This window comes from Oncorhynchus gorbuscha, linkage group LG25 (genome assembly GCF_021184085.1).
Source record: "Oncorhynchus gorbuscha isolate QuinsamMale2020 ecotype Even-year linkage group LG25, OgorEven_v1.0, whole genome shotgun sequence".
NCBI classification, from domain to species: Eukaryota; Metazoa; Chordata; class Actinopteri; order Salmoniformes; family Salmonidae; genus Oncorhynchus; species Oncorhynchus gorbuscha.
Genome location: NC_060197.1, coordinates 3846350 through 3916652, shown reverse-complemented (window position 1 = coordinate 3916652; position 70303 = coordinate 3846350). Strand labels below are relative to the sequence as shown.

The 70303-nt window shown below is 42.2% G+C and overlaps 5 protein-coding genes across 17 annotated transcripts; 1 reads left to right on the top strand and 4 right to left on the bottom strand.

Moving 5' to 3' along the window:
- Positions 1 to 1187: 1187 nt before the first annotated feature.
- Positions 1188 to 18666, bottom strand: LOC124013811 (aryl hydrocarbon receptor nuclear translocator-like protein 1). Of its 9 annotated transcripts, none has more exons than XM_046328359.1 (17): positions 18462 to 18666; positions 13648 to 13810; positions 13503 to 13541; positions 13337 to 13378; positions 12466 to 12623; positions 10537 to 10625; positions 9741 to 9833; positions 8867 to 8984; positions 8370 to 8534; positions 7939 to 8170; positions 6400 to 6506; positions 5989 to 6136; positions 5705 to 5757; positions 5498 to 5609; positions 5249 to 5333; positions 3233 to 3332; positions 1188 to 3053 (listed from the first exon to the last, which is right to left on the bottom strand). In XM_046328359.1, exons 1-17 carry the CDS (start codon positions 18517 to 18519, stop codon positions 2881 to 2883), a joined length of 1935 nt encoding a protein of 644 aa, XP_046184315.1. In that variant the 5' UTR covers positions 18520 to 18666; the 3' UTR covers positions 1188 to 2880. The 9 variants fall into 9 exon arrangements, with proteins under 9 accessions (XP_046184315.1, XP_046184309.1, XP_046184313.1 ...); XM_046328353.1 differs by lacking the exon at positions 18462 to 18666 and adding an exon at positions 18046 to 18411 and having other exon boundaries at positions 10537 to 10622; XM_046328357.1 differs by lacking the exon at positions 18462 to 18666 and adding an exon at positions 18046 to 18407 and having other exon boundaries at positions 8370 to 8516; positions 10537 to 10622.
- Positions 18667 to 25018: 6352 nt separating this feature from the next.
- Positions 25019 to 35371, bottom strand: LOC124014215 (serine/threonine-protein kinase 38-like). The gene is made up of 14 exons (XM_046328990.1): positions 35234 to 35371; positions 34995 to 35082; positions 33293 to 33432; positions 31780 to 31831; positions 31497 to 31619; positions 31065 to 31272; positions 30172 to 30326; positions 29927 to 30029; positions 29739 to 29800; positions 29406 to 29523; positions 29147 to 29270; positions 27868 to 27963; positions 27480 to 27571; positions 25019 to 26888 (listed from the first exon to the last, which is right to left on the bottom strand). Exons 3-14 carry the CDS (start codon positions 33424 to 33426, stop codon positions 26764 to 26766), a joined length of 1392 nt encoding a protein of 463 aa, XP_046184946.1. The 5' UTR covers positions 33427 to 33432; positions 34995 to 35082; positions 35234 to 35371; the 3' UTR covers positions 25019 to 26763.
- Positions 35372 to 37796: 2425 nt separating this feature from the next.
- LOC124014057 (mediator of RNA polymerase II transcription subunit 21) lies at positions 37797 to 40730 on the bottom strand. Of its 3 annotated transcripts, none has more exons than XM_046328743.1 (5): positions 40598 to 40730; positions 39907 to 40003; positions 39513 to 39627; positions 38774 to 38874; positions 37797 to 38299 (listed from the first exon to the last, which is right to left on the bottom strand). In XM_046328743.1, the coding sequence occupies exons 2-5, from the start codon at positions 39946 to 39948 to the stop codon at positions 38120 to 38122; spliced, it is 438 nt and encodes a 145-aa protein (XP_046184699.1). In that variant the 5' UTR covers positions 39949 to 40003; positions 40598 to 40730; the 3' UTR covers positions 37797 to 38119. The 3 variants fall into 3 exon arrangements, with proteins under 3 accessions (XP_046184699.1, XP_046184697.1, XP_046184698.1); XM_046328741.1 differs by having other exon boundaries at positions 39907 to 39993; positions 40598 to 40657; XM_046328742.1 differs by having other exon boundaries at positions 39907 to 40022; positions 40598 to 40616.
- Positions 40031 to 43886, top strand: LOC124014056 (FGFR1 oncogene partner 2 homolog). Of its 3 annotated transcripts, none has more exons than XM_046328740.1 (6): positions 40034 to 40300; positions 41258 to 41376; positions 41489 to 41606; positions 41749 to 41891; positions 42006 to 42119; positions 42238 to 43880. In XM_046328740.1, exons 2-6 carry the CDS (start codon positions 41368 to 41370, stop codon positions 42373 to 42375), a joined length of 522 nt encoding a protein of 173 aa, XP_046184696.1. In that variant the 5' UTR covers positions 40034 to 40300; positions 41258 to 41367; the 3' UTR covers positions 42376 to 43880. The 3 variants fall into 3 exon arrangements, with proteins under 3 accessions (XP_046184694.1, XP_046184696.1, XP_046184695.1); XM_046328739.1 differs by having other exon boundaries at positions 41223 to 41376; positions 42238 to 43877; XM_046328738.1 differs by having other exon boundaries at positions 40031 to 40300; positions 41223 to 41376; positions 41749 to 42119; positions 42238 to 43886.
- A 540-nt stretch (positions 43887 to 44426) lies between these two features.
- On the bottom strand, positions 44427 to 57351 carry LOC124014563 (transmembrane 7 superfamily member 3-like). The gene is made up of 12 exons (XM_046329716.1): positions 57042 to 57351; positions 55458 to 55612; positions 53398 to 53548; positions 52785 to 52905; positions 51365 to 51539; positions 51054 to 51231; positions 50428 to 50514; positions 49908 to 49988; positions 48414 to 48566; positions 48171 to 48268; positions 45935 to 46097; positions 44427 to 45818 (listed from the first exon to the last, which is right to left on the bottom strand). The coding sequence occupies exons 1-12, from the start codon at positions 57208 to 57210 to the stop codon at positions 45565 to 45567; spliced, it is 1785 nt and encodes a 594-aa protein (XP_046185672.1). The 5' UTR covers positions 57211 to 57351; the 3' UTR covers positions 44427 to 45564.
- Between the last annotated feature and the right edge of the window lie 12952 nt (positions 57352 to 70303).

The following is a 70303-nucleotide window of genomic DNA, read 5'->3' as shown; positions in this document are numbered from 1 at the left end:
TTTCAAGATGAGAAAATTGAGAAAAAAAAAAAAAAAAAATAAAATGGAAAACTATTTATATTATACCATTTGAATTAGTGGGTTGAAAAATTACAAATTTAAGGTTTGAAACTAAAAGTCAATTATTCAATTTGACTGTAGTATTAGATCATTGAACTGCCAAAATATATGCTGGCTATTAGTTACCTACAACTGTATGAGATCTGTGTACAGGTGTTATCTTTGGCTATGTAAAGCTCATCTTTAGAGAGGGCATTGCCTGTACTTAAAGACTGGACTCTTATCCATTGTCAGATATTAGGTACTGTACCATCGACATTTTGATTCTATACAGGGAAAACAAAGTAAGTCAGCAACTACATCTGATTCAATAGGATCCTAAAAACAGGAAGAAGTGTGAATGCTTACCTCTTGTAGCGAGATACAGCCTCAAGTGTGCTCAAAGACTATGACACTAAGAGGAATGCTGTGTTATTCCTACAAGGAAATGGAATATGGCTTACCGTAACTTAAGCCAAAGAAAAATGCAAAAGTGCCACTCTAAATGGTCAATGGACTTTTCCCTTTGATTTAGATAATAAGGAAATACCTGCATCACACCTCTGACCCCTAACTGGTCTATAGTAATACAATATATGCCATTTAGCAGACGCTTTTATCCAAAGTGTCTTAGTCTTGCTTGCATATATTTTAGATATGGGTGGCCCCGGGAATCAAACCCACAATCCTAGTGTTGCAAACGCTAATTGAGACAATTATTTTTAAATTCTGTTAAGTCAACAAATATGAATCTCTATGGATGACATACAGTATTGGCTAAGGTGTTGAACTGGCAGTCACGGGGACCGGGATCGAATCTTGGTCGGTACCCCCTGAATTAACTACATTGGGTGTCAGAAAAGGGGATGGCAATGCTGAGAGGTCATAAAAATGATTTCCCATCAATACGGGTACAAGGGACTTGTGAGAGTGAAGCAGAGGGACTCGCTTTCTAAAGGAAGAGGGTAGTGTAAGGACCATAGTACTCCTAGGGACAATTACACTTGATTGCATTCACATCCATATTTTTGTATATTCCATCTGAATTGAAATGCAGTTTCCAGATTTTCTATATTTAAGTCATGCCTATAGATGACGATTACAAACTTTCAAGATAAAAACATAAGTTTCATATTAAACTTTGTTAATGGGTTCAGATTTGTTTTGAATGTTTAATTGCATGGATACATTGGTCAGAGCCAAAGAATATCAAAGTTTGACATGCAGTTTATTCATTTGCTTTTCTGTGCCAGATTACTTGATTCTTTGCACATGAAGCCATGATCTTCCCTCACCCAAAAAGTATAATAATAATCAACACTGCAGGAGTGCACACAGGCATTACAATTCAAGTCATTACGGATTCACTGATATTTCTCCCTTTTGTCCCTCATTTTGTTCCCCAACCAAAATTGCAGAACAAAAAGTACAGTGCATTTAGATTGAATTCCAGCAACACAGACTTCATTTATTTTCAAGCACTTGGATTTTAAGTATTTGGAAGGTGTGCAAACTTCACACAGACAGAAAGTAATTCTCTGTTCATAGCAAAGGCAGACACGGTATTGAGATGAGTTCTTGGACTAAAAGAGGCTTTCGCAATAGTTTGCTGAAGCGAGGATCAAAAGGTTGTTTGCAAGCATTATTTTCCTTGTCTGGATTAGTTTCACACCTCCACATTTCAAACAAACTAGGATGTGTTTGTATAAGGCAGATGCACAGGGATGTAATGGAAAAGGATTAAACTGGGTAAGACCTGAATGCTGGTTGTGATGACTGGCGGTGAGTATTTTATTTGATCATTAAAAAGTTGAAGAACAGATATTTAAAACCATTGAAGACAAAACACAATCAAGCCCGAGAGCTTATTTCCATTGTGTTCCTCTAGGATAGGCAAAGCACCTGCTATTGCTAACGACGCCAACGTTGCAGAATACATGTGTAAATGCTTTCAACAAAATAAAAAGTTGTTTCTGTGCGTTTAGCCTCCATTACATCCCTGCAGGTGCATCTTAAGGGTGTTCTGTTTCAGTGTAAATAAAAACATTTCAAGAGAAGCAGCTCTACCTCTTGAGTGACTTCAGAAAAAGGAATGCTGGTGTCTTTACAATAGACACCTACACAGAAGCCTACAATGCAAGAGCAAAAAGACAGAACAATATACAATTTCACTTTGTAATAATAGACAATGACAATTTGAGTGAAGACACGTTTGTAATGTTTCATTTCAAGTTATTCACACAAGTGATCAGTGTTCAGAGTTAATATACTTTGCAATTGATTAACCTATGCCTCCGTCCACTACCTTGGAATTTGAGTTGATCACTTTCACACCGGCGCGAACCCCAAGAGTACCGAACTGCTATCGATCTGTGACCTCCCCCAGATATAGGCAAACTCGGGTGGTTTTAGTACACATTCAGTTACATTGAAACATTGATCAAAAAAATCCCCACTAATTGAACCAGCTGTGTAAGCCACCAAAGAGTTAGCTGGTTTTAGCGCAGGCTGGATTTCTCTTGCTGAAACTTAAACAGAGAGCTGTAGAAGTCCCTCAGAAGCACATAAATCTGTTTCCTTGGTAGCGGAGCACATGACAATAGTCCCTGGATGGAGTTCGTCTAACCATAAACTACAGAGTTAAGGACTAATGGAGTTGGGGGTCAATTCCATTTAAGTTCTGGAAGTGAATTAAAATCCCAATTCAGGAATTGAACGAAATCCTCTTTGAAAATGCTTAAATAAATAAATGAAATCATGTAGATAAGAATAAATATCATTTTTCAATTCTTGAATTGGAATCTAAATTCTTCTCCTGAATTCATGGCGTTTGAATCTATGCTAGTGAGACCAGTGCATGTTGTCAAAGTCTACTGCGTCCCCCAGGTTGGCATCAGTCTCCAGCAGGCTCATGATGACGGCCATGGCAGCCTCGTCGTTGCTCAGGATACCGAGGCCTGGTCCCACCATGCTGTCCAGGTCCATCTGGGAGCTCTCTGCTGGGGGAGAATGGGCTGTCATCAAAATCGATGTTATGTTAGTCATATGCTAACCAAGGATATCTCTAAGTATAACTAAGTAACCCAAACATACACTTAAAACCGTCTGACTGATAACAGTCTAGGTAAATGAAAGATCATGTAAATGCATTGCTTCTAAGATGACTTAGTATAGGATTTTGAATGGTAACTACCTTTGTCCATATGTGTGTTGCTGCCAGCGTTTGTGGCCCCCTTTGAAGCAGACTGTAATCTAGGTTTGCTCACTGTATCAGTCACCTCCTCATTTGACATCTGCAAGAGGACAAGTGGGTACATAATAATACAGAACATCTTTGCTCTATAGATTTTTTGATACAAAGTCCCATTTACAAGACTCTTGAAACGCAACTATTAAGAGGTGTAATATTTACCCTGGTTATTGATAAGTTAAAGTACATCAAAATATTAGAATCAGTTTAAAAGTATTTAATCTATGCAAGGCATGTGTTCATAGGAAGAACTTAAGTGGTTATGGTTGCGACCTGCATGTAAAAAAACACCATACTCTCTCCCTTTATGCCGTAATGAAAATAAAAATATATATACAGTATATCACAAAATTGAGTACACACCCCTCACATTTTTGTAAATATTTGAGTATATCTTTTCATGTGACAACACTGAAGGAATGACACTTTACTACAATGTAAAGTAGTGACTGTACAGCTTGTATAACAGTGCAAATTTGCTGTCCCCTCAAAATAACTCAACACACAGCCATTAATGTCTAAACTGCTGGCAACAAAAGTGAGTACACCCCTAAGTGAAAATGTCCAAAATGCGCCTAATTAGCCATTTTCCCTCCTCGGTGTCATGTGACTCGTTAGTGTTACAAGGTCTCAGGTGTGAATGGGGAGCAGGCGTGTTAAATTTGGTGTCATCGCTCTCACACTCCCTCATACTGACTGGTCACTGGAAGTTCAACATGGCACCTCATGGCAAAGCATTCTCTGAGGATCTGAAAAAAAGAAATGTTGCTCTACATTAAGATGGCCTGGGCTATAAGAAGATTGCCAAGACCCTGAAACTGAGCTGCAGCACGGTGGCCAAGACCATACAGCATATATATGAGTGCTGCCAGCATTGCTGCAGAGGTTGAAGGGGTGGGGGGTCAGCCTGTCAGTGCTCAGACCATACGCCGTACACTGCATCAAATTGGTCTGCATGGCTGTCGTCCCAGAAGGAAGCCTCTTCTAAAGATGATGCACAAGAAAGCCCGCAAACAGTTTGCTGAAGACAAGCAGACTAAGGACACGGATTACTGGAACCATGTCCTGTGGTCTGATGAGACCAAGATAAACGTATTTGGTTCAGATGGTGTCAAGCGTGTGTGGCAGCAACCAGGTGAGGAGTACAAAGACAAGTGAGTCTTGCCTACAATCAAGCATGGTGGTGGGAGTGTCATGGTCTGGGGCTGCATGAGTGCTGTCGGCACTGGGGAACTACAGTTCATTGAGGGAACCATGAATGCCAACATGTACTGTGACATACTGAAGCAGAGCATGATCCCCTCCCTTCAGAGACTGGGCCGCAGGGCAGTATTCCAACATGATAACGACCCCAAACACACCTCCAAGATGACCACTGCCTTGCTAAAGAAGCTGAGGGTAAAGGTGATGGACTGGCCAGGCATGTCTCCAGACCTAAACCCTATTGAGCATCTGTGGGGCATCCTCAAACGGAAGGTGGAGGAGGGCAAGGTCTCTAACATCCACCAGCTCCGTGATGTCGTCATGGAGGAGTGGAAGAGGACTCCAGTGGCAACATGTGAAGCTCTGGTGAACTCCATGCCCAAGAGGGTTAAGGCAGTGCTGGAAAATGATGATGGCCACACAAAATATTGACACATTGGGCCCAATTTAGACATTTTCACTTAGGGGTGTACTCACTTTTGTTGCCAGCGATTTAGACATTAATGGCTGTGTGTTGAGTTATTTTGAGGGGACAGCAAATTTACACTGTTATACAAGCTGTACAGTCACTACTTTACATTGGAGCAAAGTGTCATTTCTTCAGTGTTGTCACATGAAAAAATCTACTCAAATATTGACAAAAATGTGAGGGGTGTACTCACTTTTGTGATATACTGTATATAGTCAACGTACAACTACTGCCTAGGGCCCTAAAGACACTGTAGGATGAGAGGTGAGGTAGGTAAGGTGACTCACGTTGGCATGAGAGGAGACCATTGGAGATCTGTCCCGAGGTGGACAGAAGGGACTGGAGGTTTCACTCGATGGAGAACAATTGACCCTGCACATTTTGGCGGTGAAAGAAAGCAGGACTAAGGCAACAAAATATTCAAAGTCATGTGCCAATAAAACAAAAAATGATGTAAGCCGACTGTACAAGCACCAGCTTCCTCCTGGTGGTCAAAGAAAGCTCTGTAAAACAATGTCATAATACACGCAACACACCTGTTGGAGTCCAAGAGCTCGTTTGCTATCTGGGTCCCTATGCTGCCAGCGTAGATCATAGTGGCCATGCCACTGGAGATGCCAGGGATAAGGATAGTATGTTTGCTCTCTTCTGTAACAGAGGGAGGGGTCAGGACAGTGAGCTGATGTCGGTCCACACACCCAAACAACATCCAGAATGACCAGGACAAATATTCCTTTCCTTACCGTCCAACAGCTTGGAGCTGCTCGGCTGTTCAGCTTCTGTGTGACCGGGTCCACTGTGAGTGGAGAGGGTACAGATGACAAATGACTGTACATCCCTTGTATGATGTCATTAGTACAGCGCTGAGGACTCTTGAACAACAGCTACATTTTGGGTCGAAAATGGGACAATTTTGACTGAACTTGTGTCTTGATTCGAATCCGATTATTAAATTAAATGTATTTTACTGAATATCATTATAGATTGTTCAACTCACAATCTAGACCTAATGTGAAAAGGCACTTACAAAACTCGGTTTGTTGACACAATAAACTCAATTTCTTTGGTCCACGGGTTTATAAAACTAAACCACTGACTTTGAAGCATGACGAAGGAGCCAAGTTTTGTTTTGAACTTGTAGCAGCTGGTCTCAATCTTCTCTTTACTGCGGAGAACTGTTGAGACACAAAATGCCACTTCGATCACTGCAATGTGCTTGTTTTAGTCATGAATCCCCCCAATAAAAAACAAATAATGCACATAGTGTAATCACCATTTTACCATGCGACAAAGGTAAGAACCTGTTCATCTTCTGCAACCCAAAATAAAGAGCAACCGAAATATAATTAATATCTGTTTGAGCACCTTGCACATCTGGAGAACATATGGTTCTCACCCATACGTAGATACGAAAGACAACCAAACTATTCTCCATTACCTTTCCTGTGTGTCTCTGCGAGGTGTTGCAGGTCGTCCTGGTGGAAGTACTCATAACAAGACGTCCCCAGTAGTTCCTGTGGCAAGTAGCCCAGAACAGTAGTGGCTCTGAAGGACAGAGACAAGGAGGCTGTTATTCTCTCTAAACCTACTACAGTCCCAGGTTGATATCTCCTGTCCACTTACCAGCTCTAACTATGTACATCATTTCAGACTGGCACAATAAATACTAACTAGAATCATCAATATACATGATGCAGACTTTCTGTTTCTATGGAAAAGAGTAAATGGAATGGTTGTCAAACATTTGACCACGGTAAAGTGAGCTGGGTTCTTGTTTCCTGAATTGGGATGAAATGCCAAAGTAGAAAGAATCTCACTCAAAACAACAAAAAGAAAACTACTTACAGATAATATGAATTATACTGTAAACATAAATCAAATTGGACTGACGCGTTCAATGCACTCTCTGCTGTTGGTCAGAAGATCTCACCACCAGTGTTACATTTTAGGACAGCCTGGGTCACAATAATAAATTCACATATGTTAAAGGGCTCCTGTTGTGAAATGAAGCTAACTATTTGACAACCGATAAGTGAAAAGGTCTTTATCTTGACATGCTTACTATGTGAAAAACAATATTTGCAACACAATGTTCCAAGTAAACATTTTTCAATTTATAATCTGTATTTCAAACCAATAGTACTAGTATTGTACTGCTGCCATCTCTTGAAATAATCAGTACAGTCATCTCTTCAAGGGGTATATTGTCTCACTTGGAATGCATTCAGACCAGTTGCCGGAAAACTTGGGGTAGCCCCATTACACTTACAGCCACTGTGGTATGGGTAGGGGGTGCCATGGCAAACCCTATCCAAGATGACTGCCTGCCAGGCCTGCCTTAACCAACGTCATTGCTTTTCTCTTTATTTGTTTCTTTCTTTCGCTGTTAATACAAGCACAGGTTGGGTTACCCAGGGTATAACTGTAATGTTAACCAAGGCCAATTTAACTTACCGTAGCCTTGGCTAACATTACAGTATGTATCAAAACATACTCAACTCAGCTGAAAGAGATCGAATATGAACAAAAGACTGAGAACAATACGCTATGAAAGTTACCAGGAAGTGACTGCCCCTCAACCTTGTAGTTAAAAAAAAACTTTTGTAGGCTTTTTGAATGGTCTTCAATGGGCAAAAACGTAGCGCAATGGTCTTAAGTGAAAAAACTCAGTAAAAACAAATATAATTGTAATGTATATATATATATATATACTACGAATTTGATTATATAATCGTGAAGCCAGTTCAAAAGATTAGCGGACTTGATCCAGAAGTAAATCGAAAGGGGCGGTTACTTTCACAGGGTATAGATTCAGTTTTATTTCCCTCTCAGTGTTTTTCATCAGGTGAAGGATATGCCCACAATGCCCCCTTATGAACAGTATTGGTTCAAAATTATGCCAACACTTTCCAAGAATATTTAATAATGAGTGAAAATCGCAAAAAGGTTTGTGGAGGGGGTAAGAGGCACAGCTTACTGTTGGTCCACGAAGGTGAACTTGCCGTCAATTGCAAAGCGAGTGACAAACTGGGTGGGTTTGACCTTGACCTCTAGTGAGGGCTGACAGGCATTGTTAGGGTGAACACGGCACACAGCGACCAGGCAGGACAGATGGGAGAACTCGTTATCGTCACTCTCAGCATCCAGCTGGGTGGAAGGCCAACTCCGCATGTAACCAGTGCAATGGACAGTGCAGTATCGTTGAGACTCTACAGGGGGAGACAGTGTACATAAAACACGTGTTTACGTTTAACCCCCATATGCAATTCCAATCATGTCCCTATCAGGGCTAACCTCAGTGAGATGGAATCAAGAAAAATAAATTGTGCTTCTGGGTTGATGACCACCACGTTTCTCTCTGCTCTTACGATGTATTTAGTGAAAGTCCTTTCTGCATGGCTCTCTCACCCTTTTTCTTGGAGCTGCTGGGCTGGATGGTTTTGTCTTCTGTCTTCATAACTGTTCTGCTGTGCTTCATGCGGCAGAAGAAGGAGCGCCGTGCCCCTGTACACAGTTGAACTGCTCCCACAGGAAGGTCCTGCACCTGTAACCCTGCTAAAGAACCGGGAGAGCCTATGATACAACAACATCATATTATATTTACAATATAAAAAAAACACATTGAAGACATAATATAAAAACTATGAATCTGTGACCTCAATAGAGACCGAGGGCAAAGTGGAAACCAGTAAAGCAACAACAAACAGAACCCAGGCTCTCTGCTCTTTCCCCTGTGCTAATAGAACTGAGATAAAAGCTGCAACTTTCTTTAAAGTAATACCGTTATAGTGGTGACATAGCTTTAACTGCATCTCAACAAGACACAAACAAAACAGAACACAGAGAGAAATAGATATGAAAGTCCCAGCATCAGATACATTTAAATGAAGTCTTTGCAGACTTACTTTTGGCATCTATGAGCCGTTCACGAGGGTATAATCCTGAGGCTGACAGCTGCTCTTTCACTTTACTAATGTCCTTCGGGTGGACATAATCAAAAAGACTCTGTCCAATTAGTTCCAACTGTAAACAAAAACAGCACTTTAATTATCAGAACCAAACTATTCATCTCAGAGCCCGGAACCAAATCTTGTGTGAGCTAGCTAGCTAGCCAACTATACTTCTGAACTAGGGGAAACAAATGATTCAGATCCCCACTTCAGAACCACCTCAACTTTCTGGTTAAACCTCCAGTCTCCACTTCAAGCATCACCTCCACAATATAAAGCATGAAACAGATTCAGGTATAACTTTACTATGGTACAGAAATTACAAGGTACTAAAAGAGAATTTCAGTATTTTACAATTTAATGTTAGATAGTTCCTCACCCTGTAAGTAATCAATGGGCCAGGAGAAAATATAATCCATGGTTCAGTTTTCTTTAGACAGCCACTACAAACGTCTGCTAACTTTAGCCACCGCTAGCTAACAATCAATGAGAGTGGCAGGGGCATGGGGTGCCTGTTACAAATGGCCAAAGAAAACCAAACCATGGAACTAAATGAATGGAATAAACACTGTTAAGTAATGACCTCTTCCTAAAGTTGTCATTGAGAGTATTTAAGTGGATAATAGATAGGATTGAGTGATGGGGACATTGTTGGAATCCACCTCAATAATTAGCTCAATTTAGAATGAAGTAGTAAATTAAGACTGCCAGACCTGCTTATTGTATATTATAAACTGGGTGAATGCTGATTGGTTGAAAGCCGTGGTATATCAGACCGTATACCACACCCCCTCAGGCTTTATTGCTTAAGTATAACCAGTTCACTGACCCGACTGTAGTTGAGGAACTTGGAGACGGATTCTGAGGTAAAGAGGATCTTCCCCCTGTCACAACTCACCACGAACAGGAACCCATCTGCAGCCTGGGGAAATGAGACACGGCACGACCTCAATATATTTAAATCTGGATCCATGAAAACACTGACACTGCTACAGTGTATAAAACATCCGTGTGTATCCACTCTCTCGGTTTACTCTAAAATGGCCGACTCTGTGTGACAAACATGCACACTTGTGGGAGATCAGAGTTGGCAAAGGTTATACAACAGAACACTCCAAGCGAGCGGAAAGAACTGGCTACTTCTATATTTAATTCTACATTGAACTGAGCAGTTGACACATCCTTTTCTAATTAGGAATTTCCCAGAGTGAAGTTAGTTAGCAACTGAATGGAAAAATTCTGTAGCAAACCAAGAGGGTATACCTGTGGTACTGTCCATAAAATAAAAGTGTAGACTTAAAGTTTGAAGAAGAAACATGTCCACCATGTTCTCATAACTTTGGATAAAATTTGGCCCTTTGAAAATAAAAACCATTGTAGATTTGACCTCATTATTGTAATTATAAAGGAATAACCCTAGACCCCTTTATTATTGGTTAATATTATATTTCCCATATCCCAAATTCTCAGCTAGTTTTGGAGCCTAGTAGACCCAACACACAAAAATTATAAATCGACACACCACATAATCCTACCCCACTGTTGTGACTGCTGCCACAATACCAAATGGGCTTGATTTTGGTTGATTGGAGAAAGAGATTGAGACAGATTGAAGGGCGGCCTACCGTGAGCACCAGGTGCTTGAGATCATCCTGAGGCAGAAACGAAGGCTTGCGTTTGAAGTTAACGTCAGTAAAGGAACTGCTAGCACCTGCTGTGGAGACGAACACAGCACTGAGCTGTTAGTCTGTGTTGTACCTGTCCCTTAGGAGCTCAACATTTCTATCATAACTTGAGTTAAAAATACATATGAATATTAAATACAACACCATACAACACCAGTCAAAAGTTTGGACACATACTCCTTCAATGGTTTTTCTTTACTTTTACTAGTTTCTACATTGTAGAATAATAGTGAAGACATCAAAACTAAGTCGCTCTGGATAAGAGCGTCTGCTAAATGACTTAAATGTAAATGTGAATAACACATATGGAATCATGTAGTAACCAAAAAGTGTTAAAAAAATCAAAATATATTTTATATTTGAGATTCTTCAAAGTAGCCACCCTTTGCCAAGATGACAGCCTTGCACACTCTTGGCATTCTCTCAACCATCTTCACCTGTAATGTTTTTCCAACAGTCTTGTGGGCTGATTTTCCTTCCCTCTGAGGTCCAACTCATCTCAATTGGGTTGAGGTCGGGGGATTGTGGAGGCCAGGTCATCTGATGCAGCAATCCATCACTCTCCTTCTTGGTCAAATAGCCCTTACATAGCCTGGAGGTGTGTTTTTGGTCATTGTCCTGTTGAAAAACAAATGATAGTCCCACTGTGCGCAAATCAGACGGGATGGCGTATCGCTGCAGAATGCTGTGGTAGCCATGCTGAATAATTGTGCCAAGAATTCTAGATAAATCACTGACAGTGTCACCAGCAACACACCTCCACACCATCACACCTCCTCCTCCATGCTTCACGGTAGGAACCACACATGCGGAGATCATCCTTTTAACTACTCTGCGTCTCACAAATACACGGCAGTTAAAATCCAAGAATCTCAGATTTGGACTCATCAGACCAAAGGACAGAGTTCCACCAGTCTAATGTCCATTGCTCGTGTTTCTTGGCCCAGGCAAGTCTATTCTCATTATTGGTGTCCTTTAATAGTGGTTTCTTTGCAGCAATTCGACCATGACGGCTCCTCTGAACAGTTGATGTGTCTGTTACTTGAACTCTGTGAGGCATTTATTTTGGATGCAATCTGAGGTGCAGTTAACTCTAATGAACTTATCCTCTGCAGCAGAGTTAACTCTGGGTCTTCCTTTCTTGTGGCGGTCCTCATGAGAGCCAGTTTCATCATAGCACTTGATGGTTTTTGTGACTGCACTTGAAGTTCTTGACATTTTCTGCATTGACTGACCTTCATGTCTTAAAGTAATGATGGACTGTCATTTCTCTTTGCTTATTTGAGCTGTTCTTGACATAATATGGACTTGGTCTTTTATCAAATAGGGCTATCTTCTGTATACCCCCCCTACCTTGTCACAACACAACTGATTGGCTCAAACACATTAAGGAAAGAAATTCCACAAATTATCTTTAACAAGGCACACCTGTTCATTTAAATGCATTCCAGGTGACTACCTCATGAAGCTGGTTGAGAGAATGCCAAGAGTGTGCAAAGCTGTCACAAAGGCAAAGGGTGGCTAATTTGAAGAATCTCAAATATAAAATATATTTAGATTTGTTTAACACTTGTTTGGTTACTACATGATTCCATGTGTGTTTTTTCATAGTTTTGATGTAGTAGAAATAGTACAAATATTGAAAAACCCTTGAATGAGTAGGTGTGTCCAAACATTTGACTGGTACTGTATATTATCAGCAATGAACCAAGTTATTTGTGCACAGCTGTGTATTTTGCCGCCATCGTGTGTCCTAGGATCTAACTGCATTAGTATAGCTTCATGAGACCTACCTTAAAGAGATGTGTGGTGCTGCAAAGATTGCCTGGTACTGTGTTGCAAGGACAGTTTAGGGATGATGAGGCCTACCTTTCAGGGCTTTGAGGTGCTGCACAGCCATTCGCAGCACAGTGAGTTTGTCAAGCTTTCTGGCCATGGGGTTACAGGAGGGGATCATGGCTGACAGCTCATCGATAAGGGTGTTCATTTTGTCCCTCCGCCGCTTTTCAATTTGGCTGTGTGGCTCCCTGTGAGTGAGGGCACAATTACACTTATTTGTCTCTCTCACACACTTAAGTATACAGGTGTCTGATGGGTTGCTATCAAGTCAGCATGATATCATTTATAAAAGCAACAACACATGAAAGTGTGTGTGTTATTGTTATTATTGGCGTTACATTTATGTGGTCATTCGTATCATGCCACCAGCTTCAACTGTATTATTAGAGTATTAGGTAATATATAATATTAAAGTATCCTCCTGTTTTTTAACGCCAGTGCAGTCAAAAATGTGATTTTCCTGTGTTTTATATATTTTCACATGTGGTTGGAATAATACTGTGATAATTATGATAATGTCCTTTTAGCGTAAGAGCTGTTTGAAATGACCGCCTGAAATTTCAGCCAGTTTTGGAGGGATGGAGTTTTGGCCTGCCTGGTGACCTCACCAGGCGGTAAATTAGTTAAGAGACCAATAAGAGAGTTCCAAATTGCTTTTCAGTTTTCCCCTCCCCACTCAGACCACTCCCAGACAGTCCTAGAGAAATTCTTGCTTGAGAAACTGCTCTTGCTAAGAAGCTATTGTTGTTTATTTTCAACCATTTTGATTGAAAACCATCACAGTAAGGTACTTAATTGTTACCCAGAAATGATTTGATATTGAGATTATTTTAAACAGCTGCATTTGGCCTTTAACTCCCTTTTCAATATACCAAATGAATATGTATGCCCAGGCTCTTACCTGAAGCATTTTATTTTCACCTGTTGATCATCATCTTCCGATCTGAATTGGAATGGGAAATATATATTATTTAAAATGATTAATTTCAACACTTGGCCTGGCCCTGAGAGATCTTGCCAAAGATTAGTGCTGAAATAAAATTCATTACTAAAGAATCTTCAAATACCTGCTCTGTTCCTCCTCTATTTGAGCATCACCATTTTCCCTGCAAGACATGGAGAACATAAAATATAAGTTCACCGGGTAAGAGACAAAAATAAGAATGTTATTTTTATCCTGCTTTATGAAAGGTGAGGTCTCTCTGCTCTTACCTGTTGTCTATATCCCCCTTCCGTTTCCTAGACAGCTCTTGAATTGGCATGGCTCCTGCCAGGTGGGGGGTTATGACATCAGGCATGGCTCCTGCCAGGTGGGGCGTTATGACGTCAGGCCGAGAAACAGGAAGGCTATTGGTTTCTCCTAACTGCAAGGGTCCTAAACCACAGGCACAAGAACCATACAAAACTGACACATTAGTTTTGATTTCTCATCATTTGTAATTCATCCAATGTCAAAAACCTCCACGAAGAACATTCACATATCCCTGATAATCAACTGAAACCATCAACTGAGGACTGAGAAAATAAAATAAGGAATGCTTGCAGTTACTTGCTTTCCTCAGAAGATGGCACAAATACCAACTCAATGGATGTTGACCTCAAGCCGCCTTGGATTGTAATTTAATATTGTGCAAAAAGTTTTTAAAATAATAATAATTTGAAACCATCTTATAAATGTAAATGTTCTTGTGGTGATCAGTCACAGGATAAGTGTGTATGCACTAACTAACATCCACTTGAGAGGACTGTAAATAAACTCTCAATTGTAAGCCCATTGACAAATGTTCCTCAGTGTAAATTAATTTCAGTTCAGTTCAGATAACTGGAAATGGCCTTCCAGCTTGTAACTAGTAATCTTGAAAGCCATAAACCTGGCAGGTGGGGTGAATGAACTCCAACCTAAATCAGCCTACGAGACACCATCCTCCGGCACTGACAGTTTCTCCCGGCTGTCAAGCAGCACGTGATGAGTTTCCATGTAGCATGTAAAAGTCACCATAAGAGGGCGTCTAACCACTCACTGGCTTTATCCCAGTTTCCCCCAGCATGCAGCACGTGATGGTTTCTGCTATCGCCTTACTTCACTGCTTATATAATGCTGTAACATTGACCTACTTCCTGCACAACTCCCCATTATACTGTAAGCGGTGATATTTTATATAAAATATTGTTTAAAAGGGGGAAGATCTTTTGGGATTCTAATGCAAACAAATGTTTACGAATAATTAATAATGAACTAACCTTGGCTAGGTCTAGAAATTTTGGGGTCATTTCTGATAGAGGTGGAATGCAGAAAATATTCCAGCCCTGCCCTCTCTCTTCCTTTTCCTGCAGGCATCTCACCAAGCATGAGAAACTGTAGTAGCATAAAAGCAAAACTAGTGGAAATATTCCACAGGTAGAGATGATAGTGGAACTATGGTAATTGTAATCATTTAGCTAATTCTGTAGTTGTAACATCATATAGGGTTCATCTCCATTTATTTATTTTTCCATTTTCATGAAAATAGTTCAGACAAATCTGACAAAGTTTGTTGCCCAATCAAGTAGACACATTGTAGCTTTTGGATGTTTGACTATGACAGTGAGCAGCTCAGGGTTGAGGTAAATTTAGAATGTACATTAATATTACCTACAAATTGATATAAATTAGAACATCATACATTTCATAAAATCCAACACAATTCTAAAGGGAAGAGTGAAGATCCCTATTTTGCAGTAACTAACTTAAGGGGAAGACAATGTCATATCAAATACAATTAGGTAGTTATGTGGGGAAATGGTTGTGCTACACGTCCATTTCGTTGACCCAGTTTGTATCAAAGTTCATCAGGGGACCGGAGCAACCCCTGGTAAATACGCAGCAGTCATTTCCTGGCTTGGCAAGCCTCTCTCCATGGCATATCCTGCTGTTGTGACTGAGCAAAGCAGTTAACCCTTAAATGCTCAGAGTGCTTCCGACCCCTTAGGGTGTGTGTATCTTGGGGGGATTGGGATGCAAGCAGAAACTCATTTCTGTTCTCTGAAAGTAAAAATTCACAGTACTCTTCTTAAATGTTGATCCAGTTCTTGACACTAATAGGAGATGCAGAGGGAAACACAAACACACTGACAACTGAGAACCAGACATCAACAAGTTCACTGGTTGTGCAGGACATGAGTGGGTGGTGCAGAAACCAGGTCAATTGAATCACCTTGATTTCACTTCTGGTCCTGGCTTCCTAAGAGATGACTGTATGTCAAGTGAGGCCTGTGTGACGGAGTGAGAAGGCTGTGCACTGGAGCTCGATAACGCAGCCACGGAACCTTCCATGGATGATGCTCTCTCCTGGCTGGATAAATGTGGCGAGGATCACACTACTCCATTGGTCCAAGTCTTCAGCTGATGATGATAATGATGAAGACCCTGGCAGTCACAGCCATATAAATGGACCCTCAAAAGGACTCTCCCTCATCAGATGAGCTTCCTGTGGCTGGTTCTACTGGTGCTGGTGCCTCATAATCAACCTCCCCTATCCCTCACTACTCACCAGTCACTCTCACACAAGAACCCCAGTGTGTCGATAGGGTCTATGGTACAACTAGAACATTCATGTCTAAAAGTTGATTAGACAGCACAGCAGTATGATGTTATGGCAGTATCTAGGTATGGCAGTATCTAGTTAAAGCTGTATGCCATTATGGCAGTATCTAATTAAGGCAGTATGAAGTTAAGGCAGTATGACGTTATGGCAGTATCTAGTTAAGGCAGTATTGGTCAGTGGTGAGTATCCGAGTTCAGATTCTCTATTATATTCACTGGAAAAAAAGCATGTAGTTTAATACCTGAGAGTTATTAGGTAATAGTGTCCAGGTTTACACTAGTTATTAGTGTCCAGGTTTACATTATGCACTTTATTCTCATCTCCCCATCATAACCCCACCCCCACATGGAAAAAGGGAAGTTCCATTGAAGTTGTCCTGCACAAACCTCTTCATCAATCTTACATGTAAAAGCCTAGAATTAATTATGGGTTAATCATTAATGGCTAATCATACCTCCTTGTGTTTGCACATTTTCTTTCAGAGGAATCTGAGCTTTACACATCACTTAATTTAAAGAAGCTTGTTTTTCTTAACTGAAAATAGATCCAATCCTTTGGCTGTCTTTTAAGTCAAGAAAAGAAAGGCAACTCTACACTGGTCACACTTGCCAATCTGACTACTTCACCTGAGAGCCATTCCCCTTCACTCCCACAGGAATCGCCCCCACCCCCACACTGGTTTTGAATAATACTATGGGCCAGGCAAAATGGCAATACCATGTTGGACACATGCATACATGAGATGAGGTACAATACTAAGAAAGAGGGCTGACAGTAGAATACATTTTGTTTATTCAATATACAAAACAGAGGGAATACATCTTGTAATGGAGGAATCTATGCTATTCAGGCGAAGTACAGTTGACTGTTGGCAATACGGTTTTAACAATTGGTTGCCTAACAGAGTGCTATGTAATACATTATTTCCTATGTCCATTCTCTTTATCCATTCCTGTGTAACGTTTGGCATCCTAGAACACCTTTAGGTCTGGTACTACATTAAGTGCAATCATTATTAAGTCAGGAATAAATCAATATTGTTACAGAAATTGAGTGTTAAGCCTACAACACCATTAAGAATTGTCAACCAATGTCAAAATGTTTGCCTCATATTTGACACGTGCAGCTTGTGTTTGAAAAGTTATCAAATTATAGGCTCTAGTGTTTTACAAACTAACTGAAAACTAGCCTACATAGCCTAAACAAGTTACTAGTCATATTGGCCAAAGCGCAGCTAGCCTATTTGATGTAGCGTATAGGCTCAATTAAAATGTGTCAGGCAGGCCTATACATTTTTACTCATGTTTTATGCTGCAAATAGGTATTATTTTCAAAGGAGCGTCCTGGGTTACCATATTCAACTACATTCATAACACGTACGGTATTGGATGTTATGGTCAACTTACAGAATGGGAAATTGCGTTATTAAGTATGAATGCAGAATATTAGCCTAGCTTGCACGTTCGGGAAGGAACAATACTTGTTTTGGGCTGCGTTCCAATAAATCCACCCACCCACTTTAAGAATTTGGAAACTGTTTCATAACCCAATTCTTGGAAATATTCTTTAACATTTTACCATGCATCGCCAAAATCACAGTGTGGTCATGGAGATCCGTTTACGAACATATGGCAATGCATCAGAATGCTTTAGACATTGGAAATTCTCGTCACCAAAAGTACAAACTTGCCGCGATACATTGAAATTCTACAACTATGAAAACCTGTAAACTAGGCTATGACTTTAGGCTATCCAAACACATATATAAAACACAATTTAGGCAATACGTGCGACTGAACAAGATATGGTGCAAGCATTATCCACGCATAAATTACGTGATTGGTGCCATTTCATTTGATTAACAGGCTAACCGACATAGACTATTAGTCTTGGAAAAAATACCAAAGGGATGAACATAAGATCTATTGACCGCCAATGAAAAGGCAGCTGAATAGTTTTACACCAGGTTTACCATAAATACAATTCCACCATGCACATATTGTTATAAAATCACAACAAATCCTACCTGTGAAATTACATGGTAGAATGCCACAAATATGGCCAAAATTATAAAATTTCCACGAGCGCGTCCCAGGACTTCCTCGGGTGTGCATTTGCTCTACTGATCTACTGACCTACATTTTGGGGAATAACCAGAATTGTTTTCAAAGCGAAAGAAACAGCTCCCCTCAAATCCCAAACCGCGCATAGCATCGACTACAATAAACTATTATCACCTCATAGTCTAGAGAATTCACACGTGGTGCTTTCAAGACAACTCGGAAAGATCAGAACCTCCCAAGTGAGAATTTGCGTACGGTTTTTGCGTAATGTTCCTATTGGTTGATTCTGAACCTTTTCAAACGTGAAACCCAGAGCTCAGTTTCCGAGTTTCCGAGTTCCAAGTTGTCTTGAACGCGGTACAAGTAGGTCTACTAGTACCTGTTCGTTTGTCTGCGGTCCCGTCATTGCCGCCGGCGGCAAAATTCTTTTTGGACATGGCTGGAGCCGGTCAGCAGCAGCCCGGCGCCGCAGAACATGAGGAAGTGGTAGTGTAGCCTAAATGTGGTAGAAATAGCCTACTGTAGAAGAGGCGGGGGATTGTAAACGTACTTTATTTTTTCCTCCTCTCTCTGTACTAAGGCGGGGAGGGGGTAGACATAAAAACGTAGACCTACACGTGCAAGGATAAAGTAGCATCCTGGGTAATGAGGACATAACTCCAGGAAAACGCGGAAGAGGTCAATCTGTCTCCTCCTATATCACCACTACACTCGCATTCATTCACCCAGAGCTATAGTCTAACCCAGAGCAAATAGGACAAACATTCATGAAACACAGATTCGTTCATTTGATCCTCTAAAATGATAGGCTACAAAGTGTAATTTTTCATGTATTTGAGGGAAAAGTGGTTGTCTAAATAGGCTACGACGCAGGCTCCCTATAATTGAATGGTTTCGTGTTGTTAGTGAGCACTGCTTTCTCGTTTAAATATCCGTGTCCAAGCTGAGAAAATACCATATAAATCAACTCATTCGAGTTGTTTTTTCCCCTTCTTTCGAACATGTTTTTTGTCTCTCACATCAGTGTTATTCGAGACCTCTGCACGAGACTTTATGTAAGTGTGCACGTGCTAAACAAGAATCGCGCTGACCTAAATATTGTTGCGTTATACAACCATATAACCGTCACGTGTAGCAGCTGTCTCATTAACCCGTCTGAAGCCCGGTGTGTAATCATTAGTCCAAACAGTTGCATTCCGTTTGGCAACTAAAACGAGTTTCTGTTGGACAAATTGAGGCAAGTCACTCCACGTTCGTTCCGTTTAAGAAACGGTTTGAAACAGAATCGGCGGCATTGAATACACCCGTCTACAGCGAAAGTTAACGTGCGTCCCAGAACACTTTACAGCCCCCCACACGTTATATACATGTGTGTGTGTAAATTGAACCACAAATTTGCCTACATGTATTTACGCTACTATCTAGCCTACAAAATATTGTCATATCTGTAAAATAGGCTGTGTGTTGGCAAAACGTCTTGCCTTGGCAAATATAATAGGCCTATGTCTCTGAGTGACATGAATGTTTGGAAATTAACAAAGGCTACTATCAATAGAATTGTATATATTCCTTACTGTATATATTCCCAAAATATTTTTGGGGAGAGAAATATTGGTAATACTTTATAATAAGCGTAATTAATAATGTATAGTGTATATAGCATTAATACATGCATTTTGTTAATTGTGAACATTTAAAAGCATTATAAGCACTAATTATTCAGTAGTAGTGGAGCCAAAATACCGGCAGATGCGATGTAGAGTAATTTCATTTTACTGTCCAAAGGGAATACATGCAGCCTTCTATTCTCCATTCAGGCTGTTGAGGTCAACTTCCTCCTTAACTCTATTTAATGGGGAGGTGAAAAAAAAATGGAATTCTCTGGCAACAGCTCTGATGTACATTCCTGCAGTCAACATGCCAATCGCACACTCCCTCAACACTTAAGACATCGGTGGCATTGTTTTGTGTGACAAAACTGCACATTTTAGTGCCATTTTCTTGTCCCCAGCACAAAGTGCATCTGTGTAATGATCATGCTGTTTTTATCAGCTTCTTGATATGCCACAACAGGTGGATGGATGATATATCTTGGCAAATGAGAAATGCTCACTAACAGGGATATAAACAAATTCCAGAAGCTTCTGATAGGCTAATTGACATCATTTAAGTCAATTGGAGGTGTACCGGTGGATGTATTTCAAGGCCTACCTTCAAACTCAGTGCCTCTTTGCTTGACATCATGGGAAAATCAAAACAATTCAGCCAAGACCTCAGAACATTTTTGTTGTTGTAGCAAAATGGCATAAGGTGTGGCCATCACAAAGCCCTGACCTCAATCCTATAGACAATTTGTGGGCAGAACTGAAAAAGTGTGTGCAAGCAAGGAGGCCAACAAACCTGACTCAGTTACACCAGCTCTGCCAGGAGGAATGGGCCAAAATTCACCCAATTTATTGTGGGAAGCTTGTGGAAGGCTACCCAAAACTTTTGACCCAAGTTAAACAATTTAAAGGCAATGCTATCAAATACTAATTGAGTGTATGTAAAGTTCTGAAACACTGGTTATGAGATGGAAAAAAATAAACGCTGAAATAAATCACTTTATTATTTTGACATTTCACATTCTTAAATAAAGTGGTGATACTGACCTAAAACAGGGATTTTTTTACTAGTATTAAATGTCAGGAATTGTGAAAAACTGAGTTTAAATGTATTTGGCTAAAGTGTATGTAAACTTCTGACTTCAACTGTACATACGTAACATGTTTCACAAGCACGTGGTGACAAATGAAAACTACATTCGACTTCATTCAGAAACAAGTTGACTGTTTTTTTATTAAATTGTCTGCGCTCGACTGATATTGTTTTTAGCGCAAGTCAATGGCGCACCCTACTGGGATACTTTCAGCAGCATAAATCTGACTGCATGCTCATTATTTCTTGTACCCAACACAGTAAGATCGTCAACCGATGTAGTGACTTATCCATTTAAATCCTTTTTGTACCAATAGGAGCCTGGTTCTCAAAATTGTAAATAATTCTGGGCTTTGTAGTTTTGGAATCGTTTATTTTGAGTATGAGTGAACTCAAATATTCAAAAAGCTTAGTACATATATAGTTCTACAGTGAATATATTAATTACCCCATCCATCCTTACTATACCTATTACAAACAAACAACATAAAACACTTAGACATCCTTGGTCAGTATTCACTGACAGTTATTTCCTTTACCATTCAGTAATACTGGATCATTGTCCTGAGGCAATGGCCGATTAATGCTAAGATTAGAACCTATTGAATAAAACAAATCTATAAAACTAAGGCTGCGTTTACACAGGCAGACCAATTCGGATATTTTTTTCACATATGTCTATTTATTTTTTAACCAATCAGACCATATCTGAAAAATATCTAATGTGAAAATATCTAAATGTGTTTGATCAAAAGACTAATTAGTGGGAAAAATATCAGAATTGGCCTGCCTGTGTAAGACCTTCTTTGACAGAGGCCATTAGATCAAGTTCATTTGGTTTTGGCGTGGTACACTCAGTCATTACCATTTATCCCCCAGTGAAATATATACATCACGTTAGGTTTCCAGTTCAGTCATATCCTTTATGTGGCTCCCTAACTATTTAATAAAAACAGCGATTATAAATGTAACAAACAAGCAATCTATTGCAAGTATGCACTTATACAATATGCACTACAATCGCTTAGTCCAACTGTCTTCAAGGCAATTATTCAGAGTAGCCTATATTTTGAGATTGTACCTATGGAATATATTGCTGTTTGCTGTGAAAGACATTACAACTAATGATTTACTCTGATGGAAATCAAGTCTTCCAAGGAAATCCTCTTGCGATCTCCTTTCCCAGGAATAGAAAACAACAGGGTTCATTAAAACACTTTTGCACATACCTCACAGGATTTTTTGGGGGAGGGGGAAATATGTTACCAACCATGTTTCCATCCAACCTTTTTACGCGAGTAAAATAGTTGAATAAAACGACACATGTCGACAAAACACGGTAGACAAGGTGCGATCTTTGTGCAGATAAAATTAATTACCGCTATAAATGGCGGTGGAAACTCCTTTATGGACGCGTATTGCTATAATAAACATCATTCGAAGTAAATTTGGAGTCACGCGATGATATTGAGTGGTCCTCCCACCACGACTCGGGAAAACATGCCGTTTATTACACTACAGATTAAATAAACGAGGATTAATTCCACCCGTAGTGAAAGTGAACAGTGATGAGCTTGATGCTCCTTTCCAATATACATTGAGGGTCTTATTCTGGTGACATGATGATCGATCATGCAGGTTGCCTAGTGGTTAGAGCGTTGGGCCAGTAACCGAAATATTGCTGAATCGAATCTCCGAGTTGACAAGGTAAAAATCTGTATTTCTGACCCTGAACAAGGCAGTTAACGAACTGTTCCCCGATAGGCCGTCATTGTAAATACGATTTTGTTCTTAACTGGACTTGCATAGTTAAATAAAAAGGTTAAATCGATGTTTTTTTACAAATGTACATTTATCCATAATAATCTCATCATGTAGGTGGCCCTCCCGCACTGTAAATACGAGCTGTTGGCTAGAGCGCACGTGCCAATACCAGAGTGGGCACATTCACTATATAACGCAACATTTGTTGTGACAAAACCATCAGAGTTGAAAATGCGATAGAAACCCATCTAACATGTATTTTTTATTCGGTACATAGGAATTTAACCGCAAAAGTTTTTGTATGTGCACTGCGTCATCACGCACAGTCTTATCCACAACAAGTCAATTTGATGGACACCTTTCTGGTGGGAAAATGCACATATTGTTTTAATGCAGATTGGAGAATATTCACATGAAAATCTGTCACCAATTGGATGGAAACCTATCATCATTTGGTGCAAATCACCTACCACACATACACAACCCGTCCCTGTTCCCGCCCAGTGCCAATCAGTTATATTAAAAGGGATAGTTCACCTAAATTACAGTTATTTGTGCCACAAATGCTAAAACATTAACATTTGGTAACAGTGCCAGGGAAATTAAAACCAAAGCATAGACTGCTTAAAGGGTAAGGTAACCTATGTGTAATTTGGGTGAACTATCCCTTTAATATATTTGTAACATGTTCCAGTGAAAGACAAATGAAGTTAAGAATGGACAAATAATGAATGAGTTAAACTACTTTTTTATAAAAGTTACCATAACTCTTCTTCTCTATGTAAACAATTAGTTTTTATTTCCATTCTTGAATAATTTACAAGTTAAAGGGATACTTCAGGATTTTGGCAATGAGGCCCTTTATCTACTTCAATGCTAACTAGCATTAGCACAATGACTGGAAGTCTACGGGTATCTTCTAGCATTGTTATATTTTAGGTATTTCGTTTTAGTTATCAACAATAATTCCTCAATAACTACTGATGCACCCTAATTTGTGGTGTGTTTGGGTGTTTATTTCAGCAAACATTTGGGGATTTATCAATTTGTTCATGGTCAAAATAAATAATTCGATACATTGAATTTACACTACTCCAGATCACATTGCATTTCAACTTTGAGTGGTGCCAGATACAGTGGCTTGGGAAAGTATTTACCCCATTTTGTTGCCTTACAACCTGGAGTTTGTATAAATTAGATTTACACAACATGCCTACCACTTTGAAGATGCAAAATATTTATATGTGTGAAACAAACAAGAAATAAGACACACAAAAAACTTGAGCGTGCATACCTATTCACCCCTCCAAAGCCAATACTTTGTAGAGCCACCTTTTGCAGCAATTACAGCTGCAAGTCCCTTGGGGTGTCTCTATAAGCTTGGCACATCTAGCCACTGGGATTTTTACCCATTCTTCAAGGCAAAACTGCTCCAGCTCCTTCAAGTTGGATAGGTGTACAGCAATCTTTAAGTCATACCACAGATTCTCAATTGGATAGAGCTCTGGGCTTTGACTAGGCCATTCCAAGACATTTTAAATGTTTCCCCTTAAACCACTCAAAGTGTTGCTTTAGCTTTGACCTGCTGGAAGGTGAACCTCCGTCCCAATCTCAAATCTCTGGAAAACTGAAACAGGTTTCCCTCAAGAATTTCCCTGTATTTAGCACCATCGTCCCTGCCGATGAAAAACATCCCCACAGCAGGATGCTGCTACTACCATGCTTCACTGTGGGGATGGTGTCCTTGGGGTGATGGGAGGTATTTTTCCTTGATGGCCAAAAAGCTAAATTTTAGTCTCATCTGACCAGAGTACCTTCTTCCATATGTTTGGAGAGTCTCCCACGTGCCTTTTGGCAAACAGCAAATGTGTTCGCTTATTTTTTTCTTTAAGCAAATTTTTTTTTCTGGCCACTCTTCTATAAAGCCTAGCCAAGTGTACCGCTTGAAGTGGTCCTATGGATAGATACTCCAATCTCCACTGTGGAGCTTTGCAGCTCCTTCTATGTTTCTTTGGTCTCTGATTAATGCCCTCCTTGCCTGGTCCGTGAGTTTTGGTGGGCAGCCCTCTCTTGGCAGGTTTGTTGTGGTGCCATATTCTTTCCATTTTTTAATAATGGATTTAATGGTGCTCCGTGGGATGTTCAAAGTTTCAGATTTTTTAAATAACCCAACCCTGATCTGTACTTCTCCACAACTTTGTCCCTGACCTGTTTGGTGCGCTCCTTGGTCTTCATGGTGCCGCTTGCTTAGTGATGTTGCAGACTCTGTGGCCTATCCGAACAGGTGTCTATATACTGACATCATGTGACAGATCATGTGACACTTAAATAAAGTCCACCTGTTTGCAATCTAACTAATTATGTAACTTCTGAAGGTAATTGGTTGCACCAGATCTTATTCAGGGGCTTCATAGCAAAGGGGGTGAATACATATGAACGAGCCACATTGACGTTTTAATTTTTTTTTTAAGAAGTTATTTTTTTCACTTCACCAATTTGGACTATTTCGTGTATGTCCACTGCATGAAATCCAAATAAAAATCCATTTAAATTACAGGTTGTAATGCAACAAAATAGGAAAAACGCCAAGTGGGATGTAGCAAGGGCAACATTACACGAGTTTAGATTATTGGATATGCAAGTTGCTGAGGTGCACAACTAAATCAGAATCACTGAAATGTTTGACCCTTACGTTTGAATATCTATTTTTATGACATCACCCACAGCGGGTTTTCACTAAAGTTTAGTAAATGTTTACTATAAAAGTACATTTAATTGAAAATGTAGTTCCTAACTTAATGGATGCATTTTGGGGAGAGATGTGAAGTGGAGATCAAACATGATTTCCAATGTTCTTAAAAAAAAAAAGGTGCCATCTGATATCTTTGTCAATAAATTTGAACAGAAATGTAACTAATGTAAAGTGACATTGCCACGAGCAGCACCGCAGATACGGAGATGAGCAAGACGTTGCTCTCCCGCAGTCACACATAGCATCTGCGCATGTGCACGGGTTCGCTTCACACCGTATACAGCGTGGTAGCCACTGGACCAAAAAAGCAGAGAAGTTAAGCATCACGCTTCAACGCGCTTAGTTGTTGCAGAAATTGACCCAATATACGGTTTACTTTCTGCATCATATTGCTACTTTTTAGTATTAGTAGCATTGAATTTTCATTGACATCCATGACTTGTCCTCTAACTTGCAAAAACAAAATCTGCTTCTACATTACAGTTTCTTATCTCAACCACTAGAATGCAACACTTTTCTATGCATCTTTGACACCATTAAATAATTTACAGCTATTAAATTCCAGATTATCAAGGCATTAAATAAGACACCACAATGGATGAATCCCAGAGCCAGATACATGTACGGATGGCTCACCATACTCCATGTTAGCAGCGAACGTTCCATGACGGAAGGATGACTATTTGCATTGTAACTAGAATGAAACTTTTTGGCTAAAATGGCACCCATAAAATACTTGAAACGTTAGAACTTTTTATACCTACAAGTTTAGCAAACCACGTTTACTTAACATTAACTACATGCATTTTTCTGCAGTCATACATGAGGTCACTAGGATAACCCCCAACGAATACCGTGTGTGGGGCAGTCCTTCTCCAGCGTTTTAGACCCTGCAAATCAGTGTATAAACATGCAGATATGATGGTCGCGTTCCCCTGCTCAGACGTTGCATCAACCAATGGTTGCGTACCTCGTCATCGACTATGCCGCGGGACACCAGATTGCTATAACATGTGGTTAGCCCGATAGGTAAAATACCTATCCAGGTGTTGTAAGATCAGGCATAATTCAGCAACACCTGGGCAGAAGAACCGCCCGTTGATTTAGTAGTAGTCACTTCAAAGGGGAAGTTCAGTTTTTTCAGGTTGAGGAACCATCTAACATCAAGTTGTAAAACACAAACTTGCCCTTTAACAGCCCAAGCAAGGCCTAAGACAAAATATGATATATGTATTATTTATATCCCTGTTCCTCTTGCCGTTGGTGCCCCAATGGATGTGGCCAAGCAGGAAAACCCTGGTGAAGCATGTAGCCAAGAACCTCCTCATCATTATTGTTGATCCTGTGCTTTCAGCACAGCAGGGGTTTTACCGCCCAACCCTGTGTCTACATTGTCTCTCCCATTTCCCTTATTTACATTTACATTTAAGTCATTCGGCATATATTTAGCAGACGCTGTGCCCTCATTTCAGGCCTTCCCTGCCTTCATGTATGTGGGGATGGTGCCTCGCTGAGTCAGCCCCTCAAACCTCTTGTAGGTGTAGTTCAGGAACACCCAGTCCTTGGATTTGTCTGGCTCCGTCACGTTGGAAACTGAAACAACAAGATGGTAAATTATTTACAACAGTGTATTAAGGTTAATACCAGTGTTATTGTCACCTCCTTGCCACTAGAGGGCAAAACTGAATAGTAAATTAATCTTGATCTCAGAAGTGTAGGAATGTATGAATAACAACAGGACTGTGGGTCCTACTTCATCTAACTTGGAGATGACTCAAAGATTCCTGTACACCAAAGCAAACCTCCACTGCAGCACAAATGTTTCTTCTGCTTTCATAGTTTTTACATTTTATCATTCATTTCATAAATATTGTGAAAAACTTTTCATACATGAAATGTAGCTCAAAGTAGCAATAGAGATGTAACGGTTGTGAAACGGCCCGCTAGTTAGCGGTGGTGCGCGCTAAAACAGCGTTTCAAATCGGTGACGGCACTTGCTCTGAGACCTTGAAGTAGTGGTTCCCCTTGCTCTGCAAGGGCCGCGGCTTTTGTGGAGCGATGGGTAATGATGCTTTGTGGGTGACTGTTGTTGATGTGTGCAGAGGGTCCCCGTTTCGCGCCCGGGTATGGGCGAGGGGACGGTCTAAAGTCATACTGTTACAGAGACAAGGTGATTATTATTACCTGGCTGAAGGATGTCCGATTCTGGGAACTCATCAAAGTTCGATGTGTCATCGATGCTCTTGATCTCAATGGAGATAGCGGCTGGTCTTTCCCTATGGAAGGAAAGCAAATGTGAGTCGGTCTATTTAAAACCTTTTTCCTAATGCATTTTGCTGAAACGCACCAAAGACAACCAATTTAAAGCTAAGTGACTTGGCTTTTGTTTGGGCTGTGATTTCATGTTATACCTCCTTTAAGATATTGCCATCACACATGCTTACACACACACACACACACACACACACACACACACACACACACACACACACACACACACACACACACACACACACACACACACACACACACACACACACACACACATATGTACTGAAGAACAAATACATACCTGATGTGTTCCCAGTCCACAGGCTCAAAAAAGGCGTGACTCTTCATCTCCTCAACACTCACAGCACCAACACGGTTCTCAGCATCATTACAGTACCTGAAATGGGTTCATGTTGTTGGAGCACCAAAGCCTTTGTTTCACAAAATAGGAAATGTATTGCGCTGAAATAAAATGTCTACTTTACTGCAGTTTGATACAGCGTGTTTTTGTGGATGTGAGCATTTTGGTAACTCAGCCTGCAGATGTGACTTACGATCCAGTTCTAATGTATTATAAGACATGTCATTAACATGCATGACCACCTTATGTCTTCGTCATTAACATCTCATAATGATCATGAGTAACAGCTATTTTGAGTTCTCCCAATCTAGCAGATGTGAAGCTATAGGCCTAAAATATAAGACGTTATAAAAGGCTCACACATCTTTATAACAAGTATTAAAGCACTAACTATAAGCGTTAGCGGTCAGAGCAACTTACAGATCACTCCACCTGTACACAGCCCACGCAACTACCTCAATCCCAATATTATTTTTTTGCACCCCAGTAGCTCTATTTGCACATCATCATCTGCACACCTATCATTCAAATCACGTTTATTTATTTGTATAGCCCTTCGTACATCAGCAGATATCTCAAAGTGCTGTACAGAAACCCAGCCTAAAACCCCAAACAGCAAGCAATGCAGGTGTAGAAGCACGGTGGCTAGGAAAAACTGTCTAGAAAGGCCAAAACCTAGGAAGAAACCTAGAGAGGAACCAGGCTATGAGGGGTGGCCAGTCCTCTTCTGGCTGTGCCGGGTGGAGATTATAACAGAACATGGCCAAGATGTTCAAATGTTCATAAATGACCAGCATGGTCAAATAATAATAAGGCAGAACAGTTGAAACTGGAGCAGCAGCACGGCCGGGTGGACACTGGATTCCAGTGTTAATGCTAAATTGTAATTATTTTGCCTATATAGCCCATTTATTGCCTTACCTCCCTAATCTTACTACATTTGTGCACACTGTATATAGATTTAACTATTGTGTTATTGACTGTGCATTTGTTTATTCCATGTGTAACTCTGTTGTTTTTGTCTCACTGCTTTGCTTCATCTTGGCCAGGTTGCAATTCAAAATGAGAACTTGTTCTCAACTGGCCTACCTGGTTAAATAAAGGTGAAATTGTAAAAAATTCTACCAGTAAAGTGTTAATACTTTTTTCCTAAGAGGACAATACCTTTTGATACATACACACAAGCGGATATCCTAGAAGGTTTCATATGACCACAAACCTGAGAATCAAGTCCTTGGCCCGCTCTGAGATGGGCACCTCAGGGGGGAAGACCAAGGTCTCCTTCCAGTTCATCACCTTCCTATACGTCTCCTGGGGTGTTTCAGAACAGAACGGGGGATACCCTGAGACACACACCAGGGGAGAATGTCAGTATGCTACAAAGTAGGAGCAATGAGTTAGCCAGCTAACTTTCTGAAAAATCCTAACATCCTAACATACTTGGGCATGTTGTAATTGACTCGGTTACATAGACATACCTATCAGCATCTCATACATGATGACCCCCAGAGACCACCAGTCACAGAGCTTGTTGTATCCCGTCTGCAGGAACACCTCTGGGGCAATGTAGTCCGGTGTTCCCACTGTGGAGTAGGCCTGTTGGTTAAACACATACAGATGGGGAGACACTAATAAGTAAAACCAACCCAAAGGCTACAGTATTGACTGTGCTTGTTTCACAGTCCATGGTCTGTGGTCCTCAGAGGATCCTTAACAAAAACATTCATGAGATCCCTGAGAGGGAGCCTGCTCAAAGGACCAATGAGAAGGGTGGTACCAATATATAGTCTCTCGCGTGCACAAACTCTTACCAGTTGCCTCCGGTTCTTCTTCCATGTCTCTGCTTTTCTCTTTGAGTTCATGTTTTGGAAAGCTGTGGAGTATTTCAAGTTCAAAGACATGGCAGTGTTCTATCATTAAAACGACTGAATAAACAAATTATATTTTGTCTGAATGAAAATAAAAGTGAATGATTCACAAGTAGTAAAGAGTGACTCACAGAAGTCACTGGGAGGGTTGTGTGTGAGGTTCCTGTAGAACTCTGTGCGGTGGGCCTTCTTCAGTCCCGTACACAGACCAAAATCAGACAGCTTTACATGGCCCTGCAGAAGAAAAAGACTCTCCGATCACACCTTCAATACAAACAGTTATTATATACTTAAGTGAATGCTTCTCTGTGTGCGCGTCTCTGAGCATGTGTCTGTTTGTGTACAGGGGTAGGCCTGGACCAGGCCAGTGTCTCACCCTGGAGTCCAGAAGCAGGTTATCAGGTTTGATGTCTCTGTGGATGAAGCCCAGCTGGTGGATAGAGTCGATGGCCAGTACAGTCTCAGCTATGTAGAACTGGGTAGCCTCTTCAGACAGGGTGTCCTTTTTCATCAGCAGGGTCATCATGTCACCTGCACATATTAATGACACTATGCCACTAACCCCGTTTTTTTTTACATGATGTGTGTAACAGATGACCAATTAAATTAAATAATAACAGCATATACTCATTGGCCAGTTTATTAGCTACACCCATCCAGTACTGGGTAGAACCCCTTTTGCCTCCAGAACAGCCTGAATTCATCAGGGCATGGATACCACAAGGTGTGGCATTCAGACGTTGCACAATTGGTATCAAAGGACCTAACGTGTGCCAGGAAAACATTCCCCATACATTACTACCAGCCTGTACCGTAGACACCAGGCCGGATGGGCCCATGGACTCATGCTGCTTATGCCAAAACCAGACGCTGCCATCAGCATGACGCAACAAGGACCGGGATTGGTCGGACCAAATTATTCATTGTTCTTGTTAACTACACTCAGTGGACCTGCTAGTAAAACTTTCTTAATTTGGACATTCATTTTTGGCCATGTTAAAGTTTATACTTCCCTCTCAATTATCATGTGGGGAGGTTAAATTAATGAAAAACGATCTACCAAATCTATTCATTGATTGCTTCTCCTTGACATTATCATTTACCCGATAAGATGTGAAAATAGTTTGTACTACTAACATGATGGGAAAGGTTAAAGAACCCTGCTCTAGATGTCTATGTACAATGTGTAATGTCACTATATCTATTCCTAATACAAAATAGTTTGATGTAATTTGTGGAGTCAGACTGTGACCAGCAAGAGAAACCCACCTCCAGGTAGAAACTCCATGATGAGGTAGAGGTTCCTCTTATCCTGGAAACTGTAGAACATCTTGACCACCCAGGCCCCGTCCGCCTCCACCAAGACGTCCCTCTCTGCCCGAATATGAGCCACCTGCTCCTTCTCTAACATGTCAGCTTTCCTCAAGATCTTCATGGCATATATGTGCCCGGTGTCTTTTTTCTGCACCAAGCGGACCTGAGGACAAACGTAGAAGTAACACATGAGTATGCCACATTTGAGAGGCTTAAGTGTAATTAGTTGCTAACTGCTTTATAAAATGAGTGGTCAGACCAAACCATGCATTGCAAACGTTTTGAAAACTTCAGTAAAGACGATATTAATCCACAATCAATACCAGCATACACACAAAGGTACATATAAAGAAAATAAACTGGAGAGCGAGAGATATAATAACCTACCTCTCCAAAGGCGCCTCGACCAATGACCTTTAGTGACTCAAAGTCGTCCAGGCCCAGCCGGGTCCTCTTCAGCCGCAGGAACTCTGTCTCCTTCCTGGCGTGCTGGGAGCGTCGCATGACCTTCTGTTGAGAAACATAGGAACAGAGACACCGATAATCAGTTCCATTTGGCTTCCTCTAAAATAGTAGATGTGACAAACATGCAAAGAAAGTGCTACCCACGACATTGATTCCAATCCCTTATTGGAATTAAAGCCATCATTCCACACGAGTGGAGGTTTACCTCTTCATCTATCAAGCCTTCGTCATCCATGACTTTCTCCAGCTTCTTCTGCCTGGAAAAACAGAGGGGAACATGCAGGTAGTCTGAAGCCAGTCGACCCCAGTGTTGTTACTCTGAAGCCAGTCGACCCCAGTGTTGTTACTCTGAAGCCAGTCGACCCCAGTGTTGTTACTGAAGCCTCGACCCCAGTGTTGTTACTCTGAAGCCAGTCGACCCCAGTGTTGTGAAGCCAGTCGACCCCAGTGTTGTTACTCTGAAGCCAGTCGACCCCAGTGTGTTGTTACCCCAGTGTTGTTACTCTGAAGCCAGTCGACCCCAGTGTTGTTACTCTGAAGCCAGTCGACCCCAGTGTTGTTACTCTGAAGCCAGTCGACCCCAGTGTTGTTACACTGAAGCCAGTCGACCCCAGTGTTGTTACTCTGAAGCCAGTCGACCCCAGTGTTGTTACTCTGAAGCCAGTCGACCCCAGTGTTGTTACTCTGAAGCCAGACCCCAGTGTTGTTACTCTGAAGCCAGTCGCCCCAGTCTAGTTACTCTGAAGCCAGTCGCCCCAGTCTAGTTACTCTACAATTTTGTTTCTGGTGTCCTTTGACAGCTCTTTGGTCTTGGCCATAGTGGAGTTAAGAGTGTGACTGTTTGAGGTTGTGGACAGGTGTCTTTTATACTGATAACAAGTTCAAACAGGTGCCATAATACAGGTAATGAGTGGAGGACAGAGGAGCCTCTTAAAGAAGAAGTTACAGGTAAGTGAGAGCCAGAAATCTTGCTTGTTTGTAGGTGACCAAATACTTATTTTCCACTATAATATGCAAATTAATTAATTAAAAATCCTACAATGTGATTTTCTGGATTTTCTTTTCTTATTTTGTCTGTCATAGTTGAAGTGTATGTAACGGATGTGAAACGGCTAGCTTAGTTAGCGGTACGCGCTAAATAGCGTTTCAATCAGTGACGTCATTTGCTCTGAGACCTTGAAGTAGTAGTTCCCCTTGCTCTGCAAGGGCCGCGGCTTTTGTGGAGCGATGGGTAACGATGCTTCGTGGGTGACTGTTGTTGATGTGTGCAGAGGGTCCCTGGTTCGCGCCCGGGTATCGGCGAGGGGACGGTCTAAAGTTATACTGTTACATGTACCTATGATGAAAATGACAGGCCTCTCATCTTTTTAAGTGGGAGAACTTGCACAAATGGTGGCTGACTATATACTTTTTTGCCCCACTGTATGTTATTGTTGTGTGTTACGGTTTCACCCTCCATAGTAGAGATGTCCTACAGGAGCCACCATACTTTGGCTAAACAGTTGGGATTGTGATGCTAGCTCACAAACGTGAGGATGCTTGGGTTGGAATAAACCCCAGCCATTTTATAAAGAACAAAGTCTCTCCCATATTCTCAACATAGCAACCCACTATTTGGGTCCTCTTAAAATGTAGCCAAAACAAGCTTGCGTTGCCAAATGCAAATATTCGGAACACCTGGCTGTCACATTATTGGGTGGCCTATATAAGACACGTACCTTGTCTCTCGCTCCTCGTGTTGTGTCAGCAGAGTGCTGTAGAAGTTCTCCAGTGTCAGCTTTGCCACGGTCACCCTCTCCCGGGTATGGTTGCTCATGGGAAGGGCAGCTGCAGTCCCTCCCGTCATGGCCATACTATCCTGTAGAGCAAAGGGAAACAATGACAACACTGACTGACTGAGGCCCAACACACATGTACTGATATTCAACATAAGCCTACTGTACATCCAATAGCTTTTATTTCCAGTTGAGTAATATCTGAGAGACATTGTATTGCTACTGTCTATTACTAGCAGTGAGGAGCCTGTTTTAACTTGTCTTTGCATAGTACAGACCAGTTATGCCCACACTAAAACATCTAATCTTACTGCTGTACCCATTCGTAGTATATCTTATGTAAATTCATCCAGTGTAGATACGTACAGATTGCATTTGGATGACTATTACAGTGGTATTTGGGTTGTTAGGTTAATTGGATTCATTCTGATATTTATTCACCTTGTATTATTTATGTTCTTGCTTGACATTTTACTGCATTTTTAGGTGCTAGTAACATAAGCATTTTTCTGCACCTGCTATAACATCTGCTAAACTGTTTACGTAACCAAGAAAACATTGATTTGATGCAAGTTCACACTCTCTTGAAAGACAGGTGCAGAGAGAGGGGCCATTGTGTGCAGGATGGGGGGGGGGGGGTGTTAAACATGCAATCAAGAAACCAAGTGGTCTCCACCCTGTGAGTCAGCATCAGACAGGAAGCAACTCCCCTTCACCATGAAAAGACCCAGTCATGATGCCAGAGGGAGGGGGACTGTCTGGTACACATACACACAGCCAAGAACAACACCAAGCTCCATGCCCTCAGAAACATCTCAATGGGCAGTGAGGAAGAGTGTCTTGGGGGACTGGTCCATAGGGTTGAGCTCATGTACCAGTCCAATGCCTGTTTTCATGAGTTGTGCACCCGGCTCCTACTCTGGTTGGCTAGAACTTCACCCTTAATTTCTTCTGCTTTCCCTATGCAAAGGCCATCTTTAATTATACTATTAGGTATGTTGATTTAACAACATCGACATATTGTATTTTCCTGAGATTTAAGCTAGTAGTTAGTACTAGTAGTAATGTCCTTTGTTGTGTGGATTTCAGACATTCTGTATCCATCACTACTCAGGCATGATTGAAATAGGGATATTTCTGATGGCCGTACCAAAGCTTGTGAATTGTGATGTTTGATTTGAAACCAGTGCTTCGGAGGTCCCATTGTTATTTGTGAATTTTTAACTATTGAATTTGATAGATAGCTAGATCCAAAATAGAAACGGGTTGGACGTAGACGCAACATTGGAATGTTTTCACATGTTATTTCATTCAATTCCAATGACTCAATGTATATAACAAGATGGCCATGATGAGGACGCTGCTTATGTGGCGCCAGTGTTAATAATAAGGACTGTCCGAGCAGGTGATGATGAACACGTCATTGCCATGATTTGTGCATCGAGTTGCGTAACAGACGTAAACATGACAAAACCACAGGTATGCACGCACCGAAACAAGTCCGCCAACGAGAAGATAACTGTATTGAATGATGTCATTGCAATTTGACATCTAGGCTAGGTGTAGGCTGTCTATGTCTTGATAGTTGTTGATCGACGTCAAAACTATCCAGACGTGGGTTTAATAATAGCTTTTAGTTACCTACCTCTGTATTCTGCTCCAGATTCAATTGATGGCTAGGCTAGCTGCCCAGCCCTGCTCCAATATGACAGAATTTAGGTCCGGAAATTTGGCTACGGGATGAGGGGAAAGACTCGACGTTAGGTACTCGCTACCTAGCGTTAACTAGATACACACACTGCAAACACGGACTGTGTATGGATAAAATAAAAGACTCGAGTCAATGACAACTATTTTTTATATATTTAACAAGACTAACAGTACCAGGGTTTGGTAAGCGTTGCTCGTCTCCACTCATCAATCTTCGACCTCAACCCTCCCTGTAAATAGTAAAATAGCCAATTAGTTCCAGAATGGATGCACTAAAAACATAACGCTCACTCCACGCAAGTACATGCTACAGAAATGACACCGAGATTAGCCAATAGAAGAAGAAAAAATGAAATAAATGTTTATTTTAACCAATCGGTCGTGGAAATATTGGGGGACGTAACCTAGCTAGCTACCAATCAGAGGAAAGTAATATGCCTTTTTTTTTCAGGTCCGTCCACCGGTTTACCCTGAGCGTGGTTGCGTTCCAGGCTGCCTATATTATAGTAATTGAAAATACAGTACATTACAGGGAATGGTTTCACGATGATAGGACTACAATGTAGCCTGCCTCTGGAACACTTATCACTCAATTAAACATTGAAGGCCGGTTTCCCAGCTAGTGAGGGAGTTTTATCAATGTCCCGGGTGAATATTTTATGATAAATAATACTTTGCTTAAAAAAATAAAAGGGAACACTAAAATAACACATCCTACACCTGAATGAATTAAATATTCTTATTAAATACTTTTTTTTTTACATAGTTGAATATGCTGATAACAAAATCACACAAATTATCAATTGAAATCAAATGTTTCAACCCATGGAGGTCTGGATTTGGAGTCACACTCAAAATTAAATTGGAAAACCACACTACAGGCTGATCCAACATTGATGTAATGTCCTTAAAACAAGTCAAAATGAGGCTCAGTAGTGTGTGTGGCCTCCACGTGCCTGTATGAACCCCCTACAACGCCTGGGCATGCTCCTGATGAGGTGGCGGATGGTCTCCTGAGGGATCTCCTCCCAGACCTGGACTAAAGCATCCGCCAACTCCTGGACAGTCTGTGGTGCAACGTGGCGTTGGTGGATGGAGCGAGACATGATGTCCCAGATGTGCTCAATTGGATTCAGGTCTGGGGAACGGGCAGGCCAGTCCATATAATCAATGCCTTCCTCTTGCAGAAACTGCTGACACACTCCAGCCTCGAGGTCTAGCATTGTCTTGCATTAGGAGGAACCCAGGGCCAACCGCACCAGCATATGGTCTCACAAGGGGTCTGAGGATCTCATCTCGGTACCTAATGGCAGTCAGGCTACCTCTGGCGAGCACATGGAGGGCTGTGCGGCCCCCCAAAGAAATGCCACCCCACACCATGACTGACCCACCGCCAAACCGGTCATTATGTAGGATGTTGCAGGCAGAAGAACGTTCTCCACGGCGTCTCCGGACTCTGTCACATCTGTCATATGTGCTCAGTGTGAACCTGCTTTCATCTGTGAAGAGCACAGGGCGCCAGTGGTGAATTTGCCAATCTTGGTGTTCTCTGGCAATTGCCAAACATCCTGCATGGTGTTGGGCTGTAAGCACAACCCCTACCTGTGGACGTCGGGCCCTCATGGAGTCTGTTTCTGACCGTTTGAGCAGACACATGCACATTTGTGGCCTGCTGGAGGTCATTTTGCAGGGATCTGGCAGTGCTCCTCCTGGCACAAAGGCAGAGGTAGCGGTCCCGCTGCTGGGTTGTTGCCCTCCTACGGCCTCCTCCATGTCTCCTGGTAGCACCTCCATGCCTTGGACACTACGCTGACAGACACAGCAAATCTTCTTGCCACAGCTCGCATTGACGTCCCATCCTGGATGAGCTGCACTGCCTGAGCCGCTTGTGTGGGTTGTAGACTCCGTCTCATGCTACCACTAGAGGGAAAGCACCGCCAGCATTCAAAAGTGACCAAAACATCAGCCAGGAAGCATAGGAACTGAGAAGTGACACCTTTATTGGCTGTGTCTTGCTAATTTCCTATAATTTCCACCTGCTGTCTATTCCATTTGCACAACAGCATGTGAAATGTTTTGTCAATCAGTGTTGCTTCCTAAGTGGACAGTTTGATTTCACAGAAGTGTGATTGACTTGGAGTTACATTGGGTTGTTTAAGTGTTCCCTTTATTGTTTTGAGCAGTGTATGTTTCTGAATGATGCACAATGTTGACAATATCACGAGCTGTGCAGATTACCGTTCGATTTGAGCAGGTTGCGCCTCACTCATGAGTCTGCCCAGTCACGTTACGAGCTATAGTCGGTTCAACCCGGACTGCTCAATCGAATCCCCTTAATATATAAGACTTGAACACTTTCAATTCAAGGGCATTCTGAATGCCATCTTTCAGTGGGGCCAAGGTTTGTCTGTGTTGCATATAAATACAAAACATTAAAAAAGCAACAACATTCCACGTGAAATGCAAATGGTCGACTTCATTTTAAAATGCCATTTATGCCTTGAAATAAACTGTTGATAAAAACATTGGTATAAAATACAAAACCTGAAAACAACAGGGCTTGCTTGTATAGGGGTAGTATTTGTTGGTATGCAGCATGGGCTTCTATCAATTTAGGATTGTTGTTCCTTTCACCAGCTGCTTTCAGTATGTACAAAAATTGCTACCAACAGCACTCAGACCCATAACTAGCATCCTCAAAATAACCAAGGTTAAGAAATTGACAGCAGATGTTGACACCAGAGCAGTGCTTTTTAATCCAAAATAGAGTGTGCTAAGAAAAGGACAGAGTAAACAGTTCCTTGTTGGCAGAACTCAATGTCCTTGTGTAAAGGAACATGTGGGTTCATGGCTTGCTTCACTGAATTCCCCAAGCACCAACTTCCCAATGTCCCACTCACATATCGCAACAAGTATTTTCCATAGATTCACATCCTTGAGAGGTCAGCTGTTCAGGTCCACCCAGTGGGTTCTTTATTTGATTTCCTGTACACATTTGCACCCTCTGGTGTATTTATGTGAGAAAGTGATGTGAGAATGTCTTTGCCCCATGTGTGGGGGTCATGATTCAGGCGGTGTGGTCTGGCTGGGCCCTCCACTGCGAGTACGAAGTTGTGACTGAGCAATATCAGCCAGGGCGCTTTGGATCTTCTCCAGTAGCAAGTCCCCTCGGTATACCACCTCTTCGAGACGTGCCGCTGCATCATGATTCTCCTCCTCCAACTGCCGCAGACTGGCCGCCTAGGGAGAGGGGCAGGGAATAAGATAAGAAAGGTGAGAGGTGGTGAGGGGAAAAAGAGGGAGCGAAGAAAGTCATTAAAATCTCCATACAAAATGTATAGAAACAGTATTTATTTGAAGTAAAGTGTGCCAAAGTGAGAGTGGAGAGGAAATATTCCCATCTAGACTTCTTATAAGGTGATTTAACAAAGCCATTTGTTTGTATGCCCGGGACAGGGCTATGGTAACCAATGCTAAGGATAGCCACTTACAAGTCTGACTTGGATTGCAACCAAAGTAGTTACAGATTCCAGCCAGTCCTCAACTGGCTCCATATGCTATTTCCAAAGTAAGAGTATAGCAATACAGAATTAGAATTGAACTATCGCTTTCACTTGAAAGAATGTACTATAATAATTTTCAACATGGGAATGGTATTCGAGTTGGAGGTTTTCCACTCCTGTTGAATCACAGGAGTAAATTCAACCTCCATACCTGTAGAGCTGCCGTGGACTCCTCACTAGGCAGTGAGTCAATCAGCACGTCCACATCCTTAGCTGTCCGGGCAATGAGTGCAGCAAATAGTTGGGCATACTCTAGGGAAAGAAATAACAACCCCATTTCAAATTAAAGATGTAATCCGTAAACTTTTCATATGCAAATAGTGCTGTTAGGTCAAAGTCGTTATTTCCGTCAAATTGTATTATATTTATGCGGCATAAGATTACATTTGTATCAGCAAGGTGTCAAATGATTTTCACATTGCTGGTGGCTAACAATGTAAGCAAATGGCAAGGGTATGTCTTGAACTTGGGTCACCCTGTCCGAAGGCAAACACACGGTCCACCGCTCCAACTTGGGGAAAGTCGTAACAGACTTACATTGGCTAGGTTCCTTATACAAACCCCTCAGAACTGGAAGCACTCCAACTTTCTTTCAAGTGCCTTCTTATGTCCATCCTTACCTCCAACAGCATCACAGGAGTACATCAGAGAAATAGAATCAAGGATTCTATGTATGTGGAGTACAACCCATTTCTGACACCAGTGCATTGTTGGTTAAGGGCTTGTATGTAAGCATTTCACTGTAAGGTGACCTGTTGTTGTATTCGGCGCAAATAACATTTGCTTTGTAGAAAACGATGGGTGTAAGTCTTGAACTCAGGTTGCCCCGCCCAAAGGCAAACATGCCCCAATGGTATCCCACTTGGATCTAATATTTGACATGTCCTTACCCTCAGTGGGGTTCGATGGCTGGTCCTTGTTGATTGCTGTCTGTATGTTGCTGAACGAAGCTGGCGGCGCACACTGCTGCAGCACCCCGATTGCATTGCAAAACTGATCAGCAAGCTGAAAGACATCAAAAACACGTCAGCATTTTGACCTAACACAAATATAAGACATTAAACAACGTGATTGTTTGTTAGGTAGCTAAAGTTAATTAGCTCAGCAAACCTTGCAACCGAGAAACGATAAAGAGAACTTAGCCAACTAGCTAGCTGTCATTATTCAGCCTAGTCCGCTTCCAAATACTAAGTCAGTCAATCTAAACGTGACATGACAATTTGCTGAGCATGAAAAAAAATTGTGGGGTGTACTAATAGCTAAATGAAAAAAAATGTATCATACCGAATTGACTGCATCTTGAAGTTGCGTTAGCCTGTCCGCCATCTTTGTTGTTTCTCCTACTTCTCCTAAATTGGATTTCCGGGCAGACTAAATGTTTCTTAGCGTGTTGTTGCCACCCACAGGTTGGAGTACACAACGCACACAGTGAAAGAAAATCAAAGAAAGAAAACTGGAAAATGAGCATCCGAGATATTAAGTAATGTAATCAGTATCTGATTGGGAAAAAGTGTCTGATAGACCTAGCTATCTTAACTGGAATATAGAAGGAGGGGAGGCTATTCAGATTGACCGCAGCGCTTGTAATCTAAAGAATCCGGAACGTGTTTATACATTTCCCAGACTGCAGCAGTAACAACGGGAAGTGTACCGCTTGGCTAAGGAGTTTCTCGCTAAGGTAAATCTACGAGTATTGGTTCGTTTTGTGTGTAATTTCACTTTTCTTCTGACAGCTAAATATAGCAACTTTTCAGAAAATACAATACCAACATGAGTCTCTTGCAGCTTTTGTTTGCTTGTATTTTCAGTGACCGATTCACCTGATTTCCGTAGCATTTAACTAGCTACTGTAGCTAGCTAACATCGTTGATTCGCTAGCTAGTATCTGACTGACAACTGTCGAACAACATCATTCCGATTGCGACAGTCAGTAGGTTGTCGTAATTATCAGATAGCTAAAGTAAAGTAAAAGTACCCAGTACATCCTTTTGGTGTCCACTGGTCAGTCACTGGAAAAAGAGTCAAACTCTGAAGGTTAGCTGTATACCAGTGGCGTATTCATAACGCCGATTCTATTGTGAAACGTTTCCCAAACGCAAGCAAACGGGGCGGGACCTTCCTTAAATTGTCCAGTAGAAACTCTTGTTTTTCTCTGTTTGGTTCTTAAAGGTTAAACGGTTTACGTAATGAATACGTCCCTGCTGACTGGGAGATTATGCTTGCTATTTAGGCAGTAGAGGTACATGAATGAGGGTCCAGGTCAAATCATGATGTTTAGTATTGTTTGGATATGGTGACTCTGTCAGGATTTTATTCCATGCATTTTGACAAGCTCATGTGCCAAGTATTTTTGTAATGGATGCCAAGATGCAACTTTGCCTTAGAATCTTAAATCTTCCTCTAAGTTACATTTGGACTGATTTGATAAATCTGGTTGGATCTCCCTCTAGTGTAGCACATACTTATACCAATCCAATACTTTCAAATCCTTGAGGGGCAGTGAGCAAGTGCACATTCTAGGGAGAAGGGGGAGAAATTGAATGATGTATTCATGTTTGGTGAGGCTTTGGAGCAGCATCTTAACCTTATTTTCCTTCCAGTGTACTTATTCAAACAGAGATGTCGTGTTCATTAGAAAATGTATTGTCAGACGCCAAGTCGCTGGTGGAAAGACTTCGCAACCATGACAATGCAGCAGAGGTACTTATCGAACAGACAACGTCCCTTAACAAGAGGGTGGAGGCCATGAAACAGGTAATGCCAATGTCACTGGTGGTGCAGCTCTTTTGATTGGTGTTGGAAAGGGTACACTTGCCTTTAACTGACCTTTATTGAGTTGACTGGAGTTCTGTGTATCTGTTTGCAGTATCAGGAGGAGATTGAGTTGCTGAACCGGGTAGCCCGGCATCGGCCCCGTTCCAGCCTCGTCATGGGCATCCAGCAGGAAAACCGGCAGATCCGTGACCTACAGCAGGAAAACAAAGGTAGAGCAGAGTGTAATAAGCTGAAAAACAAATTAAGCTACTCTATTTATTGGTTTCATAACAGGCATATTACCAGTTGAAAAAGTACCCTGTCTGGATAAATCCATAGAAATGTGTGTATCTATATCTTCTCTCCCTGCAGAGTTGAGAACCTCCCTGGAGGAACACCAGTCTGCCATAGAGCTCATCATGACTAAATACAGGGAGCAGGTCTTCAGACTCCTCATGGCCAGTAAGAAGGATGACCCAGCCATCGTCAACCAATTAAAGGAGCAGCACACCACTGTGAGTGACCCACCCTCTTCTAGTGTCACATCGCACTCAGGAGCTACCCTTTCTTCTTGTATCGAAGAAGTTCAAAGCAAATATTTATATTGTTTCTATTCTATGACTCTGCAGGAAATGCAAGCGCACATAGAAAAGATCAACGAGATGGCTACGGTGATGAGGAAGGCCATCGAAGTGGACGAGGGGAGGTTGTGTGAAGATGAGGAGAGGATCAAGCAACTAGAGGTGAGTCACACAGGTTGTCTGTATTATCACTGTTTACTAAAAGCATTTGACTGAGTACTAACAGTACTACTATTTCAAACATACTGTTAAAAATGTATGCGTGTCTTTTTTTGAGCAGCTGGAGAACAGTGGTCTTCGTGAGCTGCTAGGGATCAGTCGAGAAGCCTTCCTAGTTCTGACGAGAGAGGAGGCCTCGGATAGCACATCCCTGTCTGCCCTGTTGACCAGTGCCGACATCAGCCTCCGGAAGAGTTAGGCCCACACCAGCACGAGCTTGGAGTGTGTATATGCCCCCCACCTTGTACAGACCATACCCCCCCAATCACCTACAGCCACACAGACTCCCAGAGTGCACTCAACAACGAACGATGCCCCAGGTCATACTGCCGCCCAACTGTCACACTACATTGGAGGTATACAGTTGGAAGCCTCTGAGACAAATGGGAAAATCCTCCAGCAGTTTAGTCTGTCATGCATTTTTAGTCCTGGCACGCATTGTGCTATATCTGATGAGCCTGTGGGGTTTTAAAGTGTGAATGAGTGAAAGTGCTGCTCTTGAATGACAATAAAACACTTGAAAGAAACATGTTAAAGTTTGGCCAGTGGCCTCCGGCTGAAACCCAGTGGTGGGAAAAAACGTATGTGTGAACAGGACTATTTGGAATGCATATCTTACTGTATGGTTGCACCATGATACATCACAACTTCACTGATGACAAACGTTTGGGACAAGAGGAGCAGAGAAACAAACAAGTGATTTTTAGGGAAAACAAATTTATCAAATTTCTCACACAACAAAACAAACACTGTAGACAAACAACCCATTTTAAAACAAGACATGGCACATGAAAAGGTAAGTACCTAAGAGCTGTAGTGAAAAATACTGAAAGGTAACCTTGACCTTTAAGAAAGCTTCATCAGTAATCTTAGTGCATAGAAGCATTTCCTAGTGAGGAATTTCAACAGTATGGCTATAATTTTACATTGTCGGCGTCCTCACACCCCTGTGTGTTTTGGTTTGCAAACTGAGAAAAGTAGAAATAGCCATTTCTGCCTGCATTTCAGTCTTTCCCATCCTTGACATTGTAATCCTAATCTGAATCCTGTCAGGGATTCTGCTAATCATAAAATATCAATAAATTCCCTATCAAATTTTAATTCAACATCTTGTCGTGTGCAAATGGCGAGTATTCACAAAATCACTGGTTGGATATTACACTGCATCTGAGGATACCTTGTTGTTTTGCACAAGAGGGAAAATAATCTCTTAAATTTCTATTACTGAATATTTGGAGGAAAAACTGACATCGGTCAGGGAATGCATTAATAAGCCAGCTTTTCATACCAAAGCACATACTGGGTGGGTAATGAGAGAGGAATAACCTAAAGAAAAAGTCCCACAAAACACATATTGGACTACCTTAAAATTAGTGTTTCCCCTAGGTTCAATAAATTGCCGAGACGCGCTTTTAAAGGGATAGTCGTTTGGTCAATGATTGCAGGTCTATGGGAATAGCTGGCAGGACATTGTGCTTACAATACTAGCAATGCACCCACCCAGCTACCCTTGCACCACTGCTAAAGAAAAGTCATAGGGGAAACACTGAAAATGCTTTACCAAACGAAAGCTGGCAATAGAGAACATAAACTCAACACTTCAGGAAACCGGAGATCTTTGTGGGCTATACTCGGCCTTGTCTCAGGATGGTAAGTTGGTGGTTGAAGATATCCCTCTAGTGGTGTGGGGGCTGTGCTTTGGCAAAGTGGGTGGGGTTATATCCTTCCTGTTTGGCCCTGTCCAGGGGTATCATCGGATGGGGCCACAGTGTCTCCTGACCCCTCCCCTCTCAGCCTTCTGTATTTATGCTGCAGTAGTTTATGTGTCGGGGGGCTAGGGTCAGTTTGTTATATCTGGAGTACATCTCCTGTCTTATCTGGTGTCCTGTGTGAATTTAAGTATGCTCTCTCCAATTCTCTTTCTCTCTCTCGGAGGACCTGAGCCCTAGGACCATGCCTCAGGACTACCTGGCATGATGACTCCTTGCTGTCCCCAGTCCACCTTGCCCTGCTGCTGCTCCAGTTTCAACTGTTCTGCCTGCGGCTACGGTATCCTGACCTGTTCACCGGACATGCTACCTGTCCCAGACCTATTATTTGACCATGCTGGTCATTTATGAACATTTGAACATCTTGACCATGTTCTGTTATAATCTCCACCCGGGACAGCCGGAAGAGGAAGAGGACTGGCCACCCCTCATAGCCTGGTTCCTCTCTCGGTTTCTTCCTAGGTTTTGGCCTTTCTAGGGAGTTTTTCCTAGCCAATGTGCTTCAACACCTGCATTGCTTGCTGTTTGGGGTTTTAGGCTGGGTTTCTGTACAGCACTTTGAGATATCAGCTGATGTACGAAGGGCTATATAAATACATTTGATTTTGGCTATATCACCATTTCCTATAAACGTCAGTGCTCAGGATCCACCTACACCTGCCACTTGTGGTTTATGATTTTAGAGTGCTATCAAACATGTCCATGAAATCAAGAGAGGATACATTTTATGCTGCAAGTTCCCACCCATACCACTAATTGTTCGATTCAACAACTGTTTCGCAAAAAGGGTCCCCAAAACACATGCATATTTCAATATAAACATTGCTCATATTTCTTAAATGTAATTGTTCATATGTGTAAATAGAAAAAAAATAGTGGCCTCAGTTTTACAGAACATGGTGTAAAAGTGAGTTTGCATACGAAAATGTTGACAAAACATTAAAAACAATTTGCAGCCATTGGAGCCAAAATGGGCATACCCAGAACAGTGGTGTCATACCCATTAAAACTGGCGGGACATATGCCCTCCAATTTCATTGAGTGGTATTAAGATAAACAAAGTATACTTACTTTTACACTAAAATGAATACCTACCTACCAAATGTTGCTGTCAAAGCCATTTCAAAAAGACTGTCTGCATGATGTGTCTGCATCTTACTGTTCCAAATGTTTTCTTGTGCTATTCAGGGGTACTAAAACACATATGTTGCCCATACCGGTATGCTGTAACCCTAGTTGTTTAAAGGCACTGTGATGTACTAGGGGAGATAGTGGCCAACTATTTTGGCACAATATTAAGTGGCTGCGGTAACAACATCCTCAGTACCCTCTAAGAACATGCAGCCAAATACCACAAGACTGAGGAAGTGAATCAAATCATGCTTGAAAATAATATTTTGAAAATTCTCTGTGTGCACTTCGTGACAAAGTTCCTCCCCAGGCATATAAACACTACCTTAATGGACTGTTACCATCATCAAAGGCATGAAAACATACATAATCTGGAATAGAAAGACTCCAAACGCAATGGTGCTTTCCCTGTAGATAGAGAGCCCATGCCCCATAGCACCCTCCTAGTGGGGTGAATCTGTCTACCTGGCTGGGTAAAATGAGTGGGTTTAAAGGAGGAGGGGTGTGCACTCGCCAGCGGACTCTCTCCTGCCAGTCAGCTGTCGGGCACGGGCGAGGAGACGGGAAGGGAGTGAGGACGTGTGGTGGCTTGGGTCCAGAATGTTGGTCTTGCGGCGCTCCCGCTCTTGCAGCCACATGAGGTAAGGGCTGGGGGGGAAGAAGGGCCGTGTGCGTTCCCGGTAGAGCTGTAGCACGATACCAGACACACCTAGAACCACCCACACTGTGATCATGATGAAATCTGGAAGACCAAGAGGACAAAAATATGTTAGGTTGAAAGATCAAAATCAGGTGCCCAACATATGGCCTTGCCTGCAGGTTAAATAAAAGAAAACTCTCTGAAGTGATTTTACTCACCAATGTCCTGGAAAGGCACATCAGTAAAGGCCTTGCTGAAGTTGTCGTTGAGGAAGCGTTTGAGGATGTTAAGGGTGATGTAGGAGAGGCTGGTATATATGTAAGCATTCACAGCCAGCACCACAGCATAGGCTCCAGCTACACCACACGTAATGATGTTACCCTGCAGACAGACAACACCCACACAGCAATTTTACCCAGAGGCTCCATTTCCATATTTGTCCTCCCAACCCACCCAGCCGACGTGAGGAAAACATTTAAACGTGTCAACCCTCGCAAGGCTGCAGGCCCAGACGGCATCCCCAGCCGCGCCCTCAGAGCATACGCAGACCAGCTGGCTGGTGTGTTTACGGACATATTCAATCAATCCCTATCCCAGTCTGTTGTTCCCACATGCTTCAAGAGGGCCACCATTGTTCCTGTTACCAAGAAAGCTAAGGTAACTGAGCTAAACGACTACCGCCCCGTAGCACTCACTTCCGTCATCATGAAGTGCTTTGAGAGACTAGTCAAGGACCATATCACCTCCACCCTACCTGACACCCTAGACCCACTCCAATTTGCTTACTGCCCAAATAGGTCCACAGACGATGCAATCTCAACCACACTGCACACTGCCCTAACCCATCTGGACAAGAGGAATACCTAATGTGAGAATTCTGTTCATCGACTACAGCTCGGCATTTAACACCATAGTGCCCTCCAAGCTCGTCATCAAGCTCGAGACTCTGGGTCTCGACACCGCCCTGTGCAACTGGGTACTGGACTTCCTGACGGGCAGACCCCAGGTGGTGAGGGTAGGCAACAACATCTCCACCCCGCTGATCCTCAACACTGGGGCCCCACAAGGGTGCGTTCTGAGCCCTCTCCTGTACTCCATGTTCACCCACGACTGCGTGGCCACGCACGCCTCCAACTCAATCATCAAGTTTGCGGACGAAACAACACTGGTAGGCTTGATTACCAACAACGACGAGACGGCCTACAGGGAGGAGGTGAGGGCCCTCGGAGTGTGATGTCAGGAAAATAACCTCACGCTCAACGTCCACAAAACTAAGGAGATGATTGTGGACTTCAGGAAACAGCAGAGGGAACACCCCCCTATCCACATCGATGGAACAGTAGTGGAGAGGGTAGTAAGTTTTAAGTTCCTCGGCGTACACATCACAGACAAACTGAATTAGTCCACCCACACAGACAGCATCGTGAAGAAGGCGCAGCAGCGCCTCTTCAACCTCAGGAGGCTGAAGAAATTTGGCTTGTCACCAAAAGCAGTCACAAACTTCTACAGATGCACAATCGAGAGCATCCTGTCGGGCTGTATCACCACCTGGTACGGCAACTGCTTCGCCCACAACCGAAAGGCTCTCCAGAGGGTAGTGAGGTCTGCACAACGCATCACCGGGGGCAAACTACCTGCCCTCCAGGACACCTACACCATCCGATGTCACAGGAAGGCCATAAAGATCAAAGACAACAACTACCCGAGCCACTGCCTGTTCACCCCGCTATCATCCAGAAGGCGAGGTCAGTGCAGGTGCATCAAAGCTGGGACCGAGAGACTGAAAAACAGCTTCCATCTCAAGGCCATCAGACTGTTAAACAGCCACCACTAACATTGAGTGGCTGCTGCCAACACACTGACTCAACTCCAGCCTCTTTAATAATGGGAATTGATGGGAAATGATGTAAAATATATCACTAGCCACTTTAAACAATGCTACCTAATATAATCTTTACATACCCTACATTATTCATCTCATATGTATACGTATATACTGTACTTTATATCATCTACTGCATCTTTATGTAATACATGTATCACTAGCCACTTTAACTATGCCACTTTGTTTACATACTCATCTCATATGTATATACTGTACTCAATACCATCTACTGTATCTTGCCTATGCCGCTCTGTACCATCACTCATTCATATATCTTTATGTACATATTCTTTATCCCCTTACACTTGTGTCTATAAGGTAGTAGTTTTGGAATTGTTAGCTAGATTACTTGTTGGTTATTACTGCATTGTCGGAACTGGAAGCACAAGCATTTCACTACACTCGGATTAACATCTGCTAACCATGTGTATGTGACAAATACAATTTGATTTGATTTGAAATCTTTGAAAGTTCTAAGCCCTTCTTGAGTTTAAAGTGGGAGAAGACTATGGCGTTGAATTGGACAGCCACTGTAAAGAAAGTGCAGAGGGGTAGGGACCCGGGCCTACCTCTCTTGGCCAGCGGACAAAGAAGAGCGGTACCCCCACCACGATGCAGCTGAACGTCACCCAGAACACCACATTCGAACGGAACACCTGTATGTCACCTGAGGAAGTGATGAGATTTTTTTTTACAACTTTGTTACAATACTTTCTGTGTCATACAACATTAAGCTGATTGAGCATTATCCTGCTTGGACTAGTCAATCAAATAAATAATAATCTGACATAGGTGTTTTTTGGTTCTTTTACCGACAGGCGTGAAGAAGACAATGGAGGAGATGAGGAACCCCAACATGAGACCGACGACGACGACACAGGACATAACTGAGCCGAAGCGCCACCAGCTCGTCACCAGGATAACTCCCCCCACTACGCCAATCACTGCTGCCAGGGTCAGGCGGACTGCAGGGAGGAAACACAGACACTTCTGTCAGGGTCAGACGGAGAGGGAGTTGGACAAATATCTTTATTTTTCATAGAGCCATAGAAGAATGATAACCTGAGCTTCTGGCAGGGGGTCCAACTCAGACTGACCCCAAATAAATGAAAGCAAGTCCAGGAATTTCTCCATCAATTCTAAACTCAACTTCTCTACAGATAGATTAACATTCTTTAATTATCTATATACTAAACCATGTGTTCTTCAGCATGTTGGAACCCGTGCGCCAACTTAATTACTGGAATGGGCTTTTACAGTGAGATGTTTGTTCTATGCAGAAATGTGTTGTTTCACACTGAACTGTGTGTTGTGCACTGGGGAAGTTTCCCATTGCGTCCTGGATGCGTTCTGCCACCCATCCATCAGCTCCACCACTGACCAAATCACATTAGGGTTCGAGTGTGTAATTCTGAATTCAAACGCTCACCGCCATCCTCTATGACTAACACGTAACACATATACAAGCCAACACTGACATCACCTTGCATATGGGGAGCACAAATACCCATGCAAGGCATTCTAGGTTTCTCCAAATCAAAATACACAAACTGTAAAATAAGCATAAAATGCATACTTGACATGTTTTGCTCTGCCTTTTAGATGGCATGTGAGGCGGCAGGTATCCGAGTGGTTAGAGTGTTGGGCCAGTAACCGAAACGTTGCTAGATCGAATCCTCGAGCTGACAAGGTATAAATCTGTTGTTCTGCCCATGAACAAGGCAGTTAACCCACTGTTCCTAGGCTGTCATTGTAAATAAGATGCATTGTAAATAAGATGTAAATAAATGCCTAGTTAAACAAAGGTTAAATTAATTTAAAAAAATTTAATATCACTCATCTTCATACTGTAACAACTGTACTGACTTAGTATTGGCGAATCTGATTGCATTTCCCAGTTAATGAAACCAACAGGAGTTTCTTTCTACTGAGCTGACCTGATTGAATCACAGAAAAACTCTATGCTTTCAGGAGCTTCCAAATTAAAATAGGATAATTTTTGGGGAAAATCATATTGACATGGCATGACTATCTAATTCGCATTTATGAAAGCCCTGTGACGATTAATGCAATTTGTTTGGCCGCAAAGCCAGTTTGTATGGCTAATTTCATTCCAAAATACTGTATGCTTTGGAGACGCATTGAAAACTACAAAGGGAGTACAGAGAGAACTGAACAAGCATATGACCAAATAAACTGAAGACCAATATTTACTATAGAAAAAACACACAACATAATTAATGTCCTTATCAACCTGGCTGACAAGGTCTACAATCTTATGTTCATTTGAAATCACTTGAACCTACTGTCATAGTCCAGTTTTGTAGTTCTTGTGATCAGGACAAAAAAAAGAAACGCTGCAAAGCCAAAGCCCATACAGAATAGCTCTAAGAGAGAGGAGGATGGAGAGGGGAAGAAGGGAGGAAAGTTTAATACGGGAGAGCAACACAGTAAACACACATTTTCTAGCATGACATCTACGGCTGGTTTCATAGACCCAGATTAAACTTGCTACTGAACTAAACACATGACCAGCGAATAGTCTATTTATTATTTTTCTTTCACATTATTTTTGCCCATTATGTGGGAGCAACAGTTTACAAAAAGACCTTTAACCTCCAGGCCATATTTTCATTAGTTGGCTGGCATGAACTTTAAATGACACTTGGACTTTCACAAACCATCAATTACTGGGATACAGCTAGTTGGGAGCGGCTATTTATTACTGGTGTTCTACAGGGAGGAAAAGCCCTCGACTTCCCAGACTTATCTTCCAGTGATGTAGTGGAAAACTTGGTAAGTCAACACTTGTTTCCACCTACTCACCACATTTGAAGAAGCGGTGCCCAAAGAAGCACACGAAGAGGCCAGCTAAACCAGCGATGGTGAAGAAGATCCTTGTGGATATCTTCCCTAGAAGAAAAGAAAGTACATCAACCTTTAGTCATTCTGTCTTTCCCCATAGTTGGTCTAACTTGTTGTTGGTCATACAAGAGACACTATGTCGATTGTTTCTCTTTTATCTCCTGCTCTGAAATTGCTTATTGCTCCATTACAGTGTGTTACTGTTGACAAGAGTTGACATATGGGCTCATAAGTCAGTTGCTAAACAAGATAGAGGCTGAAATCAGCTGACAACATATTCCCAGGGGACTGGTGTTGATCTTCCCTGGTCTTAAATGCATGCTCTCCTTCAAGGTGCATTCTATAAGATTTCCACAGAAGTAGCCCTCAAGGTCTCAGCCAGAACGATTGCAGTAGAGTAAACGTCTTCTGTGTAGAATGACATGATGCTCTTCTTCCACTCAACAACAAGACTCATTGAATAAGGCCCCGGGAATTCAGACAGGAATACTCTGATATCTTTAGAAATGTCTCTATTATAGAAATATATTGACTGACGTTTCCCTGCAAAAAGACCCTTTTGACCCAGTGCTGGTTGTTCCACTTACCCAGAGTGTCGCAGCCATCTAGGGTGGAGGAGAAGCTGCATGCGTAGGTGTGGACAGGGATATACGAGGAAGAGGTGTTAAGCACTGGGTCTCTGACTATGACAGAGTAGATGACACCCTGGCCCGGGATGGAGCTAAACTCTACCTCTGTCTTATCATTGGATGATAGTGTCATGACCTACAGGGAGAAAAAAAATAGAAAATCTCACCATACCAGTACACCACAACCAGCAAGTTTACATTCTACAATCCCAATCTGTATTTTTATTAAATGTCCATTTTGCACTACATTCACACTATTATCAACTCACCCTTTTCCCATGCTCTTTCATGGTCTGCACATTGGCCACACTCTGGATGCTGGTGATGAGGCTCTGCTCTGAAAGGTCACTCTCAGGCAGGAAGTACTGGTAGATGTCATACCTCAGGCGCCATCGAGTGTTTTCACCTACTTCTTCAGTGTCACAGGCGGGCGGATTGGAGCCCCTGAGGAGGTTAAAACAGAGGTCAATTCACAATGGATTCTGAAAGTTTGCTTTAAATTACGAATGTGCATTTGGGGGAAACAGCACCACTGTTCGCCCCCCAGTGCATTTGTTATTGTTTTGTTGATGAAAACAGAGCAGAGAAGAGTCCGGCTGCGGGGGAAAAAGTGCACTGCATATTTGGCTGTTCTATCGTGTGTACAGTGATGTCAGAGGAGAAAAACAGTGGTTGTTTACAGTAACTTCTTTGTTGTTGTAATATCCTAAACTGACATTCAGCTATTAAGGATTCTAGCTTTAAAACAGAAATGTTGTAAAAAAAAAATATTTTAAAACATTCCATGACGGGCCGTCACAAATAATAATAACACAACAATATGAAACTGCAACGGAAAGGGCCGGAGTCTCTTTCTTTTTTTTAAATACAATTCAGAGACTATGCAAAATAAGTGTCCCCATCACTTTTGTCTCATTCAAAATCTTTGAGACTCTTTTTTTGTTTAGCCACAGACCTCCCTAGACCTCCCAGACCTCTTTGGTCTTTTGCTTTTTGAATCACTGCTTTTCAAAACCTATTTATTTTTGTTCCAGGTAAATTTAGATACAGTTCAGTCTACAGACCACAGGCCAATGTTACATTATAGCTGCTTGATGCACAATAGGAAGAGAGAGAGAGTGTGTGTGTGTGTGTGTTTCCACTCTGCGGTCCGTGTAATGCGAGTGAGTAGGTACTGTATGTGGAAATACTAAAAGCCAGCACTTCCCATATCCTGGTCACCAGATCTGTTTGGGCTGTCTTGCCAACTCCTATGATCATTATCACACCATAGCCTGATTAATAGCAACAAAGTATTTTCTTTATTTACATAAGAAAATATCAATCATTTCCCTCTCCCAAAATGCTTAAGAGGTTGGGTTCCAATCACTGTACCTCACCACTTGTGGGTAAATCTATTTTCTCTACTAAAGCACATTCCTAGACAGAGCCCTGGCATTAAAACATTTCTGACTCTGCTTCCACCACAACGAAAGCCACACAAATGTAGGACAAAACATAATGCACTCATAAGAATGCATTGTCTTTCAGTCACAGGACAATTTCTTTGGCTAATTGTTGACTTTTCACCAGGGTTAACTTTAAAACGAAAACATATGCAGAGTGCGCCCTGCCTCACATCTGTTTGCAGTGAGACAGAAGTGATTAAATCAAAGATTCTCATTCATAAACCCTCTAGTGTGTTGTTACCTTGAATATCCAATATTTGCAGGTGCAAATCGGATAGTAGTCTCAAAAATGTTGTAGTGGAGATAGATATTTGGGTCAATGTCCAGGCCAAACTCCAGATTACAAGCTCCAGGGACTGGGTCTGCAGAGAGAGAGAAAACACGTTATTAAAACCAGCCAATCAAGTTACTGTTTTTTCTTGAAGTCCATTGACAGTACAGTAGTAGCAGACTGTTGAGAGTTTGTACCATTGGTCTATGCAGATGGCCTACTGGTGACTGCGGAGAAGTTGTAGAGTGCAGATTACTCTACACAGATACAATCAGTTTGGTGGAAGACAAAACAGCTTTGAAATTTGTTCTCAGTTGACTATTTGTTTTGTTCAATAATCAAACTGACATACTTTGTTTTGGGGTTTGTTTGAAACAGTCCACATCTACAAGATACTCTTGCTATTGTTTTGACATGGTATATGGAGTGGTTAAAACAATGGTGGATTGAGGGTGAGTAGTCAGGTAAAATATCCTGGAACACTAAAAGTGATGTAAGGCATTGACAGATAGTGGGAGGCCACCTAAAACTTAGAGGAATTGGTGGATTATTTTGGGAAACGGAGATGGAAGGGCATACATACCAGAGCTGGTGTAGGGGAGGATGACCCCAGTGCCGGCCACAGAGTCCCCATCAGGGGCCAGCAGGAACCAGGAGAGCTTGGTCTGACCGGGGATCAGGGGTGAGAGAAGGCCTGAGTCCACCGCTGTTAGAGAGAGGCCAAGCTCTGGCATCTGCCCAAAGTAGTCAACCAGACAACCAGAAAATCACTCAAATAGTCAGTAAACAACACAGCCCTATTTCCATCCAACTCTGTCGCCAAAACAAAGCCTGAAATCCCATGAAGACCCGTGTTCTAAAGCTCTAAGTCAGTATTTAGTTGATTTCAATGCACTGATTTGCCTGAAAGTTTCAGTTGCTCTCAATTTTCTATGTATCCTGGCAAATAATGTCTCCATTGTGAGTAACTCTAACGTAGTAGTTACCATACTACCACCATGTTATTACTGCTTTATTCAGTGCTGTAATGTAAAGTACTACTGAAATGTGCACAGACGCCCGGCTGACCACCTCTTCTCACCTAGCTGTAGGCTATACCTGCCAGATGGTTTTGACAGACAGTGGAGAAAGAACGACTTGTAGTGATATTCACTTCCAGACGACACTCATTAACCGTCTACGATGTGTTTGGTACATTTGCCCCTTAATAGTTGGGGACAGTTTTCATTGTTGACTTCACTACAGTCAGAGCATGTTTACTGCTTTAGCCTATTCCCACCATGAGTTACAACTACTTTGAGTTACTTGTGTTAAGACTATTCTGAGTTACGACTATTCTGAGTTACGACTATTCTGAGTTACGACTATTCCGAGTTACGACTATTCTGAGTTACGACTAGTTACGACTATTCCGAGTTACGACTATTCCGAGTTACGACTATTCCGAGTTACGACTATTCCGAGTTACGACTATTCCGAGTTACGACTATTCCGAGTTACGACTATTCCGAGTTACGACTATTCCGAGTTACGACTATTCCGAGTTACGACTATTCCGAGTTACGACTATTCGAGTTACGACTATTCCGTTACGACTATTATTACGACTATTCCGAGTTACGACTATTCTGAGTTACGACTATTATTCGACTATTCCGAGACTATTAGTTACGACTATTCGAGTTACGACTATTCCGAGTTACGACTATTCCGAGTTACGACTATTCCGAGTTACGACTATTATTACGACTATTGAGTTACGACTATTCGTTACGACTATTATTACGACTATTGAGTTACGACTATTCGAGTTACGACTATTCCGAGTTACGACTATTCGAGTTACGACTATTCGAGTTGACTATTCCGTTACGACTATTATTACGACTATTCCGAGTTACGACTATTCCGAGTTACGACTATTCCGAGTTACGACTATTCCGAGTTACGACTATTCCGAGTTACGACTACTTTGAGTTACGGCTACTTTGAGTTACGACTATTCTGAGTTACGGCTATTCTGAGTTACGGCTACTTTGAGTTACGGCTACTTTGAGTTACGGCTACTTTGAGTTACGGCTACTTTGAGTTACGGCTACTTTGAGTTACGGCTACTTTGAGTTACGGCTACTTTGAGTTACGGCTACTTTGAGTTAGTTCAAAGCATTTTCAGTAGAAAGAGGGAAAGGCATTCACAAAGGTTTCCGTCAGCACCAAAGAGCTTGTGACCAGCCTAACACATGACCACAGCTCTACTCAGAGTGTCTGCAAATCTCACAAGACTCTGCCGCAAGTGGGTCACTAGAAATGGTGTGTGTGATAGGGTGATTGGCAATTGTTTCGTCACCCAACCCTTAGGATCTCTGGGACCAAGGCCAGGATTGGTCAATCCACCTTACCCTTGCCTCATGCCCGTCTTCCTCCCATGATGAGCAACCAGCCTAGTTCCACATCATCTGACTTCCCTCCACAAGTCAGTGAACCAATCAGTGCCGATCGTGTGTGTGAGTTTGTTTGTATGTGTTTGATAGGGTAATAGGTCATATTGAATGAATGAACATTGACCTGAATTAGACTAATTAGACTTAATCTATTTTACTGTGAGCGTGTGTGTTTGTGTTTGTGCGTGAGCCAGTGTCTTACCCTGGTGTAGGACAGCGTAGCATTGCTGTGCTGTGTGTGGAACTGGAGGGTGATAAAGGCCACGTCAAGGGGGATTCTGGAGACCACAGCCTGCACGGTCTCGTTCTCATTCACATTCACGTTCTGAAAGGTGTTGAACAGGAAAACCACCCGATCTGAGGGAGGAAATACATGTTACAGCATTATCCTCCCAGGCTATCCACAACCTGTTACTAGGTTTATTTATATACAGTGGTTCCTAAATTATTGACACCGTTAAAGATGAGCCAAAATGACTGTATAAAATCAAAAATTCAAATACTGAGCTACAGTATATTCTATGCTCAACAAATTTGAAAATGATATTGTTTTAAACTAATACAATTGCTCAGAGAAAGAGATTCTGTTTAACTAGTAATACTTTTTTCTCAAAAAGGTAGTGGTAAAAAGTATTGACACCGCTGTTTTCAATACCACTCAATACCTCACCTTGCAAGGATAAAAGCACTGAGCCTTTTTCTAAAATGTTTTATGAGTTGGCCACCCGTAAGTGTGAATGTCTTTCCAGTTCTGCTGTTCTGATTTCCATTGACGGCCCACTGATAAATCTCGCACAGGGTGCTGTGACTATGTGGTTACCCCTGTGGTTGTGACATCATCCAGGATGTGAGCCTATCGTAAGTACATCTGAGAAGGACACCTTTAATCCGCAACATATACCAAAAACAAGGCAGGCTAGATCCTCATACAACACAACTATTGTATTGTAACTATTGCGACACCAAATAGACTGCTGGTTGTTCTCACTGATTGTGTATTGCACAGACTTTTTCACTTTCTACTCTCCCCATCCTTTGTACAGCCTTGCGTCTACTTTTCTTGTCTCTGTCTATCCATACCTCCTGAATTGTCACCTGGCTTTCTCACCGGTCTCTTTTCTCTCTCTCTCTCTGTTGAATCTTCCAAAACGTGATGGTTTGTTATAGACTGAAAAAGAAGCATGACTGCCATGATGGGTTCTTTTCCATTCGTTTAACAAAAAAAAAACATAAGCAGCCAATTCCTAATGCCTGCTGCTTTCTCAAGCATTAAATATGTCAATGGCATCCAACCTGTCCACTAGGGCCAATCCAAAGATGCCTCACTAGCGGCCATTTCACTTGCAGTTTAATTAGCCCTACATTTCAATTATATGTAGTATTAAAGGAATTAGATTCCATGAGAGAAATATCTATTTTTTAATGTTGTGCATACTGGCATGGCAGGAGTGGGTGTATACAATCAGCATGTTATCCTATGTTTACTGTAGCATTTACATAGCCTATACAACCTGGGTATGAAATTGAGTGAAAGATAACACTTTTTTTTATTTACCATGAACAATAAAAGCCTTTTTTGAAATCCCAGACTAATTCCACATAACTATTTTACTGTTGAAGACATTCAAAGAAGGCGTATGTATATATCTTCTTCATATAAAACAATAAGACGCTAACGTTAGCTAGAGTATGATTGGCTTTCAACCAGCAACCTTGATGTAATCTGAAAGTTATGCAAATTAATCTCTTGCCAATTTTATTTTAAAATATTAAAAGCACGACTTACTTTCCACTTGTGCTACAACTCCATCACAGACCAAGACATATAAAAATATGTACATTAGCCAGGAGGACGGCATTTTCTTCAGGCCCACGTTCCTACTTCCTAGTCTGCTACATTCACTTGCAATACAGTTGCTGAGATATTCAATAAAAGCTACAGGCCAGTGCAACATAGTGTGGCTACAAATTCGTTTTCATTGCTGTTGTTGCTTCCGCGGAACAACTCCAACCACGTCCGGTCGCTCAAACGTACTACGAATGTCAACTGCTGCAAGCCACTTCCTTTCTCCAGGAGACGTCAAAACAAACTGGGCAGGTCCCAGTCCCCAGTCCTAGCGGGCTTTCCAGAGCACAGAGATTGTAACCTCGTGCTGGGTTTACATTTGCCCAATCACTGAACAAAACAGCAACTGGGTGATTATCATGAAACCAGTTTTAAACATATCTGTAGCAAATTGATTTACAAAACCATGATGCATCTGCAAAAATCAACTATCATTCTAAGGATTAGGATGTATCATTTTTGGCAAAGTGTATATTTTAAATCGGTTTTTAACGTTCTACAGAATTTTGTACATTTTCATACCAAATTCTCATTACCGAAATGCATCCAGACTAAATTCTCGGGTCCAGATTGTATACAATTTTACTTTAGAAAACCACATTTATTTGAATAAAACACAAAATATGTTGCTGTAGTTTGTCCATAAATCATCAAATGTAACACACGTTGACATTTACATTAAACTATCATATTTAGTTTTATTTACCTATGATGCATCATCTAGAGTTGTAGAGGTTAAGTTAATTGATTTAATTTCAATGCCTTCAGAATTAAGTTCTTATTCTCAATCACCCACTTTATGCAATTTACCTTTTCCTTACAAAAACGTCTAAAACACTCAAATTGGAAAAAAGTCTGATATAATTGTATAGCTTTTTTATTATTTTATTTTATTTTCAGTGTTATGTTTAACTCAGGATATTTTATTTGGCGAGAAATGTGAACAAAATATTAGAATGGTATTGGTTTATTACTTTTTGGACTATTACGGTAATGAGAATTTTGTGGAAATTTCAGTAAAATGCACAATATCTGATTTAAAAAAAAACATAATAATAATTATGAAACCGATACATTGCCCTCAGAAAGTATTCACACACCTTGACTTTTTCCACATTTGGTTGTATTGCAGCCTGAATTTAAAATGTATTAAATTGCATTTTTTTCGTTGTCTCTGGCCTACACACAATACCCCATATTTTCAAAGTGGAATTATATATATATACATACACTACCGTTCAAAAGTTTGGGGTCACTTAGAAATGTCCTTGTTTTCCGTGAAAACATACATGAAATTAGTTGCAAAATTAATAGGAAATATAGTCAAGACGCTGACAAGGTTATAAATAATGATTTTTAATTGAAATAATAATTGTGTCCTTCAAACTTGGCTTTTGTCAAAGAATCCTCCATTTGCAGCAATTACAGCCTTGCAGACATTCGCTATTCTTGTTGTCAATTTGTTGAGGTAATCTGAAGAGATTTCACCTGATGCTTCCTGAAGAACCTCCCACAAGTTGGATTGGCTTGATGGGCACTCCTTACATACCATATGATCAAGCTGCTCCCACAACAGCTCAATAGGGTTGAGATCCAGTGACTGTGCTGGCCACTCCATTATAGACAGAATACCAGCTGACTGCTTCTTCCCTAAATAGTTCTTGCATAGTTTGGAGCTGTGCTTTGGGTCATTGTCCTGTTGCAGAAGGAAATTGGCTCCAATCAAGCGCCGTCCACAGGGTATGGCATGGCGTTGCAAAATGGAGTGATAACCTTCCTTCTTCAAGATCCCTTTTACCCTGTACAAATCTCCCACTTTACCACCACCAAAGCACCCCCAGACCATCACATTGCCTCCGCCATGCTTGACAGATGGCATTAAGCACTCCTCCAGCATCTTTTATATTTTTCTGCATCTCAAGAATGTTCTTCTTTGTGATCCGTACACCTCAAACTTAGATTCATCTGTCCATAACATTTTGTTCCAATCTTCATCTCTCCCGTGTCTGTGTTATTTTGCCCAGCTTTTCTTTTTTTTGGCCAGTCTGAGATATGTATTTTTCTTTGCCACTCTGCCTAGAAGGCCAGCGTCGCCTCTTCACTGTTGACATTGAGACTGGTGTTTTGCGGGTACTATTTAATGAAGCTGCCAGTTGAGGTCTTGTGAGGCGTTTGTTTCTCAAACTAGACACTCTAATGTACTTGTCCTCTTGCTCAGTTGTGCACTGGGGCCTCCCACTCCTCTTTCTATTCTGGTTAGAGCCAGTTTGAGCTGTTCTGTGATGGGAGTAGTACACAGCATTGTACGAGATCTTCAGTTTCTTGACAATTTCTCGCATGGAATAGCCTTCATTTCTCAGAACAAGAATAGACTGATGAGTTTCAGAAGAAAGCTCTTTGTTTCTGGACATTTTGAGCCTGTAATCAAACCCACAAATGCTGATGCTCCAGATACTCAACTAGTCTAAAGAAGGCCAGTTTTATTGCTTCTTTAATCAATACAACAGTTTTCAGTTGTGCTAACATAACTGCAAAAGGGGTTTCTAATGATCAATTAGCCTTTTAAAATGATAAACTTGGATTAGCTAACACAACGTGCCATTGGAACACAGGAGTGATGGTTGCAGATAATGGACCTCTGTACGCCCATGTAGATATTCCATAAACAATCAGCCGTTTCCATCTATAATAGTCATTTACAACATTAACAATGTCTACAGTCGTGGTAAAAAGTTTTGAGAATGACACAAATATTAAATTCCACAAATTTCCACAGTTTGCTGCTTCGGTGTCTTTAGATATTTTTGTCAAATGTTACTATGGTATACTGAAGTATAATTATAAGCATTTCATAAGTGTCAAAGGCTTTTATTGACAATTACATAAAGTTAATGCAAAGAGTCAATATTTTCAGTGTTGACCCTGCAATTCTCCCTGGCATGCTGTCAATTAACTTCTGGGCCACATCCTGAATTATGGCAGCCCATTCTTGCATAATCAATGCTTGGAGTTTGTCAGGATTTGTGAGTTTGTGTTTGTCCACCCGCCTCTTGAGGATTGACCACAAGTTCTCAATGGGATTAACGTCTGGGGAGTTTCCTGGCCATGGACCCAAAATATTGATGTTTTGTTTCCCGAGCCACTTAGTTATCACTTTTGCCTTATGGCAAGGTGCTCCATCCTGCTGGAAAAGGCATTGTTCGTCACCAAACTGTTCCTGTAATGGTTGGGAGAAGTTGCTCTCGGAAGATGTGTTGGTACCATTCTTTATTCATGACTGTGTTCTTAGGCAAAATTGTGAGTGAGACCACTCTCTTGGCTGAGAAGTAACCCCACACATGAATGGTCTCAGGATGCTTTACTGTTGGCATGACACAGGACTGATGGTAGCGCTCACCTTGTCTTCTCCGGACAAGCTTTTTTCCGGATGTCCCAAACAATCGGAAAGGGGATTCATCAGAAAAAATCCCTTTACCCCAATCCTCAGCCATTCAATCCCTGTACCTTTTGCAGAATATCAGTCTGTCCCTGATGTTTTTTCCGGAGAGAAGTGGCTTCTTTGCTGGCCTTCCTGACACTAGGCCACCCTCCAAAAGTCTATGGGATCCCATAGAAAATCTATGGAGGGAAGCTAAAGGTTCGAGTTGCCAAACGTCAGCCTCGAAACCTTAATGACTTGGAGAAGATCTGCAAAGAGGAGTGGGACTACATCCCTCCTGAGATGTGTGCAAACCTGGTGGCCAACTACAAGAAACGTCTGACCTCTGTGATTGCCAACAAGGGTTTTGCCACCAAGTACTAAGTCATGTTTTGCAGAGGGGTCAAATACTTATTTCCCTCATCAAAATGCAAATCAATTTATAAATATTTTTTTTTCTGGATATTTTTGTTGTTATTCTGTCTCTCACTGTTCAAATAAACCTACCATTAAAATTATAGACTGATAATTTCTTTGTCAGTGGGCAATCGTACAAAATCAGCAGTGGATCAAATACTTTTTTCCCTCACTGTATGTAAATGGGTAAAAAGAAAATGCAGACATTAAATATCTCTTTGAGCATGGTGAAGTTAAAAATTACACTTTGAATGGTTTATATATACATCCAGTCACTACAAAGATACAGGCCTTCGTAACTCAGTTGCTGGAGAGGAAGGAGACTGCTCAGGAATTTTTCCATGAGGCCAATGATGACTTTAAAACAGTTACAGTTTAGTGGCTGTGATAGGAGAACTCTGAGGATGGATCAACAACATTGTAGTTGCTCCACAACACTAACCCAAATGACAGTGAAAAGAAGGAAGCCTGTACAGAATAAAAATATTCCAAAACATGTATCCTGTTTGCAACAAGGCACTAAAGTAGTACTGCAAAATAACGTGGCAAAGCAATTATATTTCTTGTCCTGAAAAGAAGGTGTTATGTTTGGAGAAAATCCAATACAACACATTACTGAGTACTGCACTTCATATTGTCAAGCATAGTGGTGGCTGCATCTTGTTATGGGTAAGTTTGTAATTGTTAAGGACTGTGGAGTTTTTCAGGATAAAAAAAGAAACGGAATGGCACTAAGCACAGGCAAAATCCTAGAAGAAAACCTGGTTCAGTTTGCTTTCCATGAGACACTGGGAGATGAATTCACCTTTCAGCAGGACAATAACCTAAAACACAAGGCCAAATATAAACTGGAGTTGCTTACCAAGAAGACAGTGAATGTTCCTGAGTGGGCAAGTTACAGTTTTGACTTAAATCTACTTGAAAATCTATGGCAAGACCTGAAAATGGTTGTCTCAATATCTAGCAATGATCAACAACCAATTTGACACATCTTGAATAATTTTTAAAAGAATAATGGGTAAATGTTGCACAATTCAGGTGTGGAAAGCTCTAAAAGACATACCCAGAAAGACTCACAGCTGTAATCGCTGCAAAAGGTGCTTCTACAAAGTATTGACTCAGGGGTGTGAATACTTGTGTAAATGAGATATTTCTGCATTTAATTTTCAATAAATGTGAAAAACATTCTACAAACATGTTTTCAAGGCAATGATTTTGAATTCAGGCTGTAAAACAATAACATGTGGAATAAGTCAAGGGGTATGAATACTTTCTGAAGGCACTATAAGTACATGTCCTAACTTCAGTGATAGAAGAGGAAATTTAGTGGAAAATGACCATTGAGAATATTTGGGTCAAATTTGACCCAGCTACAGTTTATGGGGAAAATAAGTAATATTATTTGTGTAAAATAATATTTTGTGCAATATGTTTGAATTCTTGTTGTATGAAAAATATATATTTGTCTTTTACATTTTTCTGTCACAATTTTAGTCCTATTTCACCTCCAGTTCAAACCACCAGGAGGCCTGAGTGTACCACATATAGAACCTTACAATTGGGAGTTTAAACACTTGAGTTGAGGCACAGGCATTAATGGCATTGATTGCCCTGGAAATTTGTTTCAGTTGGGTTGATTCAGACAGTCTGTTGGTTTAAGCTATGGAAGTTTGCAAGATTATTATATGGTTATCAGGGTCGTATTCATTAGGACATGCATACCATAACAAATATGGATGGATTGAATCTCATCTCTTTTAAGAAATGGCACTGGGTATTACATTTACATAACATTTGATTAGTTTAGCAGACAATCTTATTTGCAATTTACAGTTAGTGCACTCATCTTAAAGGGTTAATCTTCTACATCCATAGAAAATATGTAATTGCTACATCAATATTGGGACTTTTAAATTAATGATATGTACCTATTGCTTCTTGAAGATTATAATTTATACACTGAGTGTTCAAAACATTAGGAACATCTGCTCTTTCCATGACATACAGTGCCTTCAGAAAGTGTTCATAACCCTTCACTTATTCCACATTGTTGTGTTAAATCCTGAATTCAAAATGAAATATATTGTTTTTCTCACCCATCTACACACAATACCCCATAACTGGAAAACATGTTTTCAGAAATTGTTGCAAATTTGTTACATTTACATTACATTTAAGTCATTTAGCAGACACTCTTATCCAGAGCGACTTACAAATTGGTGCATTCACCTTATGACATCCAGTGGAACAGTCACTTTACAATAGTGCATCTAAATCTTAAAGGGGGGGGGGTGAGAGGGATTACTTATCCTATCCTAGGTATTCCTTAAAGAGGTGGGGTTTCAGGTGTCTCCGGAAGGTGGTGATTGACTCCGCTGTCCTGGCGTCGTGAGGGAGTTTTTTCCACCATTGGGGGGCCAGAGCAGCGAACAGTTTTGACTGGGCTGAGCGGGATCTGTACTTCCTCAGTGGTAGGGAGGCGAGCAGGCCAGAGGTGGATGAACGCAGTGTTGAAAATGAAATTCAGATAGATCTAATTTACATAGGTATTCACACCTCTAAGTCCCCCCTTGCAGAAGCATGTTTGGCAGCAATTACACCTGTAAGTCTTTCTGGGTAAGTCTCTAAAGAGCTTTCCACAACTGGATTGCGAAACATTTCCCCATTATTATTTTCAAAATTCTTCAAGCTCTGTCAAAATGGTTGTTGATCATTGCTAGACAAACTTTTTCAGGTCAAACCATAGATTTTCAAGTAGATTTAAGTCAAAACTGTATCTCAGCCACTCAGGAACATTCACCGTCTTCTTGGAAAGCAACTCCATTTTAGATTGGGCCTTGTGTTCTAGGTGATTGTCCTGCTGAAAGGTGCATTCATCTCCCAGTGTCTCTTGTGGAAAGCAGACTGAACCAGGATTTCCTCTAGGATTTTGCCTATGCTTAGCTCCATTAGTTTTTAATCCTGAAAAACTCCCCCATCCGTAAGGATTACAAGCGTACCCATAACGTGATGCAGCCACCACTATGCTTGAAAATATGAATGGTGGTACTCAGTAATGTGTAACACTTTGTATTCAGGACAAAAATGTAATTGCTTTGCCACATTTATTGCAGTATTACTTTAGTGCGTTGTTGCATAGAGGATGCAGGTTTTATTTTTTTATTCTGTACAGGCTTCCTTCTTTTCACTGTAATTTAAGTTAGTATTGTGGACATTGTAACTACAAGGTTGTTGATCCATCCTCAGAGTTCTCCTATCACAGCCAGTCAACTGTAACTGTTTTAAAGTCACCATTGACCTCATGGTAAAATCCCTGAGTGGTTTCCTTCCTCTCTGACAACTGAGTAAGTAAGGAAGGCCTGTATCTTTGTAATGACTGGGTGTATTGATACACCATCAAAAGTGTAATTTCTAACTTCACCATGCTCAAAGGGATACTGAATATTTTTATTCTGTACAGGTTTCCTTCTTTTCACTCTGTCATTTAGTATTGGGAGGGTGCTCTAGCCAACAAACAGCAGAGACCTGAGGACACCATTCCAACCTGGAACTGAGCCAGATACAAATTCAATTGGCACTAAGGTGTGAAGTAAAAGGCCTTTGGGCCCAACAAGAGTCTTTGAAGCGTCCTCTGAAACCCCCTCTTGCTGTTCAAAGACCATTCACTGGCATTTTCTACAAGAAATCTGCCTCCAGAAATAAAAGCTTCTCCCAAATGGGTGTGACACCTGCTCCCATTGCCTGCTGCACTGCTGCTTGGATTCCACCAGGCAATCGGTTCACCGTCTGCCCTGGCCTGTCTCACCATGTCTGGTACAGGTACCTCCATCACACTCACCCCTTCTGTTCACCGTCTGCCCTGGCCTGTCTCCCCATGTCTGGTACAGGTACCTCCACCACACTCACCCCTCTCTGTTCACCGTCTGCCCTGGCCTGTCTCCCCCTGTCTGGTACAGGTACCTCCACCACACTCACCCCTCTCTGTTCACCGTCTGCCCTGGCCTGTCTCCCCCTGTCTGGTACAGGTACCTCCACCACACTCACCCCTCTCTGTTCACCGTCTGCCCCTGGCCTGTCTCCCCTGTCTGGTACAGGTACCTCCACCACACTCACCCCTCTCTGTTCACCGTCTGCCCTGGCCTGTCTCCCCCTGTCTGGTATAGGTACCTCCACCACACTCACCCCTCTCTGTTCACCGTCTGCCCTGGCCTGTCTCACCATGTCTGGTACAGGTACCTCCACCACACTCACCCTTCTCTGTTCACCGTCTGCCCTGGCCTGTCTCCCCCTGTCTGGTACAGGTACCTCCACCACACTCACCCTTCTCTGTTCACCGTCTGCCCTGGCCTGTCTCACCATGTCTGGTACAGGTACCTCCACCACACTCACCCTTCTCTGTTCACCGTCTGCCCTGGCCTGTCTCACCATGTCTGGTACAGGTACCTCCATCACACTCACCCCTCTCTGTTCCCCATCTGCCCTGGCCTGTCTCCCCCTGTCTGGTACAGGTACCTCCATCACACTCACCCCTCTCTGTTCACCGTCTACAGGCCCTGGCCTGTCTCCCCCTGTCTGGTACAGGTACCTCCATCACACTCACAGGTACCTCCATCACACTCACCCCTCTCTCCCTGGCCTGTCCCCCTGTCTGGTACCCCCTCTGTTCACCGTCTGCCCAGGTACCTCCATCACACTCACCCCCTCTCTCCCTGGCCTGTCTCCCCCTGTCTGGTACAGGTACCTCCACCACACTCACCCCTCTCTGTTCACCGTCTGCCCTGGCCTGTCTCCCCCTGTCTGGTACAGGTACCTCCATCACACTCACCCCCCCCTCTCTCCCTGGCCTGTCTCCCCCTGTCTGGTACAGGTACCTCCACCACACTCACCCCTCTCTGTTCACCGTCTGCCCTGGCCTGTCTCCCCCTGTCTGGTACAGGTACCTCCATCACACTCCCTGGCCCTCTCTGTTCACCGTCTGCCCTGGCCTGTCTCCCCCTGTCTGGTACAGGTACCTCCACCACACTCACCCCTCTCTGTTCACCGTCTGCCCTGGCCTGTCTCCCCCTGTCTGGTACAGGTACCTCCACCACACTCACCCCTCTCTGTTCACCGTCTGCCCTGGCCTGTCTCCCCCTGTCTGGTACAGGTACCTCCATCACACTCACCCCTCTCTCCCTGGCCTGTCTCCCCCTGTCTGGTACAGGTACCTCCACCACACTCACCCCTCTCTGTTCACCGTCTGCCCTGGCCTGTCTCCCCCTGTCTGGTACAGGTACCTCCATCACACTCACCCCTCTCTCCCGAGCTTTCGCTCGCCTCCAGCACACAAGCACTGTTGGTGCGACTGACTTGAACTTACAATGGCCCCAAGTCGTTAAATATTTGTATTTTTTTCTTGTGCATTTTGCTATTTGCCTACCCAACCGTGGGACAGACTATGTTTGTTCCCACACTCGGGACTCTGACTCTCTACTGGTTACACAGACTTCTGGCCTCCCATCCTATTCCATCCACCTCTCGCCGGCTTTGTATTCATGTTACCTGATGAAATTGCTGTACAATATGATCTTGTTGCAATCTGATGCACATTCAGATGTCATAAACCAGCACTGCAGATCTCTCCCTGTACTATGTCGTGCCTTGATTGTATTACTGTTGATGGTATCTGGAAATGTACATGTACCCCCTGGCCCATCTATAGTTGCTAGCCCCAATTTTGACTTGTGCTCTGATATCTGCTTCACTGATTTCAATTTGATTTGCTGGTTTTAAGCATTAAACCTTCAAATAAACTCAGCAAAAAAAGAAACGTCCTCTCACTGTCAACTGCGTTTATTTTCAGCAAACTGTAAATATTTCTACGAACATAACAAGATTTAACAACTGAGACATAAACTGAACAAGTTCCACAGACATGTGACTACCATAAATGGAATAATGTGTCCCTAAACAAATGGGGGGTGGGGGTAAAAATCAGAAGTAACAGTCAGTATCTGGTGTGGCCACCAGCTGCATTAAGTACAGAAGTGCATCTCATCCTCATGCACTGCACCAGATATGCCAGTTCTTGCTGTAAGATGTTGCCCCACTCTTCCACCAAGGCACCTGTAAGTTCCTGGACAGTTCTGGGGGGAATGGCACTTACCCTCCAATCCAACAGGTCCCAGACGTGCTCAATGGGATTGAGATCCGGGCTCTTCGCTGGCCATGGCAGAACACTGACATTCCTGTCCTGAAGGAAATCACGTACAGAACGAGCAGTATGGCTGGTGGCATTGTCATGCTGAAGGTTCATGTCAGCATTTACGTGCAGGAAGGGTACCACATGAGGGAGGAGGATGTCTTCTCTGTAAAGCACAGCGTTGAGATCGCCTGCAATGACAACAATTTCAGTCCGATGATGCTGTGACACATCACCCCAGACCACCCTCCACCTCCAAATCGATCCAGAGTACAGGCCCCGGTGTAACGCTCATTCCTTCGACGATAATCGCGAATCCGACCATCGAGAAACCGTGAATCGTCAGTGAAGAGCAATTTTTGCCAGTCCTGTCTGGTCCAGCGATGGTGGGTTTGTGCCCATAGGCGACGTTGTTGCCGGTGATGTCTGGTGAGGACCTGCCTTACAACAGGCCTACAAGCCCTCAGTTCAGCCCTCTCAGCCTATTGCGGACAGTCTGAGCACTGCTGGAGGGATTGTGTGTTCATGGTGTAACTTGGACAGTTGTTGTTGCCATCCTGTACCTGTCCCGGCAGGTCTGATGTTCGGATGTACCGATCATGTGCAGGTGTTGTTGCACGTGATCTGCCACTGCAAGGACGATCAGATGTCCATCCTGTCTCCCTGTAGCGCTGTCTTAGCTGTCTCACAGTACCGACATTGCAATTTATTGCCCTGGCCACATTTGCAGTCCTCATGCCTCCTTGCAGTATGCCTAAGGCACGTTCACACAGATGAGCAGGGACCCTGGGCATCTTTCTTTTGTGTTTTTCAGAGTCAGTAGAAAGGCTTCTTTAGTGTCCTAAGTTTTCATATCTGTGACCTTAATTGCCTACCGTCTGTTAGTGTCTTAACGACCATTCCACAGGTGCATGTTCATTAATTGTTTATGGATAATTTAACAAGCTGTCACGTCTGCTCCCACTCTTCCCTTCCCCTGGCGCTTGAGGGCGCCAGATTACCCTGCATCACATGCTCCTGCCATCATCACTCACCCCTGCCCTCCCTCGTCACTCGCGTCAGTGTTATTGGACTCACTTATCACCTGTAATTTCCTCCCCTATATTTGTTCGTTCCCCAGCTCTGTTCCCCGCTGCTGCATTGTATTGTTTTTGTCTTATGAATTTGTTTCTGCCGCTGTTCCTGTCTCGTCTCTGTCCGTTATAATTAAATGTTTACTCCCCGTACCTGCTTCGTCTCAACAGCGTCATTCCGCCTGACAGAATGCGGCAACCAAACATACGAATCATTCGGAGGTACTGGCGTTCCAGTTGGAATGGTGGCAGCGACTCTGGGTCGCCACTGATGGAACCGGGGTGCCTAAGCCAGCCCGTCGGGCTCTCACGCCCTGGCTGGCCCGAGAGGTTTTCCTGGCTCGGTGGCTTCCCATCCCACGTCACACTCCACTGGATCATTGGGCTCTTCTTCTGTAGCGGGATCATCAGGCTCTCATTGCCTAAGCTTCGTCTCAACAGCGTCATTCCGCGTGACACAAGCATGGGAAACAGTGTTCAAACCCTTTGTTACGTTCCCCAGTTTCTGTGTTGCGGTTTTGTTTGTATGTGTGTGTTTCAGGATGGCTTCCTGGATTCCTCTAAGCAGCTGATTTTTTCGGCCCCATTGATTGGAGCTGACCCTGCCCTCTCGTCAGAAACAGCTGTCTTCAATTACCAACTTCATCTGACGCTATAAAAGTCAGTGTTCTGTTGCTCAGAAGAGAGCTGATTGCTGAGAGATGAGGGGGATATCCTGAGTTGGTTGCTAGGAGAGAGATGATTAGTGTCTCCTGTGTTGGTTGAGTGAGAGAGCTGATTGGTTGTGTGTCAATAGGATGCAGTGGTTTGATTATTGAAATTGTTTGTTTTTTATCTGCTTTTGTTCCCAGGCGGGAAGGGGAAGGCACCTTGGGAGTGCTTAGGCAGGAGGCCTGTGGGCATACATATACCCATAATATATACTCTGTCTATGCACACTAGGTAAGACCTGGGCAGACCATCACCTGTATTTTGGTTAGTGCTCCAGGTGGTACTAGTTAAGTAAGTAGGGGCTTTGACATTTACTTTCTTTGCTTTGGTTCTGTCCAGACCCTTTTCCCCAAATTTAGCGCGTGAAGGAATAAATTCCCTGTAAATGCTCTGCCTTTTGTCATCCTTACTTGCACCTACAGTTCCATACCTCTTTCACTCCGCGGGGAGTTGAGTTGTAGCAGGGTGTCACGTTCCCTCTTCCTAGAGGCGTACGTAACATACGCCTCTTGGAAGAGGGAACGTGACACCCTGCTACAACTCAACTCCCCACGGAGTGAAAGAGTTAAGGTAGGAGAGGGGGGGCTTTGACATTTACTTGCTTTGGTTCCGTTCAGCCCCTGTTCCCCAAAATTACCATGTGATGGAATAAATTCCTTGTAAACGGTACCACTCTCTGCCTTTGTCATCCTTACTCGCACCTACAATCGCATACCTCTTTCACTCCACGGGGAGTTGTGATGTAGCAGGGTGTTGCGTTCCCTCTACCTAGACGCGTGCATCACACCTTTACAACGAGGATCTGTGAAGTTATTTGGATTTTTACAAATTATCTTTGAAAAACAGGGTCCTGAAAAAGGGACATTTCTTTTTTCGTTAAGATTAGCTCTTTGTTGCTGGGTGCTTTTGTCCTCCATCAGCACCGGCCTGTACCCTACCTGCCCTAAGCTCTCTCCTGGCCCCTTACACTAAGTCTGAATTTGTCCTGCTAGGTGACCTAAACTGGGACATGCTTAATCCACCTGACCAACTCCTAAAGCAATGGGACTCCCTAAATCTTTCTCCAATTTTCACCAATCCCACAAGGTATGACTCCAAACACCCAGAAAAGGCGACTCTCCTCGATGTTATCCTCACAAATATTCCTGATCAGTCTGGTGTTTTCGGTAATGACCTTAGTGATCCCTGTTTTATAGCCTGTGTTTGTAATGGCTGCTCAGTGAAACAACCTGTCCTGATTTGTCATAGACGCTTGCTAAAAAACTTTAATGAGCAAGCCTTCCTTCATGAACTGGCCTCTGTAAAATGGTATAGAATCAGCTTGATTCCCTCTGTCGAAGACGCTTGGACCTTCGTTTTTGATATTTTCAGTGGTATTGTTAACACGCCCCCATAAAGAAAA

What these genes read in the sequence shown, in the direction of transcription:
- LOC124013811 (XM_046328352.1), bottom strand. Translation starts at nt 18,133, where the DNA reads ATGCACACCCGAGGAAGTCCTGGGACGCGCTCGTGGAAATTTTATAAT. An exon ending in TCAAGCACCTGGTGCTCACG is followed by an intron (nt 9,834 to 10,536) that starts GTAGGCCGCCCT and finishes TCATTTCCCCAG; the next exon opens with GCTGCAGATGGGTTCCTGTT. An exon ending in AGTTCCTCAACTACAGTCGG is followed by an intron (nt 8,985 to 9,740) that starts GTCAGTGAACTG and finishes TTTTGTTTACAG; the next exon opens with TTGGAACTAATTGGACAGAG.
- LOC124014563 (XM_046329716.1), bottom strand. Translation starts at nt 57,210, where the DNA reads ATGTTGCACTGGCCTGTAGCTTTTATTGAATATCTCAGCAACTGTATT. An exon ending in AGTTGTAGCACAAGTGGAAA is followed by an intron (nt 55,613 to 57,041) that starts GTAAGTCGTGCT and finishes TTCCTCCCTCAG; the next exon opens with ATCGGGTGGTTTTCCTGTTC. An exon ending in TTGTCCGCTGGCCAAGAGAG is followed by an intron (nt 46,098 to 48,170) that starts GTAGGCCCGGGT and finishes GTCTGTCTGCAG; the next exon opens with GGTAACATCATTACGTGTGG.
- LOC124014057 (XM_046328741.1), bottom strand. An exon ending in TTCAAGATGCAGTCAATTCG is followed by an intron (nt 39,628 to 39,906) that starts GTATGATACATT and finishes GATGTCTTTCAG; the next exon opens with CTTGCTGATCAGTTTTGCAA. An exon ending in GCCATCGAACCCCACTGAGG is followed by an intron (nt 38,875 to 39,512) that starts GTAAGGACATGT and finishes TTCTTTCCCTAG; the next exon opens with AGTATGCCCAACTATTTGCT.
- LOC124014215 (XM_046328990.1), bottom strand. Translation starts at nt 33,426, where the DNA reads ATGGCCATGACGGGAGGGACTGCAGCTGCCCTTCCCATGAGCAACCAT. An exon ending in CAACCCTCCCAGTGACTTCT is followed by an intron (nt 29,801 to 29,926) that starts GTGAGTCACTCT and finishes AATACTCCACAG; the next exon opens with CTTTCCAAAACATGAACTCA. An exon ending in CATGTATGAGATGCTGATAG is followed by an intron (nt 29,271 to 29,405) that starts GTATGTCTATGT and finishes TGTGTGTCTCAG; the next exon opens with GGTATCCCCCGTTCTGTTCT.
- LOC124014056 (XM_046328738.1), top strand. Translation starts at nt 41,242, where the DNA reads ATGTCGTGTTCATTAGAAAATGTATTGTCAGACGCCAAGTCGCTGGTG. An exon ending in GGGTGGAGGCCATGAAACAG is followed by an intron (nt 41,377 to 41,488) that starts GTAATGCCAATG and finishes ATCTGTTTGCAG; the next exon opens with TATCAGGAGGAGATTGAGTT. An exon ending in CCTACAGCAGGAAAACAAAG is followed by an intron (nt 41,607 to 41,748) that starts GTAGAGCAGAGT and finishes CTCTCCCTGCAG; the next exon opens with AGTTGAGAACCTCCCTGGAG.